The 62,146-nt window shown below is 41.8% G+C and overlaps 1 protein-coding gene across 1 annotated transcript; it reads left to right on the forward strand.

The window, feature by feature from the left end:
- Positions 1–5,485: 5,485 nt before the first annotated feature.
- LOC119703345 (amine oxidase [flavin-containing] B-like) lies at positions 5,486–55,828 on the forward strand. Its single transcript, XM_038143124.1, has 16 exons — positions 5,486–5,619; positions 23,051–23,145; positions 24,002–24,139; positions 35,151–35,255; positions 35,955–36,046; positions 39,125–39,266; positions 40,551–40,700; positions 41,334–41,493; positions 42,220–42,316; positions 43,063–43,116; positions 47,183–47,240; positions 48,145–48,242; positions 49,366–49,477; positions 51,039–51,101; positions 51,498–51,659; positions 54,287–55,828. The coding sequence occupies exons 1-15, from the start codon at positions 5,574–5,576 to the stop codon at positions 51,651–51,653; spliced, it is 1,566 nt and encodes a 521-aa protein (XP_037999052.1). The 5' UTR covers positions 5,486–5,573; the 3' UTR covers positions 51,654–51,659; positions 54,287–55,828.
- The last annotated feature ends 6,318 nt before the right edge of the window (positions 55,829–62,146 follow it).

The raw sequence follows: 62,146 nt of genomic DNA on the forward strand, positions 1-62,146 counted from the left end.
TCCTATTGTTCATTAATTCTTTCCCAAGTTTGCACTATAGGAGCTCCTGGAATATCCTCCTGGATGTTTTTTTCCTTCAGGATAACATGAGTTTTGCTACTGATGATGGGATACTTCACCACAGCTAAAAATTAGGGAGTGAGGCAGAAGAAACATGGGGGAGGGGGAAGATAAAGAGAATGAGGAACCAGAGGAATGCAAACCTAGGGGCTTCTTTTGGCTCCCATAAAGGTGAAATAAATCAGCAATGAATTAATAATGAAGGCTGGTAGTGGACAGACTGGAAGGGGGCTATCTTTCAAGTGACAGATGGAAACAGTGTGCTGTGACTTCCATAGAGGCAAAGCAGCAGGACTATCAAGATCAAGAGAAAATAAAATGTCACCAGCCATTATTCACAAGAAAACATTTGGCATGAGTGAAATGCATAACTTGTCTCTTCAGGAGCTCTTCAGATTAGGTTATTGGTGAAGGACATGGTAGATTTTCTTTGTTAAAGGGGTGAAAGTGTTTCATTTCCTCATGTATTCTGAGGCAATCCAGTGCATTTGCACAGGACACTGCGTGTTTAGAGGTAGGAAATGGAATTTCATAGTTCTCATCTGCTTTGCATCTTTAGGTTTTGCTCATCTAGTTCAAAAGAACTGAGCTCAAACAGATTTTAAACAAGGGTCAGTAAAAAATAGGCATTACATAGCAAAGACTGTTGGTTTTCAGTTCAGAACATGTCTTCTGGTTACTACTTTAAAAACACAGATTACTTTTGATCAACACCCTTTGATTAGATCTGTCCTTAAGTCTGTCTCTGTCTGAAGCAGCAATGTGGTACTTTCTAAGGTACTTTAACTTTTCTAACTCCTTTACATTTACATAAAGCCTTGCTTTCCATTCTGTCCTTATCCTTGCCTGTATAGGTGACCTGTGGGCCCATTCCCCAGGAATTCTGCATGGCAGGAACTGACATTGCCCATGAACAAAGGAAAAGTGTCTTTAGAAATTGGCACAAGTCCTCATCACAGATGCCATGGCAGCGCCAAGCACCTCTGCATGCAGGTATTCATCCTAATAACAATAGTGAAAAATTCCAAAATTCCACAATTCCACAAACCTGAAAATGGATTTCTTTTGGAGGAAAATTTTGCAAAAAAGGAGAAGCAATAGGAAATTGGATCAGCCTGAACTGTAGCTAATCATCAGGAAGAGATTAGCACAGTGCAAGGATGAGCTTGACATTGGGGAATTAATTTATGTTAGTTCAAGGGTTTTCCCCTGCTTTTTCTTTGTTGGTTATATTAGTAAGTATGCACATATTTGCATGATTACCACTATTGTTTTTAACCCTTCCATCACAATAGTGGTTACACCAGTCACAGATTTGTAAAAGTGGGTTCATTAGGATAAAGAGATGGAAAGGAAACCAGAGACTATGAAGTAGGATATCTGGAATATTTTCAGCTATCACATCAGTTTTCTTCCACTCCTTCTTGGGGTTTCATTACACAAGCAGTCTTGATGAATGGCTTCTCTCTGAAATCTAATGAGGACATGTGACTGACTCCTTGTTGTCTTAGAGCCTACATGGCCTCCCTCCACTGAATGGGAGGCTGCCTCTATACCCTTTGGACCAGGAAGATCCTTAAATCCACACAGACAGATGATAATAATAAGAAAGCTAAAATAATTTTGTTCTAAAAAACTTGTGCACTTGTATTAAATAATTATGGCATCAGTAGGGACCTAATTTTGGGAGCCGCTCCTGCCTGGGGGTGGGACAGGCCTGGGCTGTCACCCTTCCTTGGGGTCCCCATGATCCTTGCCCCCATCCCCAGGCCTGGCTGCATTGGGGGAGTCAGACCCTGCTCTGTTCTTGTGCTGTGGCTCTGTGTGTGCTCAGAATGTGAATGTTTACATTCACTCATTGCTTCTACTAATAGGCCTAATCTTGTAGGTTTTACATTTAATGATCAGCCCTACTTTGAACACAATCAGATTGATAAAATATTCAATTTTTGCTTACTAGCTCTAGGTGAATGTCAGGCTGTGTAAGCTGGATTAAAACCCTTGGCTATTAACATTTACCTCTCCAGTTAGCATTCACTACTAATCAAGATACATTTCACTCATGGCTGATACCACTGTAGAGGGCAGGGACAGAGCAGACAACCTGCTGAGACACCTTGCAGCAGTTTTCCCCTGGTGGAAAGCCTGGCATGCAGCTTATGCTCCTTTAATTGTGCAGTATTTCAAAAGCACTGACGTGCTTTCACAATTTCTGCACTGGTAGCATGAGGGAAATTTGAAGCCGTGTGAAATATATGTTTAGCAAGGTATTTAATTCTGCCTGTCTTCTGCAACATCAGTATTCAGCAAGCACAAAGGCACCAAGCAGGAGAACAGCATGGCTTGGTTGCAGATGAGGGAGGTGTCAAGCCATGTTCACCCCTCCTTTGAGGGATCCTCCACAGGGATGAAGTGCAAGCACCAGATTCACTGGGGGCCTGAAAGCACCAAGGCTCAGGGAATGCTCAGGTTATGTCAGGACAGTGGTGGAAAAGGGTGGGAGGAGGATGAACACCCAGGATCGCTGACAGGGTCCTGGCACAGTGGGAGTTTGCAGTCAGACTAGGAATTTAGAAGAATTCCTGGCTTCAATCACACCCCTGCCCCTGAAGCAGGTGCTAATATAGTCTGCAGGTAACAGAGGAATCCATTCTCATGCTTTGACTGAAGGTGATGTTAACATCCATTTACTTGCCAGCAGGAAATTTCAGAGATGTGAACCAGCTTGTCCTGAAGAAAAGACTTTCCCCCTGAACACATTGAAGAAAAACTGTAACACATAAACAACAAAAAACTGTGTTTTTTAAAATGCACTACTATTTAAGGAGTAGAAACTGCAAGGATGTGTAATTTAAAAAGCTGTACAGTAGTTCTACCAGTCACTGACCAGACAGTGATGAATCACATGCCTAAATTCTACCTCTTACACTTTGCAAAGGGGGAGATCTTTGGCTTTGACCCCTATTCCATCAACTTTCCACTAAGTCCTCAAAATTTAGACCCTGGCTGTTGATACATTTTCTGCCAGACAGCATAGCTATTGTGCCATTTCATTGCCACAATGTCAGAGAACCTAAGAAAATTTATGAAAACAATGTATTTTATCTCAGACAAGCTCTAGTCTGAGGTGAGAAAATGTGAAAGCTCTCAGCTGCTGTGTTTTCACAGAAAGTTTTCTTTGCTTTTAACATCATGCATTCAAAGGATAATGTGCCAAAATCCAGGCACAACACACTTTATCTAGTTAATTAGTTAGAACCACATGGAATGAGAGAAGTAATGGGACCATAAAAACCAGGAACTGAATCCTAATGTGATTAGATGTGAGGGTTCCAGACCAAAATAAAAAAACAAAAAAAACCAAATAAAACCCCCAAACAAACCAACAAATAAACCAAAAAAAACCCCCATATATACACACACACACACACACACACACACACACACACATATATATATATATAGAGAGAGAGAGAGCTCATCTTTATGCAATCCAAGAGGCTTTATTAGAGTTATGTACATCATTCTGCTCATACCTGTTGAAGACAGGTCCACTTTTGGACTGGGATCTGTTTATAAAATTGTTATTAGGATTGGCAAATGTTTATCCCAACATTTGAGGGTCCTAAAGTGCTTGACAAGCATCACAACATTGTAAACAGAAAAGCAAAGAGGGGGAATACAGAAGATTACAGTTTAAATGTACCATGGTGTGCTAGCTTCTGTACTGGCTGGGATTACCATCACACAGGGTGTAAACATTGCAGAAGCAGAAGCTACTAAGAGGAACAAAAAGAACTTTTGAACCAGACTTATTGCAGGAGAGAGGAGGGGAAAAGCACCAGCCTGGCTTTGGGAGAGGTTTGGCCTGCTCTAGACAGTGCTGGATGTCTCACTAGCAGGATTATATAATGTGTCCATGAACATACTTAATGACACAGATGTTTCCTCTGTTGTGTCTTAGCAGGAGCCCTTGCAGGGCTTTGTGCCTTCATAGGTCCTTCACGACATACCCTCAAATGCAAGCAGCACAGCCTTCTGTTTCAAACAACTTATTGAAAAAATAAATAAAGATATTGATTCTTAGAACCACAAGAGAAAAATGGGAACCAGAAGAATCCCAGGAATAAGTGTTATATATTGGGATCATTAAGTGGTTGTGGCTCTTTGCATTAAATACATAAATATAAACATAGCTACCCTCAACAAGAGCCCATAAAATTACCAATTTCTGCTTTTGGAATAGCCTTCTCCAATTTTGAGCGTTTCATATGGGATTTGAAATGTCTCTGCAACCATTATTTCTGATAATTTGATAATTGTGTCTCTCTCAGGATAAAGAGGTTTTAGAGTTTGATTTAATCAGACAGATTCTTTCAATCAGAGTAAGAATATGTATTTCTGTCTTTATTCTATTTCCTGTCCCTTCAATTTTCTTCCCTCCCATTTTGCCTAAAAATGCAGGACTGTACCCATTGCGGTCAATATTTGTGAATTCCATCAGAGATGCCCCTGTCTCTGAACCCCATAAACTCTCACTTGAGGTATGATGGAAGAGGGACAGGGAGCCCTCACCAGATGCTCATGGCCTTCTTTCTGCAATGTACAGCTCCAGGACATGGAGAATGACAGAAACCGAACAAGTGTCTTTGGCTCAGAGGATGTCCTGGAGCTGGGCACCTTCTGCCTTGAGCCTGCCGGGTGTGGGAAGTCAGGTATGACTGAAACAATGGGATCCCTACTGATACATCAGACCAAACTTATTTCCATGCTTTGAGCATCCCCAAACCCGCTTCTCCTGGTGCCACCCTCACAGCAAAACAGAAACCTGAGCAGTGGAAGGCCCTGCTGGGTGTGTAGGGGACCAGCCTAAAGCATCCCGGCGGATTTGACGACACTGTCGCTTCTGGACGAGCCCTGCGGGGCTGTGAGCCTCCTGGGGGTCACACTCAGCTCTGTGTTCGGAGGCCTGTGCAGGAGCACTGACACATCTCAGAGTCCCTACCTCGGCAGCCACAGGTCCCCTCAGGCAGCGCTAGGGTGGCTGCAGAAGTGAATTCCAACAGAACCAAGCAGAGAGCCCCCACTGCTGTGCCTCTGGAGCGGCGCTGTTCCACCAGGGCTAAATTCCCTGCCCAGCCCGGGCGGGAAGCAGGAGAGACCTGTCGCTGGCTGTGGGTCAGGGCCCGGCGGCAGGGCAGCAGCCCCAGCCCCAGCAGCACCAGCCCCAGCAGCAGCCCCAGCAGCAGCAGCAGCCCCAGCCCCAGCAGCAGCCCCAACCCCAGCCCCAGCCTCAGCAGTCCCAGCCGCCCCAGCCCCAGCAGCAGCCCCAGCAGCAGCCCCAGCAACAGCCCCAGCAGCCTCAGCCCCAGCCCCAGCCCCAGCCCCAGCCTCAGCCCCAGCCCGGTTCCGCCCGCCCGGGCCGGGTCCCGCCGCGGGGGCGGTGCCAGCGCGGGGCGGGACCGGCACAGCCCGGCCGGAGCCGCCGCGGGAGCAGCGAGCCCCGCAGCGCCATGGCCGAGAGATGCGACGTGGTCGTGGTCGGGGGCGGCATCTCAGGTGGGTGCGGGCGCGGGGAGGGGACGGGCGGCGTGGCGGGGGATGCGCGACCCCCGCCCGGCCCGAGCGCATCCCCGCCGACTCGGTAAAGCCGGCCGAGAGCAACCCCATCGGTCGGGCGGAGTGCCGTATGGTGCTGGCAGTATTTTATTATTATCAACTATTAATAATGTCAATTGTAGCGTTATTTTAATTATTTTTATCTTATAATTTACTTTATCTTTGGTTTTATTATTATTAATTTTTATTATTGTTCATTCTTATCCTTATTTATTATTATTATTTATTATTATTATTAATTATTTCAATTTAAAATTATTTCCATGGTTATTTATTTCCACTGTTATTCATTTATTATATTTATAATATATTTTACTTATTATATTGTATTTTAATAATAATTAATTTTTATTATTGTTTATATCTGTTACTGTTCATTTTTACTACTATTGTTCATTTTAATATTTTTTTAAATTTAATTTTAATAGATTTACGTTTTATTTTTCTGGTTCTTCCACTGTCCAGTCCTGGCATCCCCTGAACCTGTGCAATTTTTTCCAGTACCCCTGGATCTTTTGGACGAGCAAGGCTAGAAGCATCCTCTGCACCCAGTCCAGGGATGTTAGGTAGAGGCCCTCGGTCACATGTGATTAATTTGAATCCTTGACTGCCTTTTGTTCAGTGCAGGTAGAGGCATAAAGGAAAAATGCCTGAGATCAGCTGGGTGGATAGGAAGTTTCTAGCTCCCCTTTCAGCACAGGTATGGGTTTGAGAGCATGAGCAGCCTGGCAGAATGGACAGACAGCACTGGGGCCCTGGAGCCTTCTTGCACTTGAGTGACAATCACCTTTTTTTAACCCAGTCCGGGCTAGAAAACCTTTGTGCCTGCCCACAGTGAATCTCTCCCCTGAGCACAATAAATTGTGCATGGGCAGTAGATTTTTTCCCCCCTGTGTCTTTGGCATATCAACAGTTGCTTTTTGGCCCCTTAGCACAGGGAGGTATGGAGTGATAGCTCCTGTCCTATTGGTGATCTTCTCAGAGCACGAGGAGTGTGCACACATCCACAGATCCAGCAGTATCTCCTGCCAAACCACAAACAATTACTTGAGATCTCTTACAAAATATGATTTTGTCCATCTGTTTTTATATGGCTTTTAATTTCCACTATTTACTTATATGTAATTCTAGATGCCTGTTTAACCATCGTGTTAAGGTGTGCAGAATATAATTTGAATGGTATACAAAATGCAGAGACAAAATCATAGGCATTATTTCCTAAGGACGATTCTCTGATAACAAACTGCTGAATAATGTTTGAATGTTTCAAGTATGTTTATACAAACAGCAAAAAATTAACCATTGCTTTTCTATAAAGCGCAGTGGATTCTGAGCACAGTGCTATGGCTAATTTTTAATTTACACTGTGTGTCACAGTGAAACTCAATGAACGTAATTAGCCTGTGGTAAATGTCTGTTCATGCCTCGTAAACAAAAACATTTCCAGTGGCATGGTTTTGTGACAGCAGCAGTGCTACGTTCCCTCTGTTGAATGAGTTGGAGTGAAAGAGTCAGTGTAACAGCTTTTAAACTACCCTTGTTATCCCTGGTTGCCATGGGAATGTTTTCATGGCAGGCCTGCACAGCCCACTCAGGTTTTTCTGGAAGAGCATCAGGACAGAGGAGCCGTGCTGAGCTCTGGTCAATCGTGCGCTTCGCTCTTTGCCACCTGTAGACAGCAGCAAGTGGCAGGGCGAACCAGTTATCTATTTACTTCCCTTTACACTAAATACCCACCAAAATGCTCCTGTTTTGTGCTGTAGCATCTTTTCTCTTGTCTTCCCACAAAGACTGGAAAAATATACAGGCACAAAAATGGTTATTGACTAAGTACCCCTCTTCAGTCCCTTTCCTTAAGCTGTTGTGTACAGCTGCTGCTCACCTCTGATCCACACTTGTCTGTGCATCACTGAACTTGCAGCCAGGTGATGGAACTGTGGTTTTAGATCTCCTTACACTGATTTAAAACCCCTGCTAACATGCACGGCTGCTGCCGAGATCTCTTCTGCTGTCCACCAGAGAGTGAAGTGTATGATTTTTAGAATGAGGCACCCCTTGGTGACCGGGGTTGTTGCTGCTCCACAATTCGTGTGTGTTCCTTCAGAAAGTCTCTGGTTTTGAGCTGCCTGAGGCTCTTCTGACCAAGGCTCTGTGGCTGCTGCCTGTGAAAACAGCAGAAGGTTCTTGTCACATTGAGGTGTGCTCCAGCCACCTGCTCCAGCCCCAGCAAAGCAGGGAATTGCAGGGCAAACAAAGACTTGCTGTGTCAGCAGGAGGATGTACACAAACAAGTGTCACAGAGCTGCCACTTGGCCATCTCCTTCCTGTTTACTTCTGCAGGTAAAGCAAGCTGTGCATTTGCAGGCTCAGACCCTCTTTGGCAGCAGCTCTGCCTGTCTTTTTATCCAGATGTAATTAGAAGGGTTTAAATGTAAAGACTGAAATCTTGCTCATGAAATAAGAGTGCAGAGACTTTCACAACCCTGGCAGTCTCTGTTCTTTTATCTGAAGATGTCACTTCCTTTGCTGAATAATTTTTAGTGTCCTTTATTGCAGGTTTGATAAAAGGAAAGAATAAAACTAAGGCAAAATTTAAATTTTATGTAATGAAAATCTACTCAAAATCATTCTTTATTTCTTTCAAATCAAAGTAATGGTTTGTGGCTTTTCTGAAGATGCCAGGTAATCTCAATAATATTGGTGATAATGAAGATCTTGGAAGAACAGGAGGATTTACTAAGGGTAGATTCTGTTTTATGGGCAAAACTTCAGCAAAACTTTTTGAAATTTTTTTGTAAATGGTGCAGATTAAAAAGAAATAATTTAAAAGAAAATTTCCCAGAGTCAAAAAGCATATATGAAAATGCTTAGCTACACATTGCATGCAGAATGCCTGGTACTAAAGAATATTTACATCAGAACCATAACAGAGCCTCTTAGAGCTGGAATGTGCATTGTGACAGGTTCTTCTCTTTGCTTAGAGTCCTCTCTTTTTCTTTGAAGGGCTCCTCTATCATGAGGGTCAAAACAACTATGAGAACGCTATGAAGTTACACCATCAAACTTGTTTATCTTCTTAATTGAGACACCAATGAGTTCAAATAAAACCATGAAATCTGCTCAGAGATTTTGTTTAAAGACTTTCTCCTTTTGTTTTCAAAAATGTCTTCCTGTCCCTGTTTTTGCCTTGGGAACTGCTTTCCTTGTTTGGTTTTCAAGTAAATTATCAGATTTTATCCTGATCTTATGCCAGTCCTACTTAAGAAAATGCTTCTCTTAAATCTCTGGTGCACAGATTTTACAATCAAAGTGAGGTTAATTGAATTTTTTTTTCTTCAAGATGAAGTCTTTTGTTAATTGTAGTGTTATTTGAAGTATGCTTGGTGTTTTGCTGTTCACAAGCAACCTGCCATGTTCCTGTAAGCTTAGAACCAAAACATACTGCAAGATAAAGTAATTCTGTTGTTATGTAGGGTTTTAAAAATATTTCCATACCTATTCTTGCATTATTGAGATGCCACTGTGCTCTCTACTCTTCTTAAGCCTCACTTTTAATTTGTGTGACCATTTAATGTGCTGTATAATTACAGTAGCTCTCACTGCATCTGTGAACCACTGTCAAGTTACTTTAATAATAAAACTGAAGGCAAAACATCCCAAACCAGACCAGGTGTTTTGAGGGCTATTGTCTGATGGTATTCTATCTGTTTAAAAATAGACTGATGCAGAGGGCAAAATTTTTTAAAACAAATCTGGGAGAAGTTGTAAGAAAACTATAGATGAAATACATAATATCCAGCAGATACTTGTTTCTTTTTGCCCTTTGGAAGTAAATTACAATGTCTCGATACTCCTCCTCTGAAAAGATGGTTTACCAAACAAGACAATGTTTTTGGAGAGCGTTACTCGTCTGGGAGTCCTATGCTAGATGTCCATTTAGAGAAGAAAAAACCCCCACAAAACCAAACTGGGGGCATGGATGAAATAGCTGTTCATGATGAACCATTTTGGATTGGTCAGTGGGAGGACTCTGACCCTCTCCAGGGAGTGTCACCCTCTCTGGGATGCACTCTGGCAAAGGGAATCCAGGACATTTTCCTGTCAGTTGGCATGATGAAGCTCTTGGTTCACATTTTCAGTCACCTGTCTCTGTATCTGACAGCAGGAATTTATTGCTTTTGTACTCAACCACTCTCCTGGCTAAAGCAGTATGAGCCAGTTAGATGGCATCTGCATTTGACTTCTAGACATTTTACAGAAAAAAACTTGGCAATGCACAGTAAACAGAACAGAAAGCAGCTGCATAATGTTGTGAAATGGTTTGGTAGCCTAGGCAGCAGGGACAGCTCTTGTAATTCACTGTCTGAGACCTCTTAATTGGTCTGAGAGTTGATTTGATAAGAAGCTTTCCAGCCTACCTGCAGGAGCCATCTCATCTCCCAAGGCTCAGGGTGATGCTTCATTAAGAAAAGGTTTTTTCATTAGCTTATTTAACCATGAGGAAAGGGTGTTGTTAGGGAAAGTTCATTCAGTCTGTTCAGCAAAATGTAAAAACTACCACAGAAGGGGAGAAAAGGTAAGTTAGGATGGCAAAACCTTGGGAAAGGAATTGCTGTTATGTGTCTTATGGGAAGTATGTTAAGCTATTAAAGGAAATAACTGGTAGGGAACCAAAGTTTATGTGCAGCAGTGGGTGTTAAAGTTACAAATGGGAGAGTCCACAGGATTTTCTAATTTGTGCTGCTGAGTTGCATTTTCTTTTCTTTTTTTTTTTTTTTTTTTTGACTAGCGATTTTCAGGAGAGACAAATCTCTTTTTAAGCAAGTTCTGTGCATTGTTTGCTTGGACAGCCACCTTCAGGGGTACTTTTAGTTGGTGAGATTTGTCAGAGATTGGTCTAGCACTTGACTAGAACCTAATCACACTGGAGGTGGTGACTGGTGTTTGTCTGCATTAGGGAGTTGGTTCAGATCAAGAATGTGATGTTATATTTTTTCACATAGACATTTCCAGCTGGTTGTCTTGGAAAAATTAGTTTCCCTGATCAAAGATAGTGACATGGAAAGTGTAAGTATTTCAATTTTGTGCTCTTCTTCCTTCCATGAAGACACAGTTAAAAATTATTTACTTGGTCATCTTTGGACCAGAGATGTGCACCTGCATCCTCTATGTCCATCCTCTCTGCTTTCTCCTTGCCTACTTCTCTTTCTTTCATTTTCTTGTAGCATCAAGAGGTTGCCAAAAGATCACATTCTGCGTACTTATGAATCATGATTTGCTCATTTTACTCCTTGGCACCATCAAGTTCAGGAGTTATTTTAGAGAAATGCAATTCATTGTGCTTCCCCTGCTGTAAGGAGTGAACAGTTTTAGTCTCCAGCAAGCAACACGATGTCAGACACCACAGTGACACAGGTCTGGGTTAAACACTCGTGCCTGTGGTCCCAGTGGCTGTGATGAGCAGCCCTCTGCTCTGGCTCCATCCTGGAGTGCTCAGGCTGTCTAAGGTGATCTCAGGAGTGTGTTGACAAGGATGCTGTTGACTACTGGAGATACTCTTATTGGTGTGTGTATGTAGTCTTATCCAAAGCTGCAGAGATGTGCCAAAAAGCTGTGTATTCATGTTTGCACTGCCTAAGTAGGCAGCCTGAGCAGTGTGAGCTTACACAGCCCTGATAGTCCCAGAGGCAAACTTCCAGTGCTGCTTGTATTATTATAAACCAGCAGAGAGTTTGCTCTATATTTACATATCTTACACAGCAGCTAATGTCAATGAATTAGGCCTTACACTTAATTTAATCAATTCAGGAGGCTTTTCTTCTTCAGAAGTTATTATTCTGTATGTAAACAATCTGGGGGATTTTGGCACATTTCCCACTGCCACGATTTCCTTCTCCATAACACAACTGACAACTGTAATTAAACAGTTATGTTATTTCATGATAAAAAGCCATGTTGTCTCTCTGCCCCTTCCCAAAAGAGGAGTTGTTTGCCTTTGTGTTCTGTCTCTGTTCTGCAGCAGTTATTTCACAGAGTGCACTGATACAGCACTGAAGTTTATCACGCTTATAAAAGTTTACTGAGCAAGGTCCTAGATTATTGAAGACCTTCCTTTGGATTTCCTTTGCTGACAATGTGTCTTGATGTCCTTACAAACCACTCAGGGATGATTCTAAAATCAGTTGTCATTCCTGAGGAATTGTAGTCATAGGACAGTTTGGGCTGGAAGGGACCTCTACGGGTCATCTATTCCAGCTGCCCTGCAATGAGCAGGCACATCTTCAGCTAGATCAGGTTGCTCAGAGCCCTGTCCAACCTGGTCTTGAATGTTTCCACCACCTCTCCTGTCCAACCTATTACAGCTTTTCACCATGCTCATTGTAAGAAATTACTTTCTTTACATCTAATCTGAATCTACCCTCTTTTAGTCTAAAATAATTATCCCTTGTCTTATTGTGACAGGCCCTACTAAGAATTTCATCCTCATCTTTCTGATAAACCTCTTTAGGCACTGGGAGCTGTTATGTGGTCTTCTGAGAGCCCTCTCTTCTCCAGGCTCAACAACCCAAGTTCTCTCAGCCTTTCCTCATAGGAAGGGTGTTACATCCCTTAGATAATTTCGTGGGCCTCCTCTGGACCTGCTGCAATAGGTCCTTGTCTTTTTTGTGGTGAGTACTTCAGGGCTTTAGCCAGGCTTTGGTTTCTTGAGGAAATTCCATTCATCTCAATAAAGTTTCAATCATTTAATTTTTATATAGCCATTTTTGAACTTAACATGATTTTCCTTCTGGGCAGATAACCTATTTCATCCTTGTAAACTTATGTCAGATATTATTATCATTGCTGCCTTGAAGGATGGTCAAAATGTGGTCATTCATCTAATCCACTGTTTTTTTTTTCCCCCTGTGGACTGATTCCTGTCTAAATTATAATTTTGTAATGCTGCATTATTCTTGTTTAACATTTTTTTTGCTGTTTTCAGTGGTCAGTGAGGCTGCACCACAGGCCATTGGTATTTAAACCATGAATGACTAGCATTCTTCTAAATAACCCACCCATGCTCTTGTGTGTTGCACAACTTTCTCTGTCCTGTCAGTTTTCTGTTCAAACAGCTTGCTTTAAAGGATACCAGTATAAAGTCACTGGGAAAGCTGTATTTTCTCCACAAACCATTATTTGGTTTGGGGCTGGAAGGGAAGAGAAAGAAGAATGGTCATCAGGGTCACATCTGGGGAGACCCTGAGTTCTGGATAAGTTAGTAATAAAAGAGGTGCTGAAAAGTGCTTGTCAAGCCAGAGGAGTTGCATTGACCTGGTCAAGAAAACAGTGATAATATTATTTATGGGAAGAGAAGGCTTCTGTTCCTATGCCACCCACAACTCCACAGGACTCAACTGTGTGAGTTTTGTGGGCTCTTAACATCATCAGGAGCAGCAGCAGCAGTGGATGGAGAGCAAGGAACTGCCCGAGGAAATGATGGGCATTGGGATTTTTGTCAGGGGTCGGTGTGTGATTGTGTAGCAGAAAGGAGAGCAAGGGATAGGATGGGGGAAAGCAAAGTGAAAACCATCCCTGGAAGAATGGGTGGTCTAGTCTAGAAAATCTGAGACCTTGTGGGTTAGTTCTAGTAGCTGGCACATCTGGCAAAATAAATCACAGATGCATTAATTTTTACCACTGAAGAGTCTGGCTATGGCTTGTTAGAGGCTTGGGCATCTTGCAAAGATTAAGTTGCAAGGTTACATGGTGGTGACCTGGCTTCTGTTGCCACTTCATTTCTCAGGTGTTTACAAAGTTCCCTGAAGTTTTCATTCATTTTAAAGCTGTTCATCTTACAGATATTACTTTGTACTATTCAACATTTCCATGCTTTTCAGTTTCACCCAGCTGGAAGTGAGGAGGGTGGGAGGAAAGATGCCCCTGTAGCCTCCTGCCTCCCAGGCAGCTGCTCCTTATCTTGATGGTATAATTCATATATAAAACATTGAACTGAGTCTGTTCAGTTGACTGCACACAGCAACAGCTGATCAAACAGCAGGTTCATGCTGTGCACCATGATTACCTGGATTACTAGGATAGCTTGAGTATAAACTGGGCTCATTTTTGCTTGAGTGATAAATCTGTGTTTGAATGTATTAAATATTGGAGAAAGGCACCTCTTTTATTCCAATATGAATTAATTTTTTTATGAGGTAGCTTGGCCAGAGGCTGAATCAGTGAGTTAGGCTAAATAATAAGCACAAATGAGGAAAGGAAATGGTATAAATGCTTTTTTTCCCACTTTAGATATTTATCTTTTCTTTTATGTTTCCTTCACCCTTTTTCCCCCTACACAGTCTATCAGAATGGTACAATTCTAGTGGTAGTATTTTTTCTTTCATAGCAGTGATGTTTTTGTGAACTGTTTGGCTCAAGTTTCCTCCTGCCTACACTTAGAGATGGATGGATGGGTTGATGGGTGGATGGATGGAAGTCACAAGTCATCTTATTTAGTGGCTCTCTTTTGGGCTTCTCTAGATGGAATGTACATTCTCAGCCTTTGGTGTCTCGGCTGGGGAATGGTTTGGGCTTTCAGCAGGGCTCATCTTAATTTTTTGGTAGTTCAAATAGATAAAATGTTCACAAATCCTTGTAGGCTTTACAATTTAGCCTCTGTGTGTGTGCACACCTACTTGTATATTTGGGCTGTGATGAAGATAGAAGTTTCCAAAGAGTCTTTGGGGCGTGGCTGTTTGGAAGTGACATTGAGAGGTGCTCAGTATAAATCTGTAATTATTATGTGCTATTTGTGTGAAAATTGTTAGCTGAAGATCAGTTGAAAGGTGAAACAAAATGGGCAACCATGGAATGAGGACATGATGAGTCTGCTGGGCTTTGCTGCTGTCCAGCCTGGCCTAGGTGAACACCTGTGAGTCATTAGATACTGAGAAATCTGGGAAATTGCATGTTAACCTTTAATGTCAAGATATGAGAATGATAGTCTGTTTATTTTTTAAGTTCACTTCTTCCAGTTGATTTTGTTTTTTGAGCATTTACTTTTCTCAGAGGACTAAAAAATAGAAATTCTTTGCTTGAGAACAAGCAAGACTTGGCAAAACAGATAAGCATTTCCCTTCTGAGGCGACTGTTGCATAATTTTGCAAAATTTTCCAGATGCAGTTTAGTCTTTTTTTTTTTCCACATTGCTGTGTATGGAAGGCAAAACTATTCTTCAGAGTAAATCTGACTGGCATTTTATTTGCTTGTAGATCTCTTCATAATAGTAATGCCTAAAAGGATGCCTTTAGGAAATTGCCAGTACAGCCCCTCAGCCAGTTCACTGTGCTCAGCTTTATTTGATCCACTGCTGTGATCTGTTTGCTGTAGTACTTACAGTTCTCTCTGTCCTTTTTTTTTCCCCTCTATTTTGTCTGTTGTGTTTTGAGGCAGCCCAGATTGTAAACTAGCAGAAAGGGATGACCTAAAATAGAGGCCCTGGGACTGAGGGTGTGTGATAATATTGGAGTATAAATGATAATTATATTATTTATATTATTATTAGTATTAACTTTTTTAGTATATCCTGAAGCCATAACAAAGGACATGCAGAATGTGTTTGGGTTTGGTTTTTTTACCTGACTGAAGCCTAGAAGGAGACTTCTGACATGCTTTAAAGTGTGAGGTGGCCATGGCTGTCCATGACAAGTCTATTAAATGAAGAGAACACAGTAAACGATTGATACTAGAAATGCTCAACCTTTGAAAACCTGGAGTGCCCAGTTTTGTCAATATGAATTTTCTGGGGGAACTTCAGATGTAAAAGTGAAGTGGAAACGAGGGAAGCCTTGGGCAGAGCAGCTGTGCCTTCAGTGCTGAAGCCTGGGTACCACTGTGCCAAAGGTGTTGGGTTGCCACCCAAATGCCACAATTTGTCTTCATCCTATTCCTGGCAGGGCTTGAGCTTAACCCCCCACAGCTTTGGTCATCTCACTCATATCTGCCCAGGCTCTCTATCACTTAACCAGCTGCAGTGCTTGGGACAAGCATAGGCTGAATGCTTGCAATTCTGGTTTTAAGAACTTAATAAATGCTGCTCCCTGCACCATGGATGGATCATCCAGGAGCTCTTACAGGGAGAAGAGATCCCAGAAAGCTGGGGCTAGAGTTTATGCTCCCATGAAGTCCCATTAACTCATGAAGATGCTCATACTGACCTCGGTGACAAAATTACAGAATTAGAGCTCACACAGAAAAACTCATTGCCTTGGCTAGACAATGAAATGCCAACAGAAATAAATTATATTTGCTCATAGAGTGCTGTATCTTAGGCAGAAATGTTAGGTCCTTTGTACAAATATTTTAAGTAAATGTACATTTTAAGCAGATAGGTTGATAATATCTCTTTTTGCTCCTTGGGGTTTCTGAAACTGTAATTTTGTCGTTTTCCTAAGCTTTGTAATGTTCTAGGTGAGTAATATTCATTATAATGGCATTAATTGTAGCATGTTGATGCAGTTTAAGAAATCAGAGTATCTCTCCCCATGGCCAAAATACTTGGGTCAAAAAAAGAGTTGCTTTGCTAGCTTTCACTCTACTGTTTAGACGTGAAGGTAAGGCATGACCAAGAGTGACAACTTAGACTGGCCCAGCTCTACCATGGTTTTAGGTTCTGAACAACAATTTTTGAATTTTCTTTGGTAAGATTGAGTCAGATATCTAAATTACTATTGTTAAGATGGCCCAAATTAGAGAAGTTAAAAGGTTGCTGTCACACTGAAGGCACAGTATTCTTCACAAGAGCAAAATTCCTTGACCTTTCCATAACATGAGGAATCTTACAAAACAATCCTGTACCACCTTGACTCACCCAGACCCTGGGTTTTGCTTTTCTGTTGCTGCTGTTGTCTTGCTTTTTGTTTTACTTACAATCCATATCTATAATGCCTTGCAGGCATTATTGTCTCAAGCCATTATTTCAATTACAACATTTTAGCTGGCTGATGATGAGTGACAGAGCTAAAGGTGACCAGTGCCAGGTTCAATCTCTCAGTGGTGGAGCAGTAATCACATTGTGTCCATTAGAGCACAGACAAGACCAAGGCTATTAAATTGCAGCTTCTAGCACAGCAATGCAGTGAAGAAGCTGTGGAGCACCAAGGAGAAATCCCACTGGTGCAAAATGGGTGAAGTCTTCTCCCTGCTCCTGCCCTCCGTCCCTCCAGGGTCACAGTGACATGGAAACTGTCACTAATGCTGATGGCACTGAATTACAGGATGTGGTGGGGACATTTCTTAGAAGGAGGTCAGAGAGAGCCCTGAGTATAAACAAGGAGGGGTTTTGTTTGAATTTTTGAGTAATTAGGTCTAAGTAACAGCAAACTGGATACTTCCGCTAACTGATCTAATTTTTACACGCTAGAAACTTAATTCCTGATTGATGGAGTGTTTTTTCTCTTTCCCCCACAATTTACCTCACCTGCTTGGGGCATGTTCCTCTCAGTTTCTTCTTATTGACCTCATTCACTGCAACTGTGTTGACCACAAATGGTGGTGTTCTCCCAAATGTCCTTCTGCAGCATTAACAGATGGATTTTTGTTTCTTTGAGTACAGTGCAGCAGTTTTGGCCAAATTCATTTATTTGCTGTATGTATTTTGCAAGTATTCCTGAGCATCAAAAAGTGGTTGGTCAGGGATACTGTACAAAGACATTTAATAGTGAGAAAATTTGTATTTCCCATGTGATTCCACAGCAATAGCAGCTTCTATAACTTTTTTTAGGTTTTGACAGATTTCCTGGTTTTTTTCCTTAACATTTTAGATACTTCAGGTGGGGATTTTTTTTATTCATTTTTTTGGGTTTGGGGTTTTTTTTCATCTTTTTTTTCTTTGGGACTCATCACTTAAGAAAAGAAATGGTAGAAGTGGCCTCTCTGGTCAAAATGAGACTTACATTCAAGATCAAGAAGAAGAATAAATGAAATAACAGCTTCCATGTGTTAAATATCCATGGGCATCTATGAATAATGGAATAATTGTGTTAAAAATACTTGAGTTCATCTACCTTAGACTCTGAAATGAAGTCTTACTTGTCTGTATATAATCAATCGCAATACGTTTCCTTTCTTTGCTGTCAGTCTTGTGAAACATTCCTGCATCCCACAATTTCTCCATTAACCCCAGCGCAGAGGGCTGTGCTTGTTCTGCAGGCTGAGTGTTATCCCTTTTCCAAGGTGCATTTTTGGGCACATCCTGATGCTGAGCCTGGTGCAGTGTTTGTTCACTGCTCTGGACTGCACCAAGGCTGCTCTGCCCAGTGGCTCTGCTACCTGACATCCCTGCAGGCTCAGTCATTTAGGTGTGGCTGAACAGGTTGACAACCAGGAAAAAAAACATCCTTTGCAAACATATCTTTTGTGTCAAAATAAATACAGGGAGGAAAATGTTGGCAAATTCCATGAATTGGAGGAAGTTCTGCATTAAGACCTGCAAGTTAATACAGCACAAGTACAATGGCAGCGTTTCTTCTTGCTCAATGTATAATTTTAGTCAAAGGGAGGGATTTTTATGGGTATAAGGTGAACAAATTTTTTTGTGCCTGCCGTTTTGGAAGTTATTAATTGAATGCCTGTGGCTTAGAACTTTCTCTGCTCCCTCCATGAATTAAAATTTAGAATTTGTAGATGATTTTTATAATTATGTAAGAGAAGCAATTTTTTTTTCCTTGAAAGGAGATAATAATTATGGAGGAACATGATAAATTAGTGAGTAATACAGAGAAAGTACAGCAGGAATGCCTTCAGAAATTTACAGCTTTTCAGAGATGCAACTTCCAGTCATCTCCTTTCTGGTGGTTTTTTTTTTTCTGGAATGCTAAGATTAAAGGGTGTTTCAGTAAAGTTGCTGATTCCAGACAGAACAGAATGGTGTAATTAAATTTCAGTTTTTTAGGAAATATACTTTAAAATACTCTTTAGATAGCCAAATATATTTCATTATAGGGCTGCATTGTAGGGCACATGGGGGCCAGATGAAAAATTAGACTCTTCTCACATTTTTCAATTCAAATATAAATATAATAAATATAATATTTATTTTATATATAATGCAAGTATATGTAATCCAAATAAACACACACACACACATACACATATATGTATGAAAACATATATAATAAAGGTTGGACTCTGCAATCTTGGAAATATTTCTGAGCTTAATGATTCTATGATTCTATAAAATAGCAGTTTGGACTTTGCCCTAGCATAAATATTTAAGATTTTCTGTTTTACAAAAATAATTGAAAATCTGAATTAGTCATTCTCTCAGGATAAGAAAACTGTTGATGTTAGGAAGTGAGGTTGTAATGAAGCTGTTTAGTGAAATGGTGCAATTTAAGGTGTTTAGTAGGTACAAAGACATCAAACAAGATGTTGGAACTGAAGATGAAATAATTACTGTGATGATTACATTTCAGCCCAATCTGTGTGAATGCAGAGTGCTGCACGATGGGGAAAGAAATGATTTTCGTGGCTTGAACTTGTGTTATAAGATTCTGGGGGAGGCAATCTCCCACCAGCATCTCTGGGTGGCTGCCTTGGGTACCGGGTTGCCATGGTGACAGATGGAGGCTTGCCCATTTAAGCCTCCTCTAAACACGGTGGTATTTTCAGTCTGGGGCTTCAAATAATCATCTTTGCTTCTTTGTTGTTTGCATTAATTACCTGCCTGTTGGTTCTTTGAGCAGAACTGCAGGTGAGGCTGCTTAACTGTTTGATTTCTGCTGTATCTCTCTCTATATATTTATGTATGGCTCTCTGTCCCCTGGGAGAAAGCTGACCTGTGCTGGAAACTGCACCCAATTTCTGTCTTCTGTGAAGTGGTGGCAAAAGTGGCTGAGCCCTTATATTGCAATTCAGATCTGATTCTACTAAAATGCTCCTGGGGAGCAGGGAAAGCTGCCTCTGGGTGACAAAACACTGAGCATAGGAGCAATGATAGAATCAGTCACAGTTTTGGATGGTTTTTGCATTTCAGTGTGGCTCTTTGCCTTGCTTGTGAGGAATGGGGGCAGTATCAAATATCTGCCTTTCATTAGTGATGTGTTAAAGTGGCAGGTAAGCCAGAGGCAGAGCTGGAATGTGAAACATGTGAAGGGTTAAACTTCTCAAGAGGAGACCTTATATGATGTGTGACTGATTTTTCCAGGCTTTGTTTCACAGGTATTATGTGTGCTCTGTTTGCAGCAGTCGAGGCACAGCGAGACCACTCTGACTCTTGCCCAGAAAAGTGATTGTGGTTTGTGGGGCTTTCTGCAGCAGTTGTTAATTTGTGAAATGTAGACCTCAACCTCATGCCCCAGTATTCACATTCTGGTGTTCATTTCCATTTTAATATGCTTTTGTTGCTGTTCCTTGTGCCTTCCCTGCCCGTGTACCACTTTGGCTCAGAGCTCTCCCTCCCAAACATCCACTCCCCTCACTGTTATTACAGTGACAGTCCAAGAGCTCATTTGGGGCCTTGGGTCCAGCTCCAGGAACAGGTATGAAGTGATGTGGCAGTGCTGCGATTCCCAATGTGTGAGGTACCAAAACCAGCAATATTCTCACCTGACCCTTGCACTGTGATGTGGTATCTGTCACCAGCAGCCTTGAGTTATCCTATTCTGTGTGTGCTAAGAGACCTCCTCTGGTCCTTTGCTGTGCCCTCTGACCTCCTGGGCCTCTGTCTTTGCTTCCTCTGTCTTATTCCTGTTGTTTGTGGAGGTTTCTGCAGCAAACTTGGGCCCAGAACAGAGCTGTGAAGTGGCTGAGAGGAATGGGGGGCCACCAGCCCTTGAGCTGATCAGGTGATGCTTAGTTTGGGAACACTGCAGACTGCAGTCTTCCCAAAGAAGCCCCAAGGACACATCCCTCCCCCTGCAGAGATCAGATCTGCTGGAGGATGGGCATGGCCAGGGCAGTGAGATATTAATGAGCCTTATCCCTCCCTCAGCACTGTTCTGTTTTTCTGTGTTTGCTTCGGGAAAGAGGAAACTCCTGTCCATCTTTAACAGGTCCATATGTGAATGTGGCAGGGGGTGGGGGAAAGGTGGCACATGCCCCAGTATTGGGTGTAAATACTAGGTAGGTGCAATCAGGTGGATGAAAGGTGCAGGAGGAAACAAGGAGGTGGTACCTGGGCTGCCAGTCAGCTGCAGTTCAGTGGAATCTAGAGAGTTATCCTTTTACAAACTTCTCTGTTGGTTCAGCTCCTGGGAATAAACTGCCTTTGTTCTCAGCTGCCCTGCAATGTTTATTCATTAGATTTTAATAAAGAAAGTCAAATCTCATATCCCTTAATCAGTGTTGGTAACTGAATGCTATTAATTGATTACTCAATACCTGTTAGCATGAAAAGCCAGCAGAGACCTTCAGTGACAACAGCCTTCAGTTTATGCATTCATTCTGTAAATTATTAATAAGTACTATTGATCCTGTCCCAACTGATGAAATATTTGTCTTTTTTGAGAAGTAACTTCTTTTTTTCTTTGACAGATAAGCCAGATTTATTTAGGAGATTTGTTGCTTATTTTTTTCCCAGGAGCCAATCTCTCTTTGCAAGTTTTTTTTGAAGGGGTTGTCCATGTTTATATACCATGGCTGTTTCTGTATTATGTTCTTCCTTGGTATCTTGAAATATTTTTGAGTGTAGTCAAGGCCACTGATCCAGCCAGATGTTTTTGCAGTATAATTTCCTCAGTAGGAAGTACAGAAAGACCTTTATCAGTTTCATTACTGTTTTTCTCACCAACACTTATGTGAAAACCCAAGATAAACAAGCCCATGAAACTAAGGGGGGAAAAAAAAGGCAGGAGGGTATGATGTTTTAATGGAAACATCTGCAGCTGTCCTTCAGAAAATGTCAAATTCTTTAGATACATACGTCTCTACACTATTTTAACTTTTCTTTCCTCTCTTTTTAATTTTTTATAATGAGGAAAGAAAGAGCTTAACTGCAGCACATTGCAGCAGTTTCACTACAGGGCTAGGAACAGGACTGAGTTCTCCTACCCCCAGTCCATGAGTTGGTGACCAGAATGTTCTGTAGCCTCTCCCCAGGACTGTTACATATTCTTCATTTTCATTTCATTCAGTCCTGCCATGTTAGCTTGGGCCATCTGTTTTTGCTGTCAGTGCTTTTTGCCATTTCTTCCACGGCTGTTTTCTGCTTGGAACAATCTGTTTGGATGACAACTCAAAAACTGCATGTACTAGGACACACAGAGGGAGCTGATTGCATTCTCATGGTAACGAGGCAGGGAGCCAGAAAGGATAGATAAATTATGATGTATGAGTGTGGCTTCCAGCCTGGCCTCTTGCTGAACTTTATTCAGCACATCCTGTTGGTTCAAAAGGATGATACAACCTGCTAGAATATAACTCTTGTCCTACTAGAAATTCACATGTGGCCAAAGTAAGCGCCTCAGTTTATTTAAATCTCGGTTTGTGTGCTGAAGTAAAAGGCAGAGATGTTCATAGGAAGTTGAGAGGTTGGGCTGGATGCCCTCCTTGTGTACCCTTTCTAGTTCTCTTCATTCCCACAGCAGCTTGACAGACTTGCTGCAGGGCTTGACTCTGATATTTTCCACTGCAATTGTGAGGATTTATGACATCGCAACTAAAAAGAGATATTGCCTCCTCTGTTTTTACTGTTCCTTCACTTGGGTGTCCCAGCTTCAAGAGTCGCAAGATGGAAATAAAATGTATTAAAAAATGGATGAGAAAAAAGCAACTTCTTGGGGTAGGCTTGGCCATACTTTTAATTCTTGTTGCCACACACAGCTGCACGTTCTATCTCTTAGTCAGACCACGTGTTCTTCTGGAGATGAAACCTCTGACCTGACTGTGTGGGAACTTTGCTACTGTACTTCAAAATATTCAGAACTGGAAAGCAGAGACATAGAACAAGTGTCAGGAAAACTTCATGAATTTAGGACAATCCTAATAATACTTCTTCCTTTTTTTTTGTTGTTGTTGGGGTTATAAAAAATGAAATGTTGGGAAGGGCAGCTTTCTGTTTGTAAACAGTAAGGTTTGTAAGTTCTCTGCCTGGCTGGGTGACCATCGTACCAAGTGCTGGCTGATGCATCAGAATTCCTGAGTGTGTGGTGCAAAACTTGCTCAGCACATGTAAAATTGGACAACAAACTGTTTAGTTAGGTGGCTTCAGTTCCTTTTAATGGTTATTGCGTTTTGAGGGTTTTAATTCCACCACCTCATCACTCTGGCATAGTGTTTGAATGAAAAATTCAGGATTTGGATAGACAGCTATGAGAGTATTTACATATAAAGTCACAAGAGCTGTGCAGTGCATATACAGAAGTATTCTTTAATTGCTTTTCTTTTTATCTTTTAGGTCTCTCAGCAGCCAAGCTGCTGACTGAGTCAGGCTTGAGTGTGGTGGTGCTGGAAGCCAATGACAGAGTTGGTGGAAGAACTTTCACCGTAAGGGTAATTATCCCCAGAGCCCTCTGTATACTACATATTCCTACTTACAGTGTGTTCCATGTGGGGGAAACTTTCTAGAGTACCAGCAGGTGGGAAATTTCCTACTGATGTACCAATAAGAGAAGGGAAAGACTGGCATGCTGGTGGGGACAGAATATTTCTGTGATCTTCAGGCTCTGGAGTCATGCACTGGGATGGAGAACACAATGAGCTAAGTTTCAAATTCATTTCCTGGGGAAAGACACTGCAGAAATCTCTATGGAAGAAACACACAGGAGGCCAACCACGCTGTGAAGAGTCTTGAGCTGGGCTGTGGCATGGCCCATCCAGAGTGGTGTAGGGCAGAGGAGTGTCAGGGCTGGTTGGGAACTAGAACAACCATGTCTCCCTTCACTCCATGCTTCTGCTCTGTCTTGACGTGGGACACCCCCTCTCACTCTGCCCATTAGAAAATTTTGCCTGTGCTGCTTCCTAGGATAATGTGTTTTAAACTGGTCATTGGTGAGATGCCTGAATGAGCAAGAGCTGCACAGATGTTTCTGACTCTCTCCTCTCTCTACCTGCCAGGCTCTTTCCTCTTTTTAAGGTTGTACTGTAACAATGGGTCACCTATTTTGGTTATAAACTCCAAATTGTAATCAACATGCTGGTTATGAGCTCGGTAATCAGCCCACCAAAACTCTACCAAAGAATTTGTTTTCCATGGGGAGAAGAATCTTAGCCAAAATGCCCTGGGAGGATTTAATTTCATTTCATTCCTCTGGATTGCTCTTTTAAGTTGTGTGCTATTTACAAAGGGCTTCTCTCTTTTGGTTTTATTTTTTTTCTTCCCTTTTGTGTGTGTTGTGTGATAAACCAGAATAAGCAAGTTAAATATGTGGACCTTGGAGGGGCTTACGTGGGGCCAACACAGAATCGTCTCCTGAGGCTCTCTAAAGAGCTGGGAATAGAGACATACAAAGTGAATGAAGTTGAGCACCTGATACACCATGTCAAGGTAAGAGATGCTCTCAAGCTGCTGCTGTAAACATGAACATTGTAGTGATGTTTTTCTCCTTGTTTCCCACTCTTGCTGCAGTGGAGAATACCTGTTTGAGTATCCAGCATCTGAGTTTGTTGGTTAGAAAAATAAGTGTGTTGATAATGAAATCACCAACAAATTGCTGTACTAGTACAAATTATGACACACACACATATTTCTGTGTGTAACCTGTGGTTGCATCCTGTTAGCTCATGCCTTGGTTCAGGTCTCACCTCTTAGGTGAAAGCTCTCAAAAAACTTCCTTGTTTATGAACAGTGCAACTGTGGCTCTTCTGTGCAGGCCAGCTCTGATATGCACTGCCCAAAAAAAAAAATGAAAATGTGTCTGAAAATCCTTCAGAAGTCCTGGATGTATCTCCAGGGGGCTGAAAGTCTCTCAGGATGGGCTTCCTAAACCAGTGATATTTATTATGCTGATGAAAGAAACGTGAAAGGCAATGTCTGGTTTTGCTGATGGGGAGACTTAACATGCAGAGTAGCAAAATAGTAACTGCAAAAGGCTCTGGGAATCAGACAGTCTTGTGGAGGCAGATCTGAGCCTCCACATGGTCTGAAATAGAACAGCTATGGCAAAGCTGTTAAAAAGCCCACGTATTCTCAGTAGTCATTCTCCAAAAGAGCATCCTTTCTCCTTTCCTGATATAGACCAGTGCTGCACTTGCACAGAAAGGAAACTTGCCTTGTTAGACCCAAGGAAATTAACTCTGGGTTTCATGATATGCCTAGGAAAAGCCATTGTGCAATGACTGGGAAAATATTTGATCAAAGGTTAAAGACATTGACAGTTTTTTTAAACAGAAATAGAGAAAAGATGTCCTGTCATGTTTTCCATTTTTTTTCCCACTCAATTGTTATAAAAAAGAAGAGAGTTCTCAAAGGGATTTGCTATGGTGACTGTCTGTAATTACCGTTTCCATGGTAGAACTAATGGATGCTTCCACACTGCTCTGTTCTGTGTGCCTCTGGCATCATCTTCAAAGCCAAATGTTCTGTTTGTTCACACTATTTAGCCTTCAAATCTCCCCAGCAGTGACAGGAGGCCATACCACGAGGGAAAACACTTGACATGGCCAGTCAGGATGCTCACCTTTTCAGGGTAACCTGCTGTCCTGAAAAGCATGGTGGCATTTGAAAATACTGCCAGAAATCACTGTTTATTGGGTTTGTTCCCAGTCAAGTGTTGAAAGTCTCCAAGGAGACTGCTGGCTGGGTACTCCCAAGCCATGCTAAGAGTCTAAAGGTTGTATGGAAACAGTTTGTAGGCTCAATTGCCTGTAGGAGTTCCTGAAGAGAGAAGGGAGAGAACTGTGTGTCAGGACTCCCTGGTAGCCAAGGAAGAGGTAAAGAGCAGAGACAATTTCACAGTTAGTAGCACATCCTTTGCATTTCATGATTTCATTCACTTAAAATCCTTTATTTCCATTTTTCTCCTGTGTTTATACAATTGTAGGGAATCATTAGCATAGTTGAAGAATTACTCACAGTTAAATAATTGGCATGTGAGCACTATATAATAAACATATGCACTGTCTTGTGGCCAAATCTTTAGCATTTCATGTATCTTCGACACATTCCTTGCAGGTTTCTGAGCCATGTGGCTTGTCCATGGTTTCCCTGAGAGTGAACAGTGCTCGTGGGCTCCTTGAAATCTAGGCAGTGCTCCCAAATTGTAGATTCAAAGTACACAAAAGGCTGTGTCCCCTGTGTGAATTTGAACTCACATGCTGACCCAAGCTTTGTGACTGTGGTCAAATGTAATTAAATTCTGGACCACAAAATTATCTGAGCCCAGAGAGGCAATGAAACCTGAAGGTTTTGATTCTTCTTTTGCTGCACAAAAATCAGGCATCACAGTGCATCTTGTAAAATCAGCCGCTGGTTTTTCTTATACCCAAAGGCAAAATAAAGCCTTTCATAGTTAATTAAATTCATTTTAGAGGCTTTTAATACAAGTAATATATGCATCTTCTTTGTACTACAAAATGAAAAGAATGCATTTTGTTGATCTCTGGGTGGGTCTCTGCTAATTAGGCTTTACCAGCTTGATTGGGTTGCATGGTTCTTTTCTCCTTTAATCTTTTTTAATGCCAGGTTCTATTGTGAGATCATTTTTGGTCTTGCTTATATTATGTGTGATATCTTCACAGAAACTCAAAATTATGTTTCTTGCTCTACTTTTTTTTTTCTTTTCCCTCCACTTGTTAAGCAGCCTTTTTCATGGTCTTTGAAAAGAGATTAGTATGTTCTTTTCATTTTTGTAAATACTGGTTTATCAGCCTTAGTGAGAAAATTAGTGTAGCTCTGTAAGTAGTATTTGGTAGGCAAATTGCTGCCTGAACACCATTGATTTTTCAATAGCCTGACTGAAATTAGGTTCATCAATCCAGATTTAAGAAGCAAAAGCAGAACTGTCTGAGAAGTCATCGGCTCCTAACAGTTCTCCCACTGGACTGGTAGGCAGATGTAAAATCTGTAAAAATGCTTCTTAAAATGGGATAACTTCTTAGCTGCCCAGGAGAGAATTCAGGATCCTACCTTAGATATGAACATTTGCAACTTTTGACTAGTGGTGTTTATTTTCCTCAACAACCTGACAGCTTTTGTCTTTTAAAAAAGCAAAGCTAAGAGCATGTAGTCCAAGGAATTTTTACCATGTAACAGTCTCTGGAAAGAATGAAGTATGAAAACATGCCAATTATTGTGGGGGTTTAATTAACAGATTTTCCTTGTAAATTCAAGCTGTAGTTCACTTCTGTGGAGTCTGATTAGCCATGCCAACTTTCTGCATTTTAAAACACAAATTTACCATATTTTCAATTGTAACACAGGTTCATTCTCCGAGATAACTGTGCAGCTGGTTTGCTCTGCTATCCCAAATCCCCATGAGGAAACATTTCTTTGTATGAATGGCTTGCCCAATGAATGTTTTTACATGATTCCTTTGTGTGCTGTGAGGATGATCCACTCTGTGGTGCCAACTGAACATCCTCTGATCCTATTTCCTACCAGATCTTTTTATGGCATAATGCCTCTGATGCTTCCTGCAAATTCCATGTTATAAAAAATGGTAGAAACACTTGTTGCTTCTAATCTCTGTGTTGTCTCAGGGCAGGCTGTGGATAGTGCTAACAGCTGGCTGAGGTAGCTGGCTATTTTCACAGCCTGTTGCACCTGAAACATTCCACTTGTGGTTATAATTGAGTTGTTTCTTTAGCACCACAAAGGCCCCAGCACCCATCTTGGGGGTCGTTCAGGTTAAGATGCCGGGGGAAACATGAAGCATCCCCTCCCCAGTTACTGGATAATTTCTTGACAGCAACTTGCCACCCCATCATTCCCTCAGTTAAGTTCCCTGTAAGAGGTTGGAGTTTCCTCATGTTCCTCCCTCTGCCAGCAGCACTGGCTGGAGGTGTCTGAATGCATGTCATGCCCACTTGAAGTTTGGCACCACTTTCATACAAGGATAAATAATTGACAGCTCTGGGGAGAGTGATAATGTGAGCCCTGCTTGCAGCACCTCATGAAGGTGAATATTTAATCCTATGCACACAGTACTTTTAACCAGGACCCCAAATCTGAACTGATTTTGCCAGGTTGCCTACTGATCTACAGTAGACTTGCAGAACAAAATTGTACAGCCCTCTTGGGTGTCATTCATTTTCATCACTATTGTGCTTATTAAAATGCAGCTTGCAGTGGTCTTGTTCATGAATTAGAAATATGATGGTCGTGTTGTATTGGGATTTAATTAGCAGCTGGGTAAGTGACTGCTGTGTCTAAAGCTGCAGAATTTAGTGGTGTTTCTTCTGTGATATCTGTGATATATGCACTGAAGCTAAGCAATATGATTTATTTAAGCTTTTCATCTGCCTTGTCTGCAAGTCCAAGGGCAGTATCTTCTGGCATAGTCTGTGGTATAGAACATGACTGCTTAAATGCATTTTTGAATGAATTGATAAAAGTGATTTCATTGTTCTTTGTATATCTCAATTAGAGTGCAGTCAGAGAATGGAAAGGCTGTGAGACTCAGTAGCTATCAGTTTCATGGAGGTGAAATAGCCTCTTGTTTTTTGTTTTCTCTCCTTTTTGGTGACAATTTGTGAACAAGAATTTGGGAAACTGGGAAGAAGACATCTGAATGTTGAAGAAGCTGGGCATCTGGTGTCTTGAAAGGGAAGCCAAGTAAATTCAAAGACACTTAAATTGCTGCAGTGGCACATGATAGTGTCACATGTCATTACTGGAACACAGATCTATGTTACTTTAACTCTTTACTGGAGATGAGGATGCAGACATTCCTGCCACAAGATGCTGTGTCATTATCCCACCCACTTGTATCTTCAAAAGTGAGTCTGAGGTTGACCAGACTCAAGTTGGTGAAAGCATCTTCCAGACACACAGAAGGGACGTCCTCCAGTCAGAGAATGAAGAGCAGCTTTTGGCAGGAGTATAGGAAAAGCTGGACTTGTTTGGTCTCACTGGATCTGCCCTGTAAATAGAGGGGCATCTTCCCTTTTCTCCATGCCAGCCAGCTAGCAGTATTTTCAAGAAGAAATTTCCAAATCAGGACTTTTTAAATTCAAATATAGATATTTGTATCCAAGCAGCTTAAAAGAGGCAATGATGGACAGCAAATCTGCAAAGTGATCTCTTTTAAGGGGGGCTGTAAAGCAGGGTCTTGCTAAGGGTGTGTATTGATCAGGAAGATTGAATGCAAGGCTGGAAGCTGTGACCTAATGGTAGCATGAGGATGAAAGCAGTAAGAAAAATGAACTGTGACTAAAGTATGCATTCCTTAATTAAATTTGAGGGGAAAAAAATCTTCCTGAGTGTTAGCTTTCCCAGACTCCACAGGCTGTTGGTGAGGAGACAAGGAGAAGGACTTGTGCTCCCACCTAGATCATTTAATTGAGGCTGCTGGGAGAAAAGCCTCATTGCATCTGATTGTAGAACTGATTTTTGTTTCCCTTGAGAAGCTGATTAATGTCTACAGGAAAACAGAATTGGAGAAATGTATATTTAATACTAGAACAACTGGCTGAGCATATTGGGTTTCATGTGTCTGTAAAATTTTATGTAAGTTTTCATGTTTTTAGTGACCCCACAGTCACATTCTACATAAACCCAGTGTTCTAGCTGTGGGACAGTGTATCTACTCAGTTATGCTGTGGGCAGATGCTCTTTTGAAGGCTTTCTTTCAAATGAATCCTCGCTTTTCTTTTGTTTTCATTTATTTATGCCCCATTTATCTGCTTTTTAGAAGGGAAGGAAGACTTAAGACTAAAAGGAAGACTAGAAATACTGAACAGTTTTCAACTGATTTTATCCATTTTGTTGACTGGTTTAATTCAGGTGTTGAAAGCCACATACAAGCCCAGTATCAAAAAGTATTTAGAAGCAAAGTCCCTATAAATCTGTGCTTCATAAGATACCTTAATGTTTTTTCTAAAGGTGTTTTTCAGTGTCTGAAAGCAAAAAAAAATCTCATTCTAGTAGGAAGGAGAGTTGGTTAATTATTTTCAGAGCTGATTGGAACAAATAGTTATTTGTATATATAGTTATATGTAGACTTTAAATTCAGAGCAGATCCTCAAGATCTTCAATTTCACTTTCCCTATCACTTCAGTGGTGTTTCTCTAATTCTGCTTTTTTTCAAGTATGACAAGTATTTAACAGATTACCTGACCAATGCAGCAGAGCGAAGATAGACTTTATTTCCATAATACAGAAACATGTATTATTTCCATAATACAGAAACAAATTGTTCCCAATTAACTCCTTTCCTTTTCAGAAAGCGTATTTCAAGCCACTGTGTCTGGCTCTGCAACACTTAAAATGGAATTAGTTTTCTTAATGAAATTCCCAAGACGTGTTGGCATCCACAGCTGATGAACTCAAATTAAATATTGAAAGATATTTGCATGAAATTTTGGCATGTTTTGATGTTCTAGCTTTGCACCATCAGTTATAAGGGTTTTTTTTCTGCTGCAAATAAATTTTCTAACCTACAGATCTTCTTACCTTTAGAATATCTGTCAATATAGTAACTAGCTGAGCATTTGAGATCCTGCACAAATTTTGCAGTGAAGGGAGTTTTATTGAGGCTCAGCTCTGTTACAGCTTCTAAACAGGATGTAAAATTCCTCTCATTTTGGTCCAGCTACTTTCCATTTTTTAATTGAGAACAATACAAGAGGCTCAGTCTCAAAAATGTCTTGTTAGATGTTAATAATTAAAAACAAAAAAAAAACCCCAACCAACTAACAAACCCCCAAAAACCAAACAACACATGCACCCCCAAAAACAACAAATAAACACACACACACAAAACCCCAAAAAGCACCCCCCAAAAAACCAAACCAAAATTATACTTTTCCATAAGGCAGAAGATGAGAAACAGCATCTGAGACAGGTACAGGGTTACAGCCTGAAGTGATGCTTTTCTGTTTCTGATTTTCCTTGTCACAGCTTGGGGTTTTATGGTTCCTGAGCTTTGTATGAATGACATTGCTGGGATTTTAATCTGAGAAAACTGAGGATGTGTGCTGTACCAGTGCTGTGAATCAGCAGAGGGCACTACGTGCCAATAAACCTGTGTGGCTGTGAATTAACATGCAGAGTGACAGTCTTGGTGAAGTGAGCCACAGTTAGTCCAAGGTTTAGATGTTTTAGCTGAGGGAATATCTGTGCTCAGCGAGAGCTAACTTTATTTATAAGATGTTTATACTGTGCTATGAAAAATGCATGGATCATTGTCACCAGGGGTTTCAGTTCACAGTGCTGCATCTCACTCTGGCACTACCTGGGTACATAATGTTTAGGGGAGCCTGAAGTTGTCCTGTGCCTGAAAAAGCAGGTTTTCTCCTGAGAATCCCACTCTGCATTGAGACACTGATATTTCCTGGCAGTCCTATCACAGCTAAGCATTTGCTCACTGTCACCTTCACAGGAGAAGGCACGTGAGATCTGGACCCTGTGCCCTCCTGAGTGCTGGGGCTGATATTCAAGGGGCTGCTGATATTCAGTTGTCATGTTGTAGGGTTTTTCCCTTTGTAATAACCAATTTCTTAAGTCAGCTATTTGAGCAAAAATAGACCTGATGTATAAAGAAATCTTATTTCTGCACGACTCACACGGGTTCATTGTAACTCAGGCGAATGTTGGTTGACGTGAAGCAGACGGCTGAGGAAAATCTACTGGGAATTGTAAAGTTTGTGACAAACACTGGGTTTCTCATTTCCCTGCTGGTTTATTCCTGGGACAGCTGGGTTGCAAGAGTTTCCTCCCTTTAGTTTCATCTTCTTCAGTGAGCTTTAGCCCCCACTGCAGCAACAGCCTTTGTGAGCAGCAAGTGATCCGTGCAATGGCAGGTAGATCTGCAACTGCTGATGCTGCTGTTGTGGGTTTTTTTGGAGCATTGCAAGTGGCATCATGAAACCCCTTTCTAAAATTTTATATGCAAATAAAAAAAGGGTAAGAAATACTTCTGAGCATCCTAGAACTGGTGTTGAAATACCATGTCAAATGATTGGAAGGGATGGTTATTGTTGACGGTTTCGTACAGCTCTGATTTAGTTATAAAAATATTAGAAAAGGAAATGTTTTGTGCACCTTGGGGCGTGCAAGTGCCTTGTTATTCTTTGAAGATTACACACCACCAGGAGGCACAGAGAATGCTATTCCCAGCAAATAAGCGAATTTTGTCTAAATATCAAAAAGGTTTTTGTGTTTGCAAAAATGCAAATTCAGCACAAGTGAAGCTGAAGTGTTTTGGTTTGTTGGTAACTACTCAGAGCCATCTGTAGTCTTTCTTTGCTGCTGCTAATTTTGCTTCTGTGCAGAGCCTAGTCTGGCAGTCTCTTCTCAAACAAAATTCTGATTGACAGCTCTTGGAGTTTTGTTTGTGCAAGAAATAAGGATCAGGCCTTAGGAGATGCCTTAGGAGCTCTTGGAAGTAACTTTCACAGGAAATTCGCTAACTTTGATGGCTGTTTTTATTTTTTTCAGGTAGGAGTTTGTTCATGTTCTTTATGAGACTTACCACCCCAGACTCCTACACAAGAGACATAGCCAAGGTTTTGCTTTTGGCAGTTCAAATGCAGTGAAATAGAAGAACAGTGAAACAGAAATATGGTTTGTGTGTCTCTTAGCCGTGCGCTCATGAGGAAGCACCACAGGGAATTCATGACTTGAGTTCACTCGGAGGGGATAACTGGGTTAGGGTTGCCTCTGGCAGACCAGGAAGCTCAGAACAAAATCAATAATTAGAATAACCCATTCTGATGCTGTCCTAGTTTTCTTGAGCACAGGAGAATGCTTGTTTCATAACCTAAATTTGGGAAATAGCAGGTACTTGAAATCAAACTGATAAGCTCTGGCTTTGGAATACTTACAGGATGCTGACACTAGTGAAGGCTCCAGAGTGCAGAAGAAGCCACAGTAAAACTGATTTTTTGAGGTCATAGGGCCAGTTATGGAATTTTAATGTGCCCCAAATATCTAAAAGATGATTTCCAGCCTGGTTCAGATGTTATCACATGGGACAGGAAGGCAATTGGTCTGAGAGGTTTTGCTCTTCTCTCACAGCCCTTTGGCAGCCAAGTATGAATTGATGTGTGCCCCAGTGTAAATTGATTCCATATGAAGAGATTCCATAGTAATACCCAGATGTTCCCGCTGGAACTAAATGCCTCTGATGAAGCAAAGTTTTTCTGTTCATCTCCATCTACAGGGATTAATTTTCCTAATTCCAGATTTTGTTTTCCCGATTCCAATATTTTCATACAGTTGAGTACAAAAAATGTAGAAATGCACTTTGATGTCATGCTGAATGAAAAAAAAAATAAGGACAACCCTCCATTTTCTGGGTGAATGTGTGCCATAATGTCCATCCTTAAATTGGAAGTGCTAAGTTCACTAGAAGGCTTTCAACCTTGGAACCTCTGGCACATGAAGTGACTGGAGATCTACTCTGGCTGTGACAAAACTTTTGATTGAAAACTTCTGAAAATTTTATTTTGGCATTGTAAAAGCCATAATTTATCCTCCAAAGCACTGCAGAATCAAATTGTTGCCTTGTAGTTGCTTCTTGTCCATTTACCAAAGAATTAAATCCTTTCCTCTCCATTTTGCTTTCTTCCTAACTTTCATTGCTTTGGTGTTTTTGACAAGGATACCATTAGGGTCTTCTGTCCATAAAGACTGGGTGAAAAAATAGTTTCTTCTTCACTTTCTCTGACCTCTTTGGGAGTTTTGTAAACTAATTTTCTCTTATTCATAGTTTTGATTTTTTTTCTTACCGATTGAGTATCCTTCTCTTTGAATTGAAAGTCCTCAAAGTTATTAGCCAGCATTTTTCAAAGTTGTATCTCATTTTGTTATATCTAGACCAAGTTTTGAGTGTTTCAGGATCCCTTTGTGCCCTTTTACTGTATCTTCTGGTGCTTGCAGACACCTGCAGGTTTGAATAATGTGCTCTCTGTCCCTTCTTTCACAGTATTAATAAAGAGCCTAAATCAAATCAAGCCTGACATTTCTTTGAGTAAGTGGTCTTTGGATACTTCTCTTCCAAAAGACACTGTTGCTGTTGTTGTTACCTGGTTATAAATATTAAATCTTGGTGCAGTATGATTTTGTTAAGCCAGTGTAAATACTTCTTTTAATGATGGATTGGTGTGGCACTGCATCAAATATCTATTAAAAGTTAGTACTTCTACTGTTTGACATTCATGCTCATGCAGTGCACACTTAAATACATAATTTAATATAAATTTTGAAAAATCAGCTGTGGCATACAATATGGTCTGTATTATTTATCTGTCTTACGGACTCCATAATGCATTGTGGAAAGAAAAAAAGTACCCAGATAATGCTAATGAGCTTTTCTTTGTGAATTTTTAAAGCTATTAAACTGCCATCCATATAGTCAGACAGGGAAATCCCATGTAAATAAAACAGCTCTACAAATTAGCTGTTGTCTTCCACTCTTAATTAAGCTAGACTTTTTGAACATCTAGTAATGGAGATTTAGATACAAAAAATCTGACTGTTAAATATGTAATTATGTAATTAGGACATTGGTGTTGGTCACACTGTCCCACTCTGTAATTTACAGCTAGGGGTCTTGGGCTAGAAGAATAAATCTACTCAGAAAATGCTACATTTTCTGCAGTGCTGGTAAGTTTTTTAGGTTAGCTGAGACTTTTTGTTTTCCCAGGAAGGTCTCTGAGCTATGATTCAGTGTATAATAAAGGTTACCACAACTACTTTTGTCTGATTTTGAAAGGAAAAAAAAAACAAACCCCAAACTGCTAAATGCGATTAACAGTTAAGTTTTTTATGAACAATTAGGAGGGAAAAAATTTAAATGAATAAAGAAATAAATATATATCCTTTTCAGTAGTGAATAACCAATTTTTCAACTCAGTCAAACAATGCTGTTTCATCTCTTCTTTTTTTGGTCTGATGTTAGTGACTCTACTGCAGGGTGTTAGTTTGGTTGCCCAGAAGTGCCAAATGTGAAGCTTTGGAGGTAAAGTATCAGTTCTGCACTGGCTTGCTGAAGTCTGACTTGCTAATTCAGCTGTGTATCACACTAAATTGCACATTCAGAAGAACAGGAATAACAGAATAACCCCCTAGAGCTGCTTTCCAGGATCATGTTCAGGTAACCTTGGAGTATCTCCGAGGATGGAAGACACCACAGCTTCTCTGGGCAATCAGTGCTGGTGCTCAGGCACCCTCATGGTGAACAAGCATTTCCTGAAGTGGAGAAGGAACCTCCTGTGTTTTTGTCCTGTCCTGCACATCCAGACAGTGACCCATCAGAAGCTGTCACATGGATTGATTAAATTTGTGCTTTTTGTGAACACTTCACCTTTTGGTGCTGCTTCCCTCGCATGGAGCCATGATTATGATTATCTTCTGGGGTTTTTAATGATGTTTTTATTTGTTTTTCATCCTTTAGGGTAAATCTTACACCTTTAAAGGCCCATTCCCTCCTATGTGGAATCCCTTGGCCTACCTGGACTACAACAACCTATGGAGGACCATGGATGAAATGGGAAAGGAGGTATGGCATGAGCATTGCAGCTGAGTCAGCTCAGCTTGTCATGAGGGGCAGAGGGAAGGGATTGGGGTGCAGACCGGCAAAGCTGCTCTGCCTTGAACAAGCCCAGTGGTGGCAAGAGCAGCCACACATTTTGATGGCCAGAGCACATCTGAGAGTGGCCTCCTGGCAAGCTCCTCTGAATCCTGTGCTGCTGAGGCTGTCTGCACACATCCCTTTGTTTTTCCCGTAATGGGAATGTCAAGCTTTATGCCTGTGATTGACTTTTACCACTTTTCTTGATGATTTGGTAAGTAATGTTTTAAAAGGCTTGCAGAACTCAAACATTTGCCCTTTTCTAGCCTGAAATTCAACTTGTGTAGTATTCATTCTTGTCTTGTTCTAGTGTTTTACCAGTTTTCCATTGACTGAGCTAGAAAATTTGAGAAGAGGTTGTTCTTACTTGTCTAGATAAATATGAGAGATATGGAATAACTTAGAGACATTTCTTAACTCTAAAATTGTTCTCTATTTTTCAATCTAAAACAAAAGAATAATGTTAAAACAAGCAAACAAACCCCCTCCCCCAAAAGCATTCTCTGTTAAGTTCAGTGTTACCTGCCAGAAGTTTGCGGGCTGAATTAGCATTTTAAGACAAGATTATTTGTATTTCTTTGGCACTCATTCACTTGCTGATAAATGCTTTTCTTTATGTCTCCTTAGATTCCCAATGAAGCTCCATGGAAGGCTCCACGTGCAGAAGAATGGGACAAAATGACTATGCAAGATTTCATAGATAAAATATGCTGGACAAAGTAAGAAACTTTGTAATGGGAAATATAATGGCTTATATTTATATACCTTAGAGCTCTAAATAAGCGTTACTGCTTTTCAAACAGACACAGCTATCACTAAAAGGCAGCCCTTTTAAAGAAAAGGGGTGAGAAAGTCCTGTAATAATGGACCATGACACCTGTCAGCACACTCAGTAGATTCTGTTACATTTCCCTAATTTTTTAGACAAAAATAAAAATAAAAATAAAATATATTTGGGAAGGGTTATTTCTGAAGAGATGAAGAGATGGATAGTACCCTAATCTGTTATGTGCACTTTCCTGCTCTTTACTGTGTGTTCAGCCTTTCAGAGAAAAGTGTCATGGTTTCAGCAGGTTTTGAATCAAACTCTTGATGGAACAACACGCATTTATTCTGTGCTGGAGCAGCTGATTTTACCAAAGTGCTGTAAAGATAACATTTGTCTTTCAGTAGCACTAAATCACTTTAGAACTCATCATTCTATTGTTTAGCTGTTGCACTATAGGGAAACTGAAAATGCTTCCTGTTTTTATGTATACATCAAAGCAATTTTTCTTTACTTGCCATTCAACAGCAGTTTGATTGTTTTTCTTCTCACTGGAGAAAAAAAAAAAAGCCCATTAGTCCTGGTTGCTGAAGAACAGATTGATTTCTACAGCAGCCTCTTCAGAATTGCTGAGTGTCTGACATGTGGCTGCCGTGAGCTGGAGCTTGGTGAAGAAACCTGTTAGTGCCCACTAGCACTGGTGCTGTCACTGACATTTTTATGGGGCATTTTAAGGCTTCAGGCAGCCTCTAGAGAGCAACATGGCCTTTGTTGTTTGTGTTGGGCCTGTTGGAGTGAGTTCAGACAAGGCCACAAAGATGATCTGAGGGCTGGAGCACCTCTGCAGTGAAGATGGGCTGAGAGGAGTTTTCAGCCTGGTGAAGATCAGGCTCCAGTGAGACTTTAGAGCACCTTCCAGCGCCTAAAGGGGCTACAGGAGAGCTGGAGAGGGACTGAACAAGGACATTAGTAATAGGACAAGGGGTTCTGGGTTTACAGTGAAAGAGAGCAGGGTTAAATTTGATATTTGGAAGAATTTTTGTGCCACAAGAGTGGCACATGTAAAGCACATGTTGCCCAGAGAAGCTGTGGCTGCCCCATCCATGGAAGTGTCCAAGGGCAGGCTGGAAGTCATCTGGTCTAGTAGAAGGTGTCTCTGCCCATGACAGGGAGGTTGGAGCTGGAAGTGATAAAGGACACTTTTAAGTTCTTTCACCATTCTGTGGTTCTGTGGTTGTTAATGGACAACAGGCTGTTGTCCAAAAACTTGGAATCTTCTGGTTCCTAACCGGTGCTCACTCAACATCCAAAAGCTCATGTGACTACAGTCATGTTTTTCCCAGCTCTGATGGAATAAGACTTGACATTTTACCTGAATATTGGCATAAGCTGAAGATGCTTTTCAGATTTTATAAGTGCATCTTGGCTTGATTTGCTCTCTTTGTTCAAGACTGAGGTAGCATGCTGCAGAAATGTCCCACCCTGGAAGGTAATGATCCAGAAGGGCAATCTTTTACTCTTTCCTCTTATCTAACAGACTGTACAGGTTTGCTTTTGGCTAGAGCTGCATGCTGGAAATAACCTGAGCGCTCTTGGTTGAAATCATACTGCCTTTTCTAGATAAAACATTGGGAGTTGAAAAGCAATGGGAGAAGGTGGCAGAATTTGGTAGAGTGTAACCCCTATGTAATAGCATTTGCTTATAAAGTATTAATAAACACATATACATTAGGCAAAATATCTCATAGAGCTAATAGTATTTTACAGTATGTGTTTATACAGATGAAAAGCTTACCAAAAAAATCTGTATTACTTTGGCTGTCAGGAATGAATTCAAAATGCACCCATATTTCAGAAAATGGACCAGCTTTGTACTTGAGTGGGACTTTGCATTTTTAGAAAGGAAAGAAGATTTCTTTTTCTGTACAGATCTAGTGTTATTTGAAACAGTATGTTAGAATTACTTTTTTTTGTTCTTTAAAGTTTGAAAACTAAAAAAAAAAGAAAGAAGCAACCAGAAGTGGATTCTACACTGGCTTTGATGCTTTGCATATGAAGTATCTCTAGAATCCTCATCCCAATTAGTTACAATGCAGTTAAACTGAGAATCCCTGGTCCTGTCCATGTGTCTTTAAACTCCTCCTCAGAGTGAAGGCAGAGGGAAGGATTTACTTATAACAGGAGGAGTATTTCCCTGAGCCTTAATTAGCTCTGTCTTAGTGCACCCCAAAATCTTGTACAGGCTTACACAGTAATTTACAGTAGAGCTGCTGTGAAAGAACAGGTTACAGGACATAAAGCAGTGATTCCTTTTCAGACACAGGTCAATTTTCTGTTTCTGTGTTCATTGCCACTGGATACCAGGACACTGTTTAAAATACTGACTTGAGCTACAAAAGTATCCTTTCTTTTTTCTTGCCAGACTCTGGCATGCATGCTGTCACTTCTGCTATGGCTTCCTACTTACATTTCTTTCCTTGTTGTGTTCCAGCTGCAAAACTCTCCCCTAGCAGAGGATTGGGCAGTGAATGGACGCTGACTAATCCACAGATCTTAGATAATTACCTTAGAAATGACCCCTAACTTTTTTTATGGTGGGTTTTGAATAATCTCTGTGCTGTGTTCTTGAGGGGATGGGCATCCAGCAGGGGCAGACAGAGATGCAGATCTGGTTTGTAACCCAGGAACTGGGGACAGGGTGGTTTTGGAGTCCAGTGGAGACAGGAGGGCTTGCTGTGCTTAGTCCTGAGGCTAGGATGACAGGCTAACTTTGCATTAGTAGCCTAAAGTGATATAATCTTGGGCTTTGTCTCTCAATGTCCTAATTTGTCTGGAATACAGGAGTGTTTGATTAATATTTTTTTGCAGGATTACTTGAAAAATGTTTCATAAAAGGAATTGATAATTCCTTACTTCAGCTGAAATTAAGGAATCCTTTGCCCCCACAGTGAAAGGCTCCTGCCTACTCAAGAACAATCTTGTCAGCATTATTCTGTTTTTAAATTAACTAGCTTTCATGTCTTTGTTGCAGAGCTGCCAAGAGTTTTGCAACTCTGTTTGTGAATGTGGATGTCACTTCTGAACCCCACGAGGTCTCTGCCCTTTGGTTTTTGTGGTACGTGAAGCAGTGTGGGGGCACAGCACGAATTTTCTCAACGACCAACGGGGGCCAGGTTGGTACTGTCAGCCATCACCTCCTGCAGCTCTTGGCAGGCCCTGGTTTAATTTCATTTTTTTTGCTGGTTTATTTTAGTCCAGAGGCATTCATGACTTTTGAGCCAGTGGCACACTGATAACTAGTTTTGTTCATTTACTCTTTAATCTGGATCTTGCAAAACTGGTGTTGAAGATTGCTCCCTACTGATGGCATTGCCCTCAGGGATCAGATTTGTATCTGGCTTTTTTTTTTTTTTCTTTTTTTGGATAAAGATTAAAGCATTTGCTCTGCTTATCCTCATTGAAAAGAGAAAATTTTACTTATGCTTATTTCTCTCACGAGGCTGGAGCCATCCTTAGCACTGCAGAAGCACTTAATGGAGATGGCAATGTCAGCTGCAAGTTAATACTAAAAATGTAGCCCAGAGCTGGGTTCCTAAGATGCAAATTTCCAAGCATTAACACCATTAAGATTTTAAGATCAGTCTAAAGAAAACGAACACTCCTGCTTAAATATGGTATTGCTTGGAAATGTTTGCAATCTGGTACCTTAGAGCTGCTTCTGCATTTGAAGAAAGTAAAAACTCTGTTAATGGTTTTCTACTCTGTTAATGGTCTTCTACTTGAGGAGTTCAAATTTCACTAATTGTGTTAGAAATGGATATATTTTTAGAAATGCTAATTATTTAATCATAAATAAAAATGCAAATACATTAACCATATTAAAATGCATAAATATGCACAGATAAGCAATTACTGTAGGTAATTTAGGTTAAATATGTTTAATTAAGTATTATTTGAATTCTGTACTATGTTAGAGATGATTTGAGTTTGAGTTGGGTTGAATTACACAGTGCAGCAGACATTTTTGATGTGAGCTGTGTGACTTCTTACACCTTGTTATTTATTATGAGGATCAGGTTTCCTGCTTCTGATACACAGAGATCTGCAGGGATGAGTGAGCTCAGAGAAAGGTTTGAAGGTTTAAGCACTTTTCAGAAGTCTTGCTGATTCACACAGGCCTGTAGAATCTTTTTGGAGACCCCATTTGGAGAAGGGATTTTCTTACAAGGTTACTTTTACTTTTAGTTCTGACTGGAGTTCAAATATGGGAGGGATTTGAGAAGCTGATGGAAAAAGAAAGTAAAATGGGTGCATTTCCAGGTGAGACTGCAAAAATTCCCAAAAATATTTCGATAACAATGGAAGAAGGGGGTTTGTTTGGAATGCTGAGAGAAATGCTTGCCATGACACGCGCTCCACAAGCGCTGCTCTGCTGAGCTGTTGTGTCTGTGTTTCAGGAGAGGAAGTTTGTTGGGGGCTCTGGGCAGATCAGTGAGAAGATGATGGAGCGCCTGGGCGGGCGGGTGAGGCTGCGCAAGCCGGTGGTGCGCATCGACCAGTCCGGGGACGGCGTCATCGTGGAGACCCTGGACCACGAGCTGTATGAGGTAATGCCATGTCCCGTAGGAAGTCATTAGTGGTGGCTACAAAACCTTCAGTTTTTCCTTTTTGGACTTCTCCAAAGTCCTGTACTAAAGTACAGCGGAGATTTAAGTGGCTATGACAGAAAGTCACACGTTCTCATTGTCCTGAAGTAACAGTGGTGTGGGAGCTTTAAAGTGCTGCCTAAAAGCAAAGTGTGGGTTCAGACTTTTCCTTACCTGGCATCTCTTTGTGTTCAGTTACCTTCTGAATTAGCGGGTTATTGTGAGGTGTAAAATGTAATTTAGCAACAAACTTTCAGTGAAAAACACTGCAAGCTTTGCTTCCAAGTTGTAACAGAGGAGTCCAGATGGAAGGGAGACCAGTGGACTCTTAGAGCACAGTGCTTTCTTTTAAACACCAGGGGAAGGGCAGCTGCCCATCATTTGAACAGATGGCTGTTTATGTAATGCTTGTTTGGTATTTAATGAGCAGCATTTTGTGAGGGTTTAGTTTTGCTGTTCTTATGCTAAATGCCAAAATTGCTCCACAAGATACACCCTGCAGCCTCCCCAGATGTCCTCCAAGACCATTAGGGCAGTACACTTGGGCTGAAGTAGGGGAGAATGTATTTGACTTACAGATAATTTCTTTTCCAGGGCAAATATGTGATCAGTGCCATTCCCCCAGCTCTTTGTTTGAAGATTCATTTCAACCCACCTTTGCCCCCAATGAGAAACCAGCTCATCAACAGAATCCCCATGGGCTCAGTCATCAAGTGCATCGTGTACTACAAGGAAACTTTCTGGAGGCAGAAGGGTATTGCATTTTAATGGAAAGGAGGGAAGAGAGTACTTGGCAACAGAACAGACTCTGTTCGGAGCATGCTAAACCTTAGAAGGAGGCATCATATTCTTCTGTGCCTTCTTTCCCTTCCCCTGTGAGAGAAACGTGAGAATTTGGCTGGGAGGAGAGGGTGGGTGAGGGAATGAGAAAAGGAGGTAGTCATGAAGGGAGAATTCATTCCTGTTGCTTATTGCCTTGGTTGTTCTGTTGAGCTCTCCTTGAGTGGCACCTGGGTAAGGGATGAGCTTCTCTCACTCGTGCAGGGTTGTAAAGGTACAATTGATGTGTGATGGAAGGGTCTACAAAAATGCTGCTTTCTGGATAGGCTGGTCAGCAGTAATTGAAAGTGTCTTCCCACAGACATTGCCAGCTGGGCTAGTCATCCTGGGCTCCTCTGACATGCTGAATGCTTCCATCATGACTCCTCTTTTGGAATTCACTGAATCCAAGGCAAACTGCAATGCAGTAACACCCACTTCTCAGTATTGGCTATAACGAGCTCACATCTGTTTGCCTACAAATATCACCCACCCCCTCCCCACCTTTGTAAATGAACTTGAGGGTTCTGGATCCTGTCATGTTCTGGCTATTAGTCTTGGGATGGATCGGCAGGAGGTGACTGAGTATTCTACAACTTCTTGGAAGCTCCTGTGTTTTGATTCATGGATCATGGCTGCTTTTCCACCTTGTTCTTACCAGGGTATTGTGGTACCATGATCATTGAAGATGAGGAAGCTGCAATTGGTCTAACACTTGATGACACTAAGCCTGATGGCAGCTTTCCTGCCATAATAGGGTAAGGGACAAGGAAAGTGTCTTGTCTAGTTAATGCTTTTTATTTTGTCTTAGAGGGAACAATTGGAGTGGGAAACATGATACTTTTAAAAGAAAATACTTAAAAAATAATTAAAAGCCGAATTTCTCAGTGCATGGTAATTTTCCATGATTGTTTTACTTCAAAATTTTTCTCTATGTTTTCATTGCTAATTAAAAAAATTAAAAATTCTACTTAACTTTCTACTTTTTATCTCTGTAATCTTTTGCCTTTGTGTGTGGCAAAGTACAAACTTGGAGAAGAGGAAAGGAAAGAGAAGAAAAAGAGGATGATTGCAAAAATGTACTTCTAAGTACTTCAGTTCTTTAAATGAAAATTTGTTTTCTAGAATTAAATTTTATTTTGTTCTGGTTATTTTAGCAACCAGAGAATATGATCAGTCTTAAAAGTTTTATTAAAAAACGATTTCCAGCTCAATCCCAGGTTTCGTGTCATTGCTATATGCCTGCACCCAAGGCTGTATGAAATTAAAGTAATTGGGAAACAGCTCATGCAAATATTCTAACATGAATTTCAGAGTGGTTCCTTCCTAAAGGAGTCCTGCAAGCAGCAGGTAGAACATTATGCAGAAAGGTGAAATGGATGTTTTTATTAGAGACCCTAAAGCTATTACTGTGAATCACAGCATCTCATCCTAAGTTATTGGCATTTTAAATAATGCAGGAGATGTAGCAGCATAATGGAGTAAATTGTTTGTGGTCTTCCAGCTTCATTCTTGCTCGGAAGTGCAGAAGACTGACAGGTCTCACGAAAGAAGAAAGGTAAGTACAAACCCTGGAGATTTGTGTGGAATTCAAGTCAAAATTTTGTTATTAGTGACCAGAGCAGGAAAAAAATGCCCTGATTTGAAGGAAGTTGTCTGTAAGCTTGTGCCAGTAGGCAGACATTAAGGAAGAAGATGCTTTCTTAGTTTTGGATTAAGGACCCATGGAATTCCCACACAAGTCTTGCCCTTTGGAAACTCTCTGGTCCTGGTTCTCATTTTCCCACAAGGCTTCTCTGCTTATGTGATTCTTTCTAAGGAACAGCTCCAAGGTGCTCAGTATGAAAGTAGCGTAGATATTCTGCTGGAAGGTGTCCAGGACCAGCCTCCTCCTCCTACTGCTGCCTCCCTGGCTTCCTGCAGGTGCCTTGAGCTCTTGAGAAGCTTGTCAGAAGGGAAAGGTTTGGCCTCTGTGTTTGATTTTATCTTTATTTTCTCTTCACCCTGGAGGGTCCTTTCAGTATCTGTAACTAAGTGTAACTTGAACCTATAGCTGCCACGAGCAAGCTTCAGCATCACTAAGGGGTCAGAAAGGTGCCTCCATCTCTGGACCCTCAGTGTGGGGAAAAATTGCCCTTCAGGCACAGATGAAGGTCATTTTACTGTCTTCTTGAAACAAATCTCTGCATGGCGTAGTGCTCTTTGATATAATACTAAAATAGAATTTATAAAGTAATTTTTTATTTTCCGTCACACTGACTCACTGTATCTGATCAAATCAAAGCTGCAAGTAGAAACTGTGGATTATGAGGAGAGCCTTGGTTTGACAGGGAGAAAATACATTTGATTTTAAAATACGATAAAGGAGCAGTGTGCCCAAGTAAACGTTTTTACAGTAATAGCTGGTCTAACTAGAGAAGATGCAGTCATCCCAGATAGTCTGGCAGTCTGTGGATAATGGGTCTAAATGGAGCTGTTTATGTCCCAGCCTTTTCAAATGACAGCCTGGTACCACAGAGCCCTTTTAATTTTGGCAGGAATGGACAAGCACTTTGTCCATTTGAGGCTTTGAGATAGAGGCCCAGCAGGTGCCAGCTGATAAAAGTCATGTAGGTATTCTGAAACCCGGTGTGCCCAAAATTTTGAGCCATCCTAAACACCAAATGATGTCTTACACTGTGTGTAAATACCCTCGATACAAGTGAGCGTTTGCAGTTCTTCAGAACAGCTTTCTTTCCTATGAAATTAGGGTCTGTCCTGGCTGTTTGCAAGGCACCATCCTTTTCCCTGGCCATTAAAAGCACTGGCACAATTACCTGGCTCTTCTGCTGCCAGCAGCCAGGTTTTATACAGGAGTTTGGAGCTCTTGACTTTTGTGGAATAAACCTTGGACTAGGAAGGACTTTGCCTTGGTAAAGAATGGTTATGGAATGTGCTGGCTGTACCCTGGAGCAGGGCTGCCTCTGGCTCCAGCAGGCTTGGCCACAGCCAGGAAAGGCAGGAACAGCTCCTGTCCTCCCAAGAGCACAACCCTCCTTCCAGTGGATTTTGGGGCACAGGAGAAGGCGGAACATGAGCCCAGACCTTATCCCAGTGTGCACTCAGAGTGCAACCAGTTTGTATAATTTAGATGAGGGCTGTGGTGTTGCAGGGAGGGATCTGTTCTGAGCACAGGATTCTTGTGACACTCTGCAGAGGGTGAACCTTGCTGAGATGCTGTGCTCAGCTACCAACACAACCTGGGCTCACCGTTCGTGGTGCTGAGGACAGGGTGAGGGTTTTGGTAATCCTTGGCAATGCAGAGTAGGATGTAGAGTCTGGGGCAGCTATCCTAAATCATGACTTGGAAGCTGTGGGAGAGGATGGAAATCTTTTTATAGCTAAGCCAGACTGAAGGAAGTAAATTTGATTGCTGCCTCCCAGCTGGTCTTCCCAGGTCAGGTGCCAGTGGTGAGATTGTGCCCTGCCTTTCAGAGCTGTGCAGTGCAGGCCATGGCATCCCACACTGCTGTGGAGTAAGAGACCAGGAGAAGAGCTGACTGTCTGCACTTCCTCCACATTGGGCACAGTGTGACTCTCAACAGAGCCTACCTTGGTTGCTCCAGACATAGCATTCCTCATTTAGTGCTTATAGCAATTTCACAGCTGAGCCCAAAGCCAAGGAATGAGGATTTTACTCACAGCATATTCCATGTAGTGCTATTATGTTCCATGCTAGCATTAGCTACAGGTCCATTAATAAGAATTTCTTTAAACTTCTTTAGGACAAAAAAGTGCATATCTTGCAGAGAGACCAGCAAGATGGAAAGATTGCCCTTATTAGGGGTAATGTCCTCAGTGATTGATTTATGTTGATACAATTCAATCCTTTAGAAACTGTTGGTTTGGGTTTTGCTTTGTTTGCTCATTTGGGTTTGGTTTGTTGTTTTTTTTTTTAATGTCAAATAATACCCTATTACTGATGACTAATTCCTTCCAATGTCTACACTTCTTAAGAGTCTGAAGATGCCCTTGACCTGAAGCTTAATATTTTCCTTTGCCCAGCTATCTTAAACTAGCTAATCTGTGTTTGCAATGTGCTCAGCACACAGCTGTGAACTTGCACCTCCGTGGAGCCCTGCAGTTGGCCACAAGTGACAATACCTACCTGTCACTGGTATGCCATTTCCAGGCTCCCTGGAGGGTATGCAAGTCATTGTGGAAAAAGGACAGGGCACAGGCAGGTCTAGATGGGTCTCTCTCATCCCTGCCATGGTGCTGGGAGGAGCAGATGGGTCCCGAGGTGATAACTCACCTTTCTGTGGAGCCCTGTGGTGTTTCTGACCTGCCCTGAAAAGAGGAATTTATGGCATTTGTGAGACATCAGCAGAGGCTTGGCTGGATCCTGCTGTTAAAATGGCTTTGTTCTGTTCAGGCACTGTGTGGGTGCTGGTGGTCTGCAGGGCACAGTGCTCTCCTCACTTATGGAGAAATTGGGAAATCACCCTTTTCCTTATGGCTCTTGCTGGGTTTGTGTCACCCCTGACTGCAGGGGAATGTTCATATTCAGGTCCTGGAGCTCTCTGAGCCTTCCTGGCCTGTCACTGCTTCTGGAGGAGGCTGACCCTTGTCCTGTGCCCCAGGGCAAAAGGAAGGGGCTGTTTCCTTCCCCCTGCTGCTGCTGGGCTTGACACCAGCCAGCAGCAAAACCACCCCAGGGCCACGGCTCTTCCTGAACTGTAGCAACCTTCACTTTCTTGCTCAAGCTCCAACCTGCATGTGAGGACACCTTCAAGGCCCTTTAAGTCATCCTGTTTCTCTTCATCCTCTTTCCAAAGCGTTCTTTGAGTTCAGCTGCTCATGGGTATGGCTGGGCTCACGTAGAGCTGGGTTGCTTCTTGCAGCAATTATGTGTGGTTTCCTCACATGGTTTTATAGCTGGAAGAGCAGCCCTCACAGTTTCAGAGCTGGGACTCCTGTGTTTCTGTGCCCAGCGTGGCTTTTTGTGGAGCACTGGCTTTTCTTCTAGAAGTAATTGTCTTTCCAGAGCACAGTTTGCTTTCCATAATTGTTATTTCATCCTGATCTTCTTGCTTTTGGGAATTAGTGCAGCGTGGCTAAGAGTAAGACCCAAGGGCTTGTAAGAACAAACTTAATTGCCCTTGAGGTTTGCTGCAGAATGAAGTATATTCAATGATTTATAGACTCATAAACTTTAAACAGGAGGAAATTTTAAATAAAACAGAATGAAGTACTGATTCCCTGAGAGCTGCAGCATATTGAGACCTGCATCTTTGTAGGAACAAACTGTAAGTTAGACTATGTGCCAAGACAAAAAAGTGCAGTGCCTTACTGCTTTTTTTCCTGACAGGCTGGAGAGCATTTGGGTAATCTGGGGGCTTGGGCTGCTGGAGTTATCTTATGAGAACACCTTGCAAAACTGCTGGAAAACCAGCACTTATGCAGCACAGGAGCTTGGGTTATTTCTGGTGATCCAGAGGCTGATGAATTGGGATAGATTATAAAAAGCTGGAACCTCAAATTCAAGCAGATACAACACTTGCCCTCTTAGAAGCAGGGTATATTAGAAGTGATTTGTTTTCTCTTTCCTCACACTGAAGTCTTCTGTTGCTTTTCTCTCGCAGGAAGACGAGGCTGTGTGAGCTCTATGCCAAGGTTCTGGGATCAGAGGAAGCTTTACATGTAAGCACAAAATGTCTGAAAAGGTACCTTTGGGAAAGGCACCTGCTTTGGGAGCACTTGCTGCCCTCACTAGGGGAGTGGAGAGAAGATTATGGCAAGCCTTGGGTTGGGTTTGACAGTGAGGATAAGAACGAGCTTTGTGAACATCAATGAAACATTAAAAGATGGTTTTGTTGCTATATTCTTGTCCAGCTCCATGGCTGGGATTCTCAGTGCTTGCCACCTCAGCTGCTGTCACACGTGACAGGCTTGCTTTCCTTCTCTGTCCATGTTGTGTCCCCTATCTTACTAGTTGTTAAGATCCACTGCTGCACTGTTGGGTTGTTTTTGGTTTGCCTTTCCCTTGCCTTCTCTTCCCTGTAAAGGTAAATGACTGTTAGGGTTTGTGTGATCTCACACTTAGATTATTGCCACTTATACTTTTAAGAACAATTTTACAGAGTTAAAAGTTGTAGACATCAACCTGGAGAACACATGATTTTCAACACAAAGATATTGTACACAGAACCATGCAAGTGCCACACTTTGCATTTTTAACAGTGTATATTTGTACCCAATGTACACATTACAAGTAAACAACTGTATACACTGGAGGTTAATTTTGCTTTACATGGCTCAAAGTATGTGCACAAAGCATAAATTAACATTGACAGATTAGGAGGATTATGCTCTACAATGGCCAGATTAACTAGTTTTTTAGACAAGTGTATTCTTATTTTAAAAAAATCAGGGCTTATTGTGTTGAGCTCATGCTGCATTAAGAGACTTGTTAAATGTGCTCATCTTGTCAGATGTTGACATGTAACAAATGATAAACTGTTCTTCTCTGCTCTCTCCTCAGTTCTGTTATTAACTTCCTCGAGACTTTGTCCTTTCCCTGAGTGAATTAATCTCTGTTTTACAGCCTGTGCATTATGAAGAGAAGAACTGGTGTGAAGAGCAGTATTCTGGGGGCTGCTACACAGCCTACTTCCCACCAGGCATAATGACTCAGTATGGAAGGTACAGTGTCTATTTATAGTGGGCTTTGGAGTGCTAAGATAAGACCAAGTTAATAAATATCCTCAGAAAGGGTCATAAATCCTCTGTCACTGCTCGCTTCATACCTTTAAGATCACTGGGGGATGTTTGAAACAGATGGGATGACCTTCCACTTGTCTCTGTTGGGCTTTATGATGGATGAGTACAGTATCATGAGGGGTTTTTATCCACTCCTGTCATTTGGTGAGTTCAGCTGAGGAGCTTCTGGGAAGGGAGTTGGGAAGCTTCCATGGTCTACTTACAAAAATGGCTTTGGGTATTTGAGATCAGCGTAATCATTTCAAGCACGCCTTTAGCTGATGATTTAAAAATACTGACAGAGAATTAGTTCTTGCTAATGTTGATGGTAATGATTGATTTCTTTGGACCATTCCTTTCTTTTTAGCAGTGCAAGCTTAATATAGTGATCAGTGTGCTGTTGTATACAGTCTTCTCCCCTTAATTTTTTGCATGAAAATAAGATTTACCAAGAAGAAAAAGACTTACTTCAGACTGGTGATTTGATTTAGATACACAGGTTTTAATGTGGTAGAATATCTGTACTTTTGAAGTTTAAGTTCTTGAAGTTTAAGTTCTTATAATTTAAAAGTAACTTAGAGCAACAAAGCAGTTATAACAAAGAGCTTATGGAGGCCTTAGTATTTGAAGTAATTAAAATGATAATTATTGCAGATTCTGGCAAAAATAGAGTTAAAACAATGCTTTTTGTTTATTTACTTATTGCTTCGAATATTATGGGGATGTACTTCAGAATGCTGCACTGTGCCAGTAATGCCTGGCATGGGTACCTATGCCACAGGCTGGAACTGTGAGATAGTGTAAGTCTCATCTCAAAATAGTTTTCCTTTTCACCTTTACTTGTCATTTTCACCTCTGAACAGTGTAAACATTTTAAAAATGTGAACACTGGCGTGTTCGCTGTAAGAAATTAAATGCAACTCAGACTCCCCCTCCAGCTCCACTCACCCAGCTATTATCTTCAATTGCTTGCTGTCATTTGAAACATTTTTATTCCAGCATTAACCCAGCTATTTCAGTTCTTTCCTGATACAGCTGATGTGCCTTTTTGCTTGTCCCCCTCCAGGATCATTCGGCAGCCCGTTGGCAGGATTTATTTTGCTGGCACAGAGACAGCCACTGAGTGGAGTGGATACATGGAGGGGGCTGTCCAGGCTGGAGAAAGAGCAGCCAGAGAGGTACAGAGGCTCAGGGGACACTGTAAAATGTCCTGTGGAAAATAAAAGCTCTTGTGGTTGGAGGGGAAATGAGAACTGAGGGCTGACAGCTTCGGATGTTCTGAATGTCAATGCAAATCCCTGCAAAGGGGATTGACTTCAAAAAGGATGAAGGTTTTGCACTTAGATTTGGAATGTTAGGAAGGGCTCTGGCTATTTTGTCAAATTCTCACCTTGTTTGTAGGAATATATTATTTCTTCTTTTACATAAGTCCCAAATTCTCCCCCAGTCATTTTTCTCCCAAATCTGTTAATCATTGTACTGAGAGATCCTGGCTGTTAGAGCAGGGGAACAGCTCAGTCCTGCAGCTCTGCACACCAAGCCAGGCCCTTCCTCAATGTTTCCAGCACAGTGATGTTCCACTGAGACAGCCTTAACACAAGAGTCACTAAACAAGGACTTAGATATTCTTCTTCTGAGAAAATGCTAATTTCCGGAGTATTTTCCAGAACGTTAGAGTTTATGGAGCAGCAAAAGAAATTTAATCTTTGTTTTATGAGGTGAAGGGAACCTTGTGGCTAAAAACTACTCAAGGAACACAAATTGTCCTGGAAGGAATGTGGAGAGTTTATCTAGCCCATGCCCCTGCCCCAAGAGACAGAGATCAATTGTTCATAAATTATCCCATTTGAGAAAGTTATACCTGAGGTGCTCCTGAAAAGGTCCAGAGGTCTCATGACCTCTCTGATATAAGGACATTGCAGCAGAGCCTCCTCAGCAGAGGACTAGATAAATGAACTTGACTGGTAAAAATTTTGATGTTTTCCTTTCCTTATTTACTTATTAAAGGAAAACAAGTTGAAAATTTAGTGCTTCTCACTCTCCTGCATTGAAGAGTTCACATTGTCCATGAGTGTTGTCTACACTAAAAGCCCCTCATAAAAGATGTTAAATCTTCAATCTACAAATACCTGGAAGTGAGAAAACATTTTTATCACCATCTCCATTTTATTTCACTCTAGAAGAAGCTAGTCTTGCTATCTTCCCTAAATATAATTTCAATAGTCTTTGCTATCCTACTGATCTCTGCTATTTTTGATACTTGGAATGGGAACTTTCCCATTGCAAAGCTTTTAGTTTTTAATTTTGCTTTTCTCTGGCTGAAAGTAGTGGTCTGTCATCACTCCTAGAATGCTGTTCCTCTTCCTACATCATGATAAAATTTGCAAAAGAAGCTATTTCTTGTAGCTAGTGTCTTCATGCCTCACTTTGCCATGAGTCTGCTTGACTCTTAGTCATAATCCCATTATCCTGTTCCCCTGGGACAGGCCAAATTCCAATATCTTGCATGGACTAACTAAGCATAAAGAGATTTTTCTATGTTCCACTAGGAGGAGTGTCTTATTAAATATCAGCTCTCTACAGAAATAAGTTGTAAAAGGTTGAGTTTTCTTTTAAAATTTTAATACATTTTGATTTATGTGCTCAGTCATTCCATTTTTAAACAACAATTGAAGCCAGCTTTTCTTTTTCTGTCTTGAAGAATCAGTGGTACTTATTGAGAATGTTATTTATTTTCAGATACTGTTTGCTATGAGGAAAATCCCAGACAGTGAAATTTGGAAGCCAGAACCTGAATCAGTTGTAAGTATTTATGTAGGTAAAATGAATTGGGGTTTTTTCCTGCTGTTTTGCTGGTGAGATAAATTTTTTGTCTGTTTTTTATGAGTTCACTGAATCAAAGCCACAATAAACTTCCCCTTATTCACCAAAATTTCCCTTCCCTAAAAAAGGAAGAGGATAGAAACCCATCTGACAATTTGTAAGGCGGGATTGGAAAGAGCTGCCGTTCTTAACTGGGCTGTGAATCCTTTCCATGTGTGTGTTCTTCCCTTTAACTGAGCAGAAAATCTAGATATACTGCTTCTTGATAAGATATTACTGCTTCAACACAGTTCTGTTCCTGCTGCAAGCATCTCTTGATTTATATCCCTCCTCACCGTGGAGATGCTATGTTGGTAATGGATGCTCTCCCCACAGGATGTGCCAGCTTTGCCCATCACTACAACCTTCTGGGAGAGGAACTTGCCATCTGTGCCAGGACTGCTGAAGCTGATTGGATTTTCCACTTTCTTCACCTCTGTGGCTGCAGCTGGCTTATTTGCCTACAAAAAGGGACTTCTGGTTCGAAACTGAAAAAAGGTGCCAACTCCAATGCCTCACAATTGAGGGATTTTCTCTTTTTTTCAGAGGGATTTTCTCTTTTTTTTCCTCTTTTTTTTTTCCTCTTTTTTTTTTCCTCTTTTTTTTGTCATGTACGTTTCTGTCTCCAAAATCTGAGGGAGAGGTGAAAACAGTAGAGAAAACAGGCAAGAGGGAAGGGAAATAGTAAAGGGATCCATATTGAAAAAGAACCCCTGGGGTCCAGCCCTTCTAGCAGTAACTTAGTTGTTGAATTTCTGGGGTACCAAGTGTTATCACCTTGAGGTTTTGATCCAGATCTCAGAACAGAAGTGACAAAATACCTCTCTGAAGCCTATTCTGGTGAGATTTCTGGTTGATTTTACTCTTATGTTGAACCAGACCCTGAACCCCAAGTCTCCAGAGGCCCTATTTGTTCTGTACTGTACAACAAAATCTCTAGTTGTAATCAAAGGATTTTTTCCTTCCTGTGGGGTTCATTGAGAAAAGAAATCCACAGCTTTCAGAATAATCAGATAGTTCATGCAAGGCTGGTAAGAAACTGTGTTTTTATTTCTTACCCAGGGAGCACCTAAGGGACAAGCCAGGCTAAATTTATCCATCTGAACTATGCAACCGTAGGATGCTGGCATTTCCAGTGGCATGTGTGCCCTACAGTGAGCTAAAGGACAATAGTCCTGCTGTGTTTGGCAACGTGGTTGAACTTCAGGCTCCCCAGATGTGTCCACAGCTGCCAGGCACAGCAGAGCTCCTGCCCAGTGGACTCTGTCCCTGTGAGCAGCCTGAGGCTGTCTCTGCCCTGCTAGGGCACAATGGGCTTCAAAATGTAATGTTGGCATTAAACAAACAAAATACAGGAAAAACAAACAAAACAAACAAACAAAAACAAACCCAACTTATTTGCCCCCAAACTCTTGCTTCACACTGAACACAGTTTTGCTGATTTAGAGTTTTGGTCTTTCCTAACAACCATATTGATGGGATTAGCACTTCCACTTCTGCCTGCTGTGCTGTGTTGCACTGACTATGCACTTTTGGTAACTAATAAGGGATCTAAATGATAGTGAGATCAAAGAGAGCTGTGGATTGGAGAGTCACGTGCAAGTATGCAAGTGCTTCTGCTCCCCACAGCTTGATATTGTTCAAACAATGGGGAAAAAAAAAGAAGATAGAAAGAAGGCAGTATGCAGGGGTGGATGGGGGGAGAAGTGAAAGAAAAAATCCACTCACCAAAACCTCAGTGCCTACTTGTCAGTGTGATGGTACCTTGTTCTAGATATGTCTGCTGTGTTAAGTGCGCACAAGATGAAACAGGGGGGTATGGCTGAGAACAAGATCTGGTGCACATGAAGTTGGAGATGTCTGGAATTTTTCAGACCCTGTTTGCTGCACTCCTCCCTTCAAGGAGTAGCAATTTAATATGTAAAAAATATTGGATTGCAGTAAAGAGTCGTGGAGGGAAGTGTAATAATAACTTCAGCAACTGGTGTGAGCAGATGGTGGAGGAGCTGCATCACCAGTCTCAGGCAGGCTTTTTGGGCTAGCATCTGATCTTACTTGTGTAGAGCAGTACTTTGTTCTCCAAACAGTCCCATGGAAATGCACTGAACTGCTTGGAAAGCTGTAACATTTGTGAGCAGCACCTCGCTTTCTGGCCCTTAGGTTTTGTTCTTTTTAACTTGATGTGCCGGTTAAACATCATCTTGTAGCAGCAGCTTGGATTTTATCACAAATGAACAGCCTCATAACGGCCCTTTAAAATGCATGGGGGAACTTTTCAGGCATAAAGATCTTTAAGGCAGAGGAGGAGTGCAGCAGCGTGCATATGGCCTCTCTGGTTGTATCACATCGAGCTGTAATTTGCTGGGACATTTGCCTTCTGCAGAGAGCTTCCACGTGGCTTTCTCTCCCTGTGATTTATTTACTACGTGAATTAGGAACTGAAAGCTGAATGGGAAGTTCAGAGCTTTGGCAACTCACATGATTCTCAGTCCAGAAATAAACACAGGAACCTAAATTTGGGAAGACATTTTTGAAGTCCTGGCCCCAATATTGTAAGTGCTAGACAGTGAATATGTATGTTTCATATAAAGAGCTGCTGCATTTGCAGATGATTTTTCTGCCAAAACTGTTTGGAATTCAGGTCCTGCTTCTGCCCTAGAATACACATTCTCTAAAGGGGAGCAAATTCATGAAACTAATGAGGATAAATCGGTTTTGTTCACATCCAAAATGTATTTCTCTCTTCTTTGCTTCTGAACCTGGCAGAAGTTTTTCCCAGTTTAACAAGATCGTGCTGTGTGCCACAGGGGGAGAAATTCCAGTCAAAACCAGAAATTAGGTAGTTAAAACTGAACTGAATCAGAACTTAAACTTTTCATGAGATTGGCTAATTAAAAAAATATTGAAAAGTTTCTATATTTATAAACCTTATTCTTAATTTCAAAGTGAAAGAAAAATTGGAAAAAAAAAAGCAATCCCACAAAGCATTTCTCATCTTATTCATCCACAACTAAAGTAGGTGAGACAGGGATTTATTCAAAATAAATTTGGATTCCCTGAGATTTCTGATCAAATCTGGTTGGAGCTGGATTAACACTCTAAAATCTCTGTCTTCTTCCTTGCAGACTGCCAAAGCTTTTGGAAAGCTCTCTCTGTCTTTACAGCCGTGTCTTGCTATGATTGTGCTGTGGACCTTACCACCACTGTGGGATTAAAAAAGGATTTGCCACTGTTTTCTCAACATTTCCACACAAAAGGAATACGTGGCACCTTGTGTACATGGATGCCAGCATGATGAGGGAATTGACAAATGGAGGTAGAGAATCAAGCTGCTTCCCTATGGGTAGAGGGAACTGTTAGCACTGGCTTACATTTTTGAAATTAAAATTGATGCCAACCCTTTGAAGAGAGGAATGAAGTCTGTTTTAATGGATAATCAGTCGTGCTGTATTCTTAATTTAGTAACACATTTGATGAGACAACTGCTGTCATGAAAGTTCCAAGAGTTTACCAGCTTTGTAAAATGTACTATAGGAGCAACCATGGAAATAATTGTATTTGTCTCCTACAAATTGAACTGTGTTACCATGCATATTTTGTAATGCTCATAAGAGTTTACAAAAAAAAAAAGAAATTTACTTTCTTGTACACTGTTCTGATAGCCACTGTACATTGCAAGGAATGCTGGCTCATGGCATAAAAATCTGTGTTAACCAAAGTACTTGAAATCTAATAGCATAAACTACTCAACAATAACAAGGGTGTGAGCAATCTGAGGCAGCCCCCTTGTCTGCCCTTTAATTTGTGCATTTTTTTCCCCAGTGCAGCTCTTGATTCCAAATAGCACATCTGCTCTCAATACAAAGACATTATTTAAGTAATTAAGTTCCTCTCTGAGCATTGTCCATCACTGGAACCCATGGCCTGGACAAGAAACTATGGGGCTTAAAGAAATCTTTCTGTGTCCACAGTGGGACTGTTGTTTCACTGGAGTAGGCTTTACAGATGTGCAGAAATTTTAAGATTTTTTTCCCCTTTTTGAGACATGAAAAAGTAATATTTTTGAAGAAGAAGGAATTGTATGACCCCTAGAAGTACTAGGGAGCCAAGATTAAATAACAGACCTGCCACTGCTTTTGGGCAAAAAGCAAACCCCCCTCAAATCACAGGTGAGAAACATTCACAAATTAACCTGACCTATGTTCAAATGAACTAACATTCCCTCTCCTGTCTCCACCACCTTAAGATCACCCTGATCTTCCTTCTGTTGAAGAACAGAGTGTAAAAATGAGACAGCCAAAGCAGCCTGGCTTTCCAAGTGTCTCTGCAGTGAATTCGTGTAGGCGTTGTCTTAGACTGCCGCTTTTAGCGTGTCTGCTGTGCTCCTGTGCAGGTCAGTGCTCAGTGGTGCCTGCCTCTGTGTTTTGGAAAAAAAAAAAATTAATAAGAGTGACTTCACTTTGCAGGAATATATATGCTGTGTGTGTGATGAATTTGTGCCTTTTATAACTGTAGCATTTTCTAAAGTGCCTCTGTGGTGACTGTCTCCCTTGGTTTCCTTCTTCAGCTCTCTTTTAAATAGGCTCTGCAGATATTTTTATCTGACAGCTGTGAAATTTTTTTAACCTTAATTAGAATCAATAAATATTGTCATGTCACATGTGTTACTTGAGGCTTTTCTTTTGTGGAAGTCCCTTTTGACTTGGTTGCAGTGGCATTACTTACTGACACAGCATTTTGCATTTCACACTGAAACCTGTAGCTTCAGCTTTTCTTAGTAAAGAAAACTCTGTAAAGAAAAGGAGAGTATAAAATAAAAAATACAAACCCACCCAAGCGACCCCCCAAAACAGTGCAACCTCCCCCCCAGCCCCTTAAATACACAATTAAAAATAAAATCAAACCACGTTTGGTAGTAGTATAGATGACCAACTCTCTTAAACTTAAGAGGTTTTTTTTTTACTATTATAGTGCAGGTGGCTCAAACTGAACATAAGAAGATACAGACCTGGTACCAAATACTGTGTGATGTAAACATAAAAACCCTAGAAGAAAAGAGAGACCAAAATCACTTAATTTCACCCACTAGCTCCGTGTCAGTGCTAGAGAGATAATGGAACTGAAGAACAAATTTGCTTTTGGGAAGGGACCGGTGTTGCACAAAACTGTTGGCCATGAATACTGGAGAAAGTGTAACCATCTATGTGAAAAACCTCTGAAGTGTGCAGTGCTCTTTGTATAGGCTTAACTTTCAGCATTACAAGCCATAAAAGAGCACAAATACAATGAAAGCAAACACCCTCAACTAATCCTTCACACACTCTCTAAAGCATCTGTCCCCTAAGAAATGTGTCAGAACCAGCAATGCATTTCACAGCCCTCAAAGCAGCCAGCAAGTGGTTATGCCTCTAAAACATTGCTGCTGTGTGGGTTTGCATGGCCTGGTTTTGGAAGCAGGGGGGCTACAGGGGTGGTTTCTCTGAGAAGCTTCTGGAAGCTTCCCCCATGTCCAGCAGATCCAATCCCTGACAGCTCCAGGACGGACCCACTGCTGGCCAGGGCTGGGCTGGTTGGAAAAGGTGGCAACACCTCTGGGATAACAAATTTAGGAAGGAAAAATGTTACAGTGCAGATGTAATTGCAGCCAGAGAAGAGCTGGGTGAGAATGTGTGAGAGGCAGAGCCCTGCAGACACCAAGGTCAGGGCAGGGGAGGGGCAGGAGCTGCTCCAGGGGCTGGAGCTGGGATTCCCCTGCAGCCCATGGTGAGACCCTGGTGGGGCAGCTGTGCCCTGCAGCCCAGGAGGGCACAGGGGTGCAGAGATCAGCTGCAGCCCAGGAGGGCACAGGGATGCAGAGATCACCTGCAGCCCAGGAGGGCACAGGGATGCAGAGATCACCTGCAGCCCAGGGAGGAGACCCAAAACGGGGCACAGGGATGCTGAGAGGGGGCTGTGAGCCCATGGGAGGCCCATGAAGAGAGGAGCCCACCCTGGAGCAGGTCTCCTCGCAGGACTTGTGACCCTGTGGGGGACCCACATTGGAGCAGGCTGTGCCTGAAGGGCTGACCCTGTGGAAGAATAACCCACAGTGAAGCAATTTGTGGAGAACTGTTGCCTGTGGGCTGGACTCACATTGCAGAAGTTCATGGAGAGCTGTCTCCCATGGGAGGGATCCCACGCTGGAGCAGGGGAAGCACTCCTCTCCCTGAGCAGTGGCAGAGCAGTGTGTGATGGACTCACCATAACCCCATTCCCCATCTCCCTGCACCCCTGGGGGAGGAGGGAGGGATGGAAGGTGGAAGATGGAAGGAGGAAGTTGTTTTGTTTTTACAAAGTTGTTGTGTTTGCAATTTATTTTTACTTCTCATTATCCTGCTCTGATTTTGTTGCTAATTAATTCAATTATTCTCCCCAAGCTCAGCCTGGTTTACCCATGATGGTATTGATGAGAGATCTCTCCCTATCCTATCTTGACTCATGAACCATTTGTTATATCTTCTGTCCTCTGTCCAGCTGAGGAGGGGAGTGACAGAGTGGCTTTGGTGGGTGTCTGGCATCCAGCCAGGGTCAAGCCACCTCAGTGCTTTTGGTGCTGAAACCCAGGATTGTGATGATTTTGAGGTAAGGATGGTAATTGGGGAAGTCTGGGCAAAATGTGGACTGAACAATGTTAGAGAGTAGAACGTTCACGGTGAATTTTTGCTGTAATTGTGGTGAAGGCACAAGGGGTGGATTTTGTGTGAATTGCCATTTTTTGTTCTATGTTGTGATGATGTTACTTTGATTTTTGTGGGGGGAATTTTTCTCTTGCTTTGTTTGGTTGGGTTTGTTGATGTGAGTGCAGGTTGTGTGATGGATGTGGGTTTTAATGACAGTTCTTAAACAGTTAAACATGTGATTCACAGAGGTGAGGGGTGAAAAGTGGAGTCAGATTTGACCTACCTTTTTAACCCTTTGCTCAGACATAACCTGGAGCATTGCCGAGGACATAACTGAAATGGTATTATTATTAATTTAGTTATTTACAAAGCTTCAGTGTGCACTTCAAAGAGACTGTGTCAGCCGAGGGGTGCTTCATTATTTCCATCAGTCCAGTGTACAGAAAATTAATGTGGACAGATTAATACAGAAGAAATCAATTTTGTTTTAACATCTGTAAAAGACGCAAATATAATTTCCCAAGAAACCAATTAGAATTCTCAGTCATTGTTTAGAAGAGGATGGGATGTGTGTGCAAATTATTTGGCTAAATCATGCAAAACTCAGTGCTACAAGAGCTGAGGATAATTTTTTCTTCTTGTCTTATGTAATTCTACCAATTGATCATCTGGAACAGATCCCAAAATGTTGGAGGGACTGATGAGTTTTGCCTTCTGGCTACAGACAGGAAAAATTCTCCCTGAGCCTCAGAAAAAACCAAAAATCCAAGAATGATAGGCCTTAGATGGTAGAACCAAAGTACAGTTTGGTATCTGCTGGAAAAAAGATACATTTTTCCACAGGTTGGTCCTGCTCTGTGGTGTGGGTGTGGAAGGGGACTCCTCATCCTCATCTGCTGTTTGAGCCCATGCAGGTACTGTGGGACTCCTGCAGACGTATCCTTCTCTCTCTGTGTCCATGTAGGAGGGATGGAAGGGATTCTGAAATTCAGTTCTTGGATGGAATTGACTTGCATCTCACTTTTCCTGCGAAGAGCACATGTTTACCCACCTAGAGGGCAACTCATGAGCCAAAACTCAGTTGCCTTGTGCCTCTCAGACATTCAAGGGCACCTTGCTCAGCCTCCAACTGCTGCACCAAAAGGAAGCAGCTCTTCCAGAGGCCCAAGAGAAACACCCTAAACCAGCCCTGCCCTGTGACACAGATGAGCTTCGGGTACCAAACTGGGCAGCTTCTACCTCCCACCAGCTGCTGATGGCAATTAGGTACTTCTTGGGGCATTTAGCTTTGAAGAAATGCACCAGGGATGATATGGGCTCTGTGAGTCTAACATGTTGCATGTTAATATGCAGCTGCACATAAAATGTGTTAATACACAGCTGTCCTTTACCCAGGCAGGCTGTAGCTGAGTTTGCTTGTCACTGGAAACAGAGCCATGATATTTTAGTCATAATATTAGCAGAGTTTGCTAGCAAAGCCTTCAGTTAGCAGCTGAGTGTCAAGATAAGCTGTGAAAAAATACACCTGAGTAAAAGGCTTTGTAAGTTGATTTTAGTGTGCATGGTCTGTACAGTCAACAGCAATAAGCTATTCTGAAGTTAGGCTAGAAAAAGCTAAAAAAAAAAAATTAAAAAATAGAATAGCTTGGGTTTGAGGGGATGTAGAAAGGGGATCTTTCTAGGTCACCTAGCCCAAACCCCCTGCCACGGGCAGGGACATTTTCAACTAGATCAGGGTGCCCAGAGCCCCATCCAGCCTGGCCTTGAACATTTCCAGGAATGGGTCATCTACAACTTCTCTGGGCAAGCAGTTCCATTGTTTCACCCTATATCTAATCTAAATCTATCTTTTTTAGTACTAACCCCTTCGTTCTATCACAACAAGCCCTGCTAAAAAGTCCCTTTCCATCCCTTTTAGGTACTGGAAGGTTCTCTAAGGTCTCCCCAGAGCCTTCTGTTCCCCAGGCTGAACAGCCCCAATTCTCTCAGCCTGTTCTTACAGGGGAGGTGCTCCAGTCCTGTCACCAGCTTAGTGACCCTCCCCTGGGCCCACCCCAGCAGGTCCATGTCTTTCGTGGTGTCAAAATACCTGTGAAACACACACTGCTTCATCCTCTGGGGCTGTACCAGTGCCAAGCTGGCTCATCCCAGTTCTCCATTCCTCCTGGCACTGCTGGAAGAGGCAAACCAAGCTGTTTTGAGTCCAAGCTGGTCTCACCCTGTGTTTTTACAGAAGGCGAGGTGCTGTCTCTAATTTAGAAGCAAAAGGTATTAGCTTTCTTCCGGGGCTGGTGTTTTGCTGTGTGCACAGTGAATTTTCTGATAGCAATGTTTCTAGTCCTTTCTTCACAGAACAGCCCTAACAAAAGAATCCATTTCCATCCAGCTCCGTTTACTCTGACATCTACAGGCTCCGTAGACTCCTTCCCACCACCCCTGCAGCTTTGTGGGGGAGAAAAAAATCTTCATCCAAATCTAAGTGATCCATTCATGTGACCTACAGCAGAAAGGGGCTGAGCAAACACAGACCAGCCTCACCAGCCCAAGGGCATAATGTCATGGAACTTTAGCAGTGTCTTTGAGAGGGGGAGTGTCTCTGAGTCCCATTTCCCTGCAGCAGCAGAGACTCCAAGAAGCACTTGAGGAAGTGGTACCCAGCAGAAACACCAGCCTTTGGATGATTTGGTTTGTCAAGTGGCTCTGCTTGCCCCTCTGCCTGCTGGGATTTTACACTGCACTCGAATACGCTCTGGTGCTTGGCTGGCAGGGAGCAGGGAAAAGGAAACATATCAATAATGCACTGAGGCATCCTTGTCAGCCCTCAGGCTGTGCCCAATTTGCATATGCTCCGAGCTGTAAGAAAACACTTTGCACAGCAGTGTTGCATTTAGCAGAAATTACATTATAATTTCAGATGTAGAAACTTCTATTCCAGGTCTGAGGCAGGGAGGTGTCCCATTGGGCTGTGCAGTCATTATCTTAAACAATTGAAATGCATGCTTGTACTTCATCAAAATCAAGGGAAGACATTACTCCAGCCTCCACTTGCCAATTCAGTCCAAAGTGGAACAAGATTATTTAACTAAATTAGAAACTATATTATTTCCCAATAATTCTTTATGAGATGGAGTTTGGCCAGAGCAATTTTTCAGAGGGTGCATATTTGAGCCAGCACCTGTATCCATCACTGCAAAGCAGATTGTCCCCACAGAAACTCCCTTCTTTGAGAAGGGGAATGCCCAGGTGCATTTAGGATCTGTGCTCACACTTTTCTTCCAACTCCTTTCTGCTGCCCAGCAGGAGGCAGGACTCGAGTTGCCCTTTGGAGGAAGTTTTGCAGAGCTGGCAGGGGCTTGGTGCCTCAGCCATTTCACTGCCCTGATTTCTGCCAGGGACTGGCCAGGAGGCAGAGGTTGCAGGGATGGAGCCTGCCTTTCTCTGCTTCGCCCAGTGTGGCACATCAGAGCTTGGAGATGGGTGAGAACTCATGCTTAAAGGTGAGGACTTGCATCATTCCCTTTAGTGTGCTTCTCTTCCAGAGTCTAACAGGAAGGGTGAACAGCAGTGCAGAAATGCCCACAGAGACCTTTCTGCAAACCAAAGTGTGAAGCTCTTGACACAGATTTTTTTGTGAGGTGATAAAATACTGCTCTGAGGTATCCCAGAAGATGACAGTCCTTATTTCAGCCTGTGCCATGCTGCTGAGCCGGCCGTGCTTCAGCTCAGCTGTCTGCAGCTGGTGTCTGCTGACAGAAATCCCCCTGAAATGCCAGCCTCTGCCTTTTGGAATTCAGCCAGGTGTCCTGGATTTAACCAAGGTTTTGATGAAAATGATGGGGCTCAGGCTATAATCCAAGTTTTCAAGTGAGGGATCTGGTCATGGAAGTCCAAATGCCAACACAAGCAATAATTATATCCTTTGCTTCATTTTCAACCTCATCTCAAGTGGCAGCTGCCCTCTTGTACTGTGAGTGGCAGGCATATTTCATAAAGAAGAAGTGTAGGAAGATACAGATGGCAAAGGGCAACTGTCTTATATTTTCTCGTGCTTGGTAAGGTTAGAGACAGGGCAAATTCATGCCCCTGTCTGATCTGTTCATTATAGACCCGGGAACACCACATCCCTGGGACTCTGGAAGAACAGATGTGTGGCTTGAAGGCACTGCTGACCTTCTCTGGCACCCAGCAAGGTGCCAGCACCACTCCTAAAGCTTCCCTCTCCTGTCATGTGCAATGGGCTCTCACTTGGGAAACTTTTTTCCCTGCTCCTTCTATGCATCCTGGGTTAGTCTGTCTCTGTTATGTAAGATGGGTTAAAAAAACCAA

Source organism: Motacilla alba, chromosome 1 (assembly GCF_015832195.1).
Source record: "Motacilla alba alba isolate MOTALB_02 chromosome 1, Motacilla_alba_V1.0_pri, whole genome shotgun sequence".
Taxonomy (NCBI): Eukaryota; Metazoa; Chordata; class Aves; order Passeriformes; family Motacillidae; genus Motacilla; species Motacilla alba.

Bases quoted from the DNA above. Each gene is read 5' to 3' on its own strand.
- LOC119703345 (XM_038143124.1), top strand. From the start codon at position 5,574: ATGGCCGAGAGATGCGACGTGGTCGTGGTCGGGGGCGGCATCTCAG. The intron at 23,146-24,001 runs GTAATTATCCCC...GTGATAAACCAG, and splicing joins GAAGAACTTTCACCGTAAGG to AATAAGCAAGTTAAATATGT. The intron at 36,047-39,124 runs GTAAGAAACTTT...TCTTTGTTGCAG, and splicing joins GATAAAATATGCTGGACAAA to AGCTGCCAAGAGTTTTGCAA.